Source organism: Streptopelia decaocto (genome assembly GCF_964273445.1).
Source record: "Streptopelia decaocto genome assembly, chromosome: 2".
In the NCBI taxonomy this organism is placed as follows: Eukaryota; Metazoa; Chordata; class Aves; order Columbiformes; family Columbidae; genus Streptopelia; species Streptopelia decaocto.
The window spans coordinates 40,944,678-41,005,625 of NC_138655.1; the positions used below are offsets into that span (position 1 = coordinate 40,944,678).

Here is a 60,948-nt window from a genome sequence, read left to right on the forward strand (position 1 = left end):
AGAGCAGGGATGGACAAGATGACCTCTCAGGGTCTCTCCATTTTATTTTTATAATTTTACACTATATCTCAGGTTTGGGTGGTTTTTTTTTTGGTTGTTGTTTTGTTTTTCAGAGTAATTCCACTGAATTTTATGTGAAACTGCTCAGAATTTGGATGTAGTGTGATACTTTGGGAGGACGATAATAGGGTGCATATTCTGAGATCAGGACACTACGAGCTGCAGCAGTCAATGCTTTTGAACATTTCAGACCACTGTTGCAATACTTGTCTATTTTTTACAAAATCTTGATGATCCTTTTGTGGCCATATGACATACAACTTAAGAGAAGAAAAACACATTTTACTCTCCAAACCTAAGATTTCTTTTCATAACCAATTGGGAAAAGTGGCACTATCATCATATGCATGATTTTTAGGAATGCCTGAGGTACTTCCTTAAACTTGGTGCAATAATAATAGCATGTCAATACAGCAGGAGTTTCTAATCTACTAGATGTCCCATTGTTGTACTCTAACGCATTTTGTCAGAAACTGCCTCTGACCTCCCTCAAAGTCTCAGTTTATGGTGGGAGTAACCATCTCTCTGTCTTTCCCCAGCTTTAAACATAAGGCAGCCTACCTTTTCTGAAGCTGGTGCCAGGCCTTTAACTCTGAGCAATTTATGTTCTTCTCAAATGACAAGGAATAATTTGGGGTGAGATGAGGAGAAGAAAAACTTAATTAACAAATCGAAGAAATGGAATATGAAGTGGTAGCCTTGTATTAAAATACATCTAGTCCTGTGGAATTTTGACAGATTATTTCAACAGACAGTACAACTCTCACTGTTACATGGAGGGGAATGCATCTGGATTTCATGTAAAACAATTAGGACCTTTTAATCTGGTTTTGTATAATTTACAAGTAATTTATACAAACAAGCACTAAGTAGAAAGGGCACTAAGATTTGCTAATGTAAAGTCACAAATTTCTGGTGTTAGGCTCACTACTGCAACATCAGCTGGTCTCTTTTGTAGATGAACATGGCACAAATTAGTTGGTGCAAGTGGGTGCAGATGCATGAAGGCACTAAAGGTACTAAAAATCCTTTGGTTTTTATCATCACTGTTGTTATTAACAAAGCTTATTATTAAATATATATTAAATGGATCTCTTTTTAGAAAAAGAATCAAACCCAAAAGTGCCATCTATATCTAGACATATATCAAATACATGAAGAAAAAGAAAAATACTGAGACAGAAAGGCTCTATATAGTTCCAACTGTTATGCAATATTATTTACAGGCAGTGCTCTACCCAGGATGATTAATAAGATTATTTCCACATCTGGGTGGTGTTAATAGAAGAGTTAATTATTTGTTACAACTTTGATTAAACTGTTTACGAAGTATGACTTTAATATCAGCTCTATGACTTACAGCTTCTAGGTAAATGCCACTTCTATTGGTTTCAAAGGTGATCTTGACCCATATATGTGAAATCAATTAATGATTTGTTCTCTCACTTTTACTTTAATGATCCTGATAAGTTGTGGCCAGGATACAAAATGAGTTTGAACCTCGAAGAAGTCCCTGACTTTAAACAGTTTCTCATACTGGCCACATTTGTGGTGGTCAGGAGATGCTTTTTCACTGAGGCATCATTGCATGGAGGCACACTGCTAAGGCAAGAAAAGTATGAACATAAATATCTACTCAAATAGTTTGTTTTGTTTTGTTTTGTTTTTTTCTTGTTGGCTATGTTCAGCTGCACATTTAGCAGAACTGTCTTGTTGGGTAAATGATTCAGACAAAGACAATGTTGTGATAAACCTACAGGGTATAGGAGACAAGTGTTGTGTTGGGGATCTTTGGACTATATCACTATAAAGCAGGGCTTCTGAAATTCCTATTAACTGAGTAGCTATCTAGCAATCTGCCTACAGCTCACAATGCTGTAGAAAACATGAGTGTAATGACAGCTGCACTTATCTGCAGGCACTTCTCAGCAAATATCCTCTATTTTTAAGAATACCTTAAGAACTATATTCTAAGAATATAAAGAAAATTCATAATAATGAAATAAAATTAAAGGAACACAAGAAATTTTTAGTGTATTTGTCCCAATTCAGGTAATTTAAAAGAACATATTTTTTCAGGTACTCTTTCATTCATTAATTCAACTATGTGTTCTCAAATATAAATGGTAAAAATTTCAGTAGCTTCCTACCAGAGGATGACAGGAGTAAGAACATCCTACCAGGAGCAATGGTATTTTGTTTGCAACTTCAGTTGTTAGGTTTGGAGTTACATGGACAACCCGTATCCTTGGCAGCTGGAAACAAGAATGATCTCAGCTCCGGGACTGAGTCACGGAGCAGACAGGCAGTCACAAGGCCTAGGGCAGCAACTGAAAGAAAACATTAATTCGAGATGAAATCTGTAGTACCGTGAGCAAATCAGGGAGTGCACTCTTTAGGACTCAACTTTAACCTAATAATTATAGGTAATAACAGGGGATTTAAAAACGTACATATATTTTTATAATCTTCCACCAGAATTATTTCACTCTATAGGGATTAACAAAGTTTTCCTTGTCCATTGAAGGTCAGTAAGCTGGGACTGTTCCTGACATGAGAGTCCTGAGCCTGTATCCTGTATCAAAGCTGCTAGTGCATTAAAAACTAGCCAGATCATGCCACCTGTTAGGTATTCTCAGCAGCAAGGTAACTGGAGTCTTGAAGGTGTTCTCTCCATGTGCAGGTTTGCAATCTAGTGTGCACACTGATTTTCAGAGCTTGAAGAATTATTGGTCTTACACTAAGTATATAGGTTGTGATCCTTTCTGCTCCCTTCATGCCCATTGCATGAGAAAGTGGGATGGAAAATGTCTGGTGTCAGCCAGACTGTCTCCTGATGCCAAAATCCCAGAATCCATGTTCTTAGCAGATTCTGGAAGAGAAAGGAAGAATGGCAAGTTCTTAGGGTTAGCGACAGCGTTAATGGTTGGACTCAATGATCTTGAGGGTCTCTTCCAACCAAAATGATTCTGTGATTCTAAATATCCATAAAGGCAATTTCAGAGGACTGCAGCTGCGCACAGCCCCTTTCTTTTTCACCGTCAAGTGGCTGTTTATATGCATGTTAGCTTCATGGGAGACCTTCAGGAGCTATTCACAGTTAGTGAGCACTGTGTTTCATAATCCCTGGGGCAGGTAAGAAATGTGGAAGGCTTTATCACTAGTGGAAGTCCTCCTGGAGAGCTCAGCAGTTACTATGGCTGCAGTTACAGGTGGGACGTGGGCAATGTAAGAATTGCAATACACATCCTCAGTACACTGAGGCCACAGGTACAGCTTGAACTCTGGTGGCATGGGCTGTAATGGCAGAGGACACTTCCATCCACCTGAGCAGTGTCATAACAAGCTTCAATGCAATCTGGTCTGTAGTTATGCTTTCTTGGTGTTGAGATGACTGTACCTCTGGATTTCTTGCCTGCTAATGTGATCAGCTTCCTGGGGCACTGGAAAAATAAATAGTATTGAGGAAGTAAAAAGAGATGGCTTTCATGATATCTGCAGCATACACCTGAACCTCAGACTTGCAAAGTTTAGGAAAGAGCACAGGTAATTTAATTCTCTATTTCAATTTTGACTTCTGGGAAAAAATTGTCCCAGAAGCACCCAGCCAAAAAAAAGAATATTACATTTGGAGCAGCCACACTGGTCTTGATCTTTTCCAAACTCCTGGCAGCTGTCATCATTGGGAAAAGCAGCTTCCTGAATACACGTAATGATGAACAAATTTCCAGGAGACCAAAGGGTGAAATCGGGAAGGCTGCAGATACTGACATCAGGCTTTACTAAATGACAGTCTTCTACAGGTGGGAAGAAGTTGGTCAATCCCTTAAAAAAGTTGTGCATAATTAGTTACGAAAATATTGTAAAATATGTATTTATGGAAATACAGAAATGCCATGCAGTGGCCTAAGTTAACTGCCAGATGAGATACCAGATGATACAGTTCTTGACAGACCTAAAAAAATAATAGATTCCTTCAATTCTAACTCAGAGTTCAGTATGATTAAAAAAAAATTGAGCAGAAAGAAAGGTCCAAGAACACATTAGACTGATAAGTTGGTGTGTTTCATCAAGTAAGTTTCATGGACCCATTTTTATAATTAGTGAGCACTTGTTTCACAAGGAAAGAACAAGCGTTCTATGAATGCAGATGAGCAGCTGTTTTGAGCCATTATGTCAGGCCTCTGTGGGTTGGGGTGAAAGAGCACCACAGAGTTCTGTGCTATAATAGTAGTCTGGGAAAAAAAGGAAAAGGAAAAAAAAAGGAAAAGGAAAAAAGGAAAAAGAAAAGGGGAAGGAAAGGAAAGGGGAAGGAAAGGAAAGGGGAAGCGAAGGGAAGGGAAGGGAAGGGAAGGGAAGGGAAGGGAAGGGAAGGGAAGGGAAGGGAAGGAAAGGAAAGGAAAGGAAAGGAAAGGAAAGGAAAGGAAAGGAAAGGAAAGGAAAGGAAAGGAAAGGAAAGGAAAGGAAAGGAAAGGAAAGGAAAGGAAAGGAAAGGAAAGGAAAGGAAAGGAAAGGAAAGGAAAGGAAAGGAAAGGAAAGGAAAGGAAAGGAAAGGAAAGGAAAGGAGAGAGAGAAGAGAAGAGAAGAGAAGAGAAGAGAAGAGAAGAGAAGAGAAGAGAAGAGAAGAGAAGAGAAGAGAAGAGAAGAGAAGAGAAGAGAGGAAAAAAGAAAGAAAAGAAAAGAAAAGAAAAGAAAAGAAAAGAAAAGAAAAGAAAAGAAAAGAAAAGAAAAGAAAAGAAAAGAAAAGAAAAGAAAAGAAAAGAAAAGAAAAGAAAAGAAAAGAAAAGAAAAGAAAAGAAAAGAAAAGAAAAAGAGAAAGAAAAGAAAAGAAGAAAAGAAAGGAAAGGTAAAGCAAACTCCTGGGATTTCTCACTGAAAAGGACAGTGACATTTCATATTAAAACCACTTACTTAATTCTTCTTTCTGTTTCATCCACCATAAAATCTCTGGGAATGTGCATGCTAAATTATCAAGTATGATTTTAACCATGACATGCAAGAACAGATTGGATTGACCAATATTCCATCATTTGCTCAAAGGCAAAGCTGTCAATCAGTGATGAGAATATCTCCAGCCAGTACTTGTTACCTCCTGTCTATCTTCCTGTAACCAGGGACAAAAGAAACAGAACTACATTGAAGTGCTTTGTCTACATCAAGGCTAGCATCCCTAACTGGAAACACCATCCTAGCTCCTGATGGTCAAACACTTAAATAGACTGTTCAGTGGCTCAGAATTCTTACTCAGAAATATCTTCCAGGAAATCACTTTGTGAACTCTGGAAAAATACTCCAGTTATACAGATAGGAAACGGAAGTAAGTTCAATCCTCAAACAGGTGGCAGCAGTACTTATTACATCATACACTCAGAAGAAAATAGGAGAAGAAGGATGAGTTTTGTGATTAATGTTATTTGGTCCCAGGTGGCTGAGCATAGGCACATTCTCATAGTGGGCATGGGAATGAATATATGTGAAAATACAACACATACTTTTAAAATGAACTCCATTTAAAATTAATTACATTTTCATGACGTGAACTGCATTATAATATGAACTGCATATTTTTAAAGAATCCTTATTTTAGCCCCATCTCTAAGACTATAAAGAAACTCCAGAGACTTATGAACAGTAAGCAGCTTTTCAGGTGTCTTCACACTGCTAGAGCAGCATCAACTGAGCTCAAATGTGGATGGGAACCAAGATCCCACTCTGTTGAATCAGCAGTGTTATTAGTAAGATCTGTGGCAGAGTGAGCGAAGTAGAATGAATCCAGTTTAACACACCATAGCATGTCTACTAAATTCAGATTCTATTCTGAAACTTGACTATGCAAAAGACTGTACTTTCTTCCTTCATGAATGGCTCTATTTTAGAAACATGTTGAATTAGTTAAAAAAAAAAAAAGTTTTTATTAGTAGCCATTGCAGCTATAAATGTAACCTTAGATACCAGTGAATCTAAGACAGAATAAAGTCACTGTGTTATAAATCAGCAGTTTAATTCCTTACTAGTGAGTCAGGTCTTGAAAAATTCTAGTTTGATCAGGTACAAATTGTGGCTGATCAGTGAAAATCTATAAATTGAAAATCTAGAAGAAAACCCACCTAAGTTCAAGGAGCCATTTGGTACTTTTTCTGAAAGGAACAGGGAAGTGAAAGACATACAGAGAAAAATGGTTTAAAGCAGTCTAATTAATAAAGTGTGATGATTTGGATTCGCTTATTACTAAAATATAAACTTTTAAAAATTTTCTCTATTTTTCAGGTTTCTTTTGGTTAATAGCATTGCATTTGCAAAATCACTTGAAATCATGATTTATTATGGTTTTATTGTAAAGATTACTTCATTTTACATACTCCTGAAGAGCTCCAAATGTTTTTCATGTGCCAGGAACTAAGCAACTAAAATTGCAACAAAGAAAATTGATGTGTATCTGTGATTATTACCAATTTTAATGGAATATTAAAGTGCTTTAATTAATCATCTTTCAATACCACCCAAGAGAACAATCCTCTATCTTCTGAAAAGTCTGTTTGCTTTACAGAAGACTCAAAACAAAATAATAATAATAGTAATCTTGTAGTGCTGTGGGGTAATCTCTATCACCAGATTTTTTTTTAGACCGATACAGACAAACATCTATGAAGACACAGACATAGGAGGCACTGCCTTAAGCAAGGGCATGGACCTGATCACCTCTTGAGGTGACCTGGTCCCTTCCAGTCCTGCTCTTGCCATAAGAGGGTTGTCCCTCTACTTCCTTGAATAGAAGAATTGGGTAACATTTTTGTCTGTGGAATGATCCCAGAGATCATTATCTCTGCCCTTCTGTCGTTAAGTCCATCAGGTGTGGTTGAATTCCCATCTTCCTGTTGCCAGGACTAGAGACAAAAAAGTCTCGCCTACGCGTGTCAGTAAATCTTGTCTCAAACACATGAAAATATAAAATAGTCCAAATGTTTTGCCATTATCCATGTGAAAGGGTGGCTTACTGAACAAATGCTTCAAATGTCTTAGTGACACTGAACCAAGCATGTTATGCAGGCATTAATCTGTTTTACTTTACACCATAAGAAAAACTGCCCTGGTAAGAAACTTGACTACAGCTTCTGACTTCTCATCAAACTGAAAGTGACATTTGTTACATTCCTGGCTGAGTTTTCTGGTTTTGTTTAAGAATGAAACACTCCTGCAAACTGTTTTCTCATTTGTCTTTAAATATATTGATCTATGAAAAGCAGTGTGTTCTCTAAAGTTCAGATTCTCAAAAAACTCAAAACAGGCTTTAACCTTTTCTATCTGCTGTGGTTTAGTCAAGATTATAATTGGTACAGCCTTTTCCTAATGATGCAGAAGAAAACATATTTTTTTCATTTTAAGCAGAGTATTTGAAGTTACATTTTCATAAATGTCCAAATGAAAATAACTTGATAGTACACAAGAAGTACACAAGATACACAAGAAGATGTTAGGGAAAGAAAGTCCAAAACCCAAAACAATGCCTTATTAAGCACTTTTCTCTTAAATTCCTAAAGCATAAAGCATCCTAGACAGATCTGTTCAGCAAAAAACATGCTCCTGTAAGGTTTCATGACCCTTCAGCCCTTTAGAAAGCTGCTTTGGTGTGTGCATCCTGTGTGGGCAAACTGAAAGGGTGTATAAAGGAGGCCTGTCACCCACACTTGGTATTACAGCTCATCTACTTCATTTTAATCTGTGCAAATTCTACCCACTTAAGCAATTGCTACATATATACACCCACTCAACTGCTTGCAATAGAAAGAATGCTATTATTACAGCATATAACTAAAGCAATAACTAGAGCAAGGCCACCTAGCCTCTTGACAATCAGGACCTGAACCATGTTACAATGTTTATTTTGGGATTCGATAGTGAATATGGTTTATAATGCTTGAAGTGGTGCAAAATTTTTCAGGAGCAATGGGACCATCAATTAGCCTGCTCTGAAGTGGAGACCTCAGTCCTGACTGTAGTCCAGCCCTGGTATGAGCTGTACAACCCTATGTAAAGGAAAGTGTCTAATGGGAGAAGGCCATATTTTACTGTGTCTGTAGGTACATGAGTTTAGAAAATAACTATGTATTCTGATGCATATAATAGTTAATAGGCATGTAATTTGCACAGGTGTCTGTCAGTAACATTACCACAGGGCACGTACATTAAATACACTTCACTCCTGCTAAAAGATGTACACTTATGATCATCACTGGTATTTTGACTGCTCACTCCAGCACTGGGCTTGGTTTACGCTGCCCAGAATGATGCTGAGTTATCAGATAAACTATTTATGTGTGATTTTGCTGAGATACCAGTATATGAGTGTTGCAACCCAGGAAAAAAGTGTGTAAATACTGTAAAAAAATCTGAAACTATGTGTATTCTAGACAAATAGTTTTTTCCTTCCTCTTCTCTAAACTTTCTGACAGCAGGTTGTGACACAATTGTCACTGTCTAGAGGCAAAATTTTAAGTATTTCTATCCTACAAGCTATACACAACCCTTGGTTGATTTTACCAACTGCTTATTGAGCTTTCAGCCATTGATACAAAGGCTTAACACTCCACCATGAAACTGGAGTGAATGGAAAGAAATCACCAGATATATTTCTGACCTGCATCTAGGCTGACCTACCATGAAACATAAAAAATGCAGTGTGCTTATGTTCAAAAAGTGTCATCTTTTAATATCCAGGTATCTGCAAAGACTCTGTTCTCTCTGTATACTTCAGTTTCTCACAATATATAGTATTGATTGAACCACAACTAAGCAGAGCATCGCATCCTATTTCCCCTACCTCTAGGTGCAAAAATTACTCATAGCTATAAGTGCAGGTAAAGAAATTTTACGGCAACTGCTGAATTCCAGGAGACTGGAGTGAGAGAGAAGTGCAAGGAGATGGTGGGAAGGAAGGGTGGGGGTTGTGGAACATCTTTGGGATTTTACAGATATGAAGATGGGTAAGAAGGCTGGGAAGCAGTCTTTTTTTAAAGGAGTTGTGGTGTGTAAAAGAGCTGGGAATGGACAGTGGCATTTCCAGGTAATGAGGCTGGGGAAAGTCATAAGAGTTTTGGATCAGTGAAGGGGTGCTGGGAAGGGTCAACCTGATCAGAATGGGAAGCTTTCACTAGTGACATTGTGATAAACTGGGTGAAGAAACTAGAAACCAAGGTGATGGAGACAAGGTGGGTGTTGTTCAAGTGAGATAGATTAATGTTGAGAACAGAGAGATGTGAAAGGAGAGAATCTCAGGTTAAGAACTTGTGCTGGGAAAAAGGAACGGGGAACCAGAATAATGCAGGCTGAAATTAGATAAGAAGAAGATAGGGAGGGAAGTAAACTTATATGAACAACATTAGACTTGAGATATATTGGAAAAGAATGCAGAGAACACTTGCAAAATATTGAGATATAGAGAGAAGAGAGAGAAAAATACCTGCTAGAGACTGTGCTTCTGTATAAATTGGAAGAGATCCAAAAATTCCTGATGACTTGTCACACCTCTGCTATCAGAAAATGGTCTGCTGAAAATCATTAATAAAGTATGCATGACAAAAATGCAGGATGAAAAACTATTGTATAATGAAGGGTTACAATTCTGTGAAGCGACAAACTCCAGCTGTAGTGATTAGAAGGTCTCCAGCCTTGCGGGCTGAGAATCACTGTCCCTACAAGTAGTTAGATGCTGAATCTGGAGCTGCCCTACACTGACAGCTATGAAAAAGAAAATAATGAGATTAAGGATATGAAAAAGAAATGGGGAGACCTGAGTAATAAAGCAGCCTTGGTTCTCATGGTCTTGCCTATGTAAGAGGGATGGCTTACACAGAGTATTGCATCTGCATCAAAGAGCTCTTCTTGGAGCTACGAGTGAGCATGCTGTGTTGTTGATCAGGTCAACAGCTTCTACTTCAAGACAAAGGAACCAAGTCCATTTTTAGACCACAAAATCTTAATGTAAAGTGATTTTCCATTTTTCCTTCAGGTCAGCAACGACCTTTAAGACCATCAAAGTCCAACCATTAACTTAACATGGCCAAGTCCACCACTATTCCATATCCCTAAGCACCTCATCTACACCTCATTTCCAGGGATGGTGACTAAACCACTTCCCTGGGCAGCCTGTTCCAATGCCTGACAACCCTTGCAGTAAAGAAATTATTCTTAATATCCAAACTAAACCTCCCCTGGCACAACATGAGGTCATTTCTTCTTGTCCCATCACTTACTACTTAGGAGAAGAGACCAACACCCTCCATGCTACAACCTCCTTTCAGGTAGTTGTAAAGAACAATAAGGTCTCCCCTCAGCCTCCTTTTCTCCAGGCTAAACAGCCCCAGTTCCCTCAGCCGCTCCTCATCAGACTTGTGCTCCAGACACCTCACCAGCTTCATTGCCCTTCTCTGAACTCTCTCCAGCACCTCAAAGTCTTTCCTGTAGTGAGGGGCCCAAAACTGAACACAGGATTCGAGGTGGGGCCTCACCAGTGCTGAGTACGGTGGAACGATCACTGCCCTAGTCCTGCTGGCCACACTATTTCTGATACAATCCAGGAGACTGTTGGCATTCTTGGCCATCTGGGCACACTGTTGGCTCGTGTTCAGCCAGCTGTAGACCAGCATCCCCCCAGATCCTTTTCCACCAGGCAACTTCCCAGCCATTCTTCCCCAAGTCTGTAGTGCTGCCTGGGGTTGTTGTGACCCAAGCACAGGACCTGGCACTTGGGCCTTGTTGAACCTCACACAACTGGCCTCAGCCCATCGATCCAACTGGTCCAGATCCCTCTGTATGGCCTTCCTACCCTCCAGCAGATCAACACTCCCACCCAACTGATGTTGTCTGCACACTTACTGAGGGTGCATTTGATCCCTTCCTCCAGATCACTGATAAAGAGACTAAAGAGACCTGTCCTCAGTACTGAGTCCTGGGGAACAGGACCTGTGACTGGCCTCTGACTGGATCAGGATCAATCATTCCATGTTCTGCTGGAACTGTTCCTGGTGAAATGGAGCCAGCTTTTAGCAAAACTCACCTGCAGTGTAGGGCAAGCAACGCCAGACTAGGTCCACCATTTTCTGTAACCTATTTATTTCAGCTTCCAAATAGTGATAGGAACTGTCTTCTCTCATAAACAGATTTAGAACCCCTTTTTTTTCTTGCTAGAAATCTTATCTGAATATAAAACCTGCTAAATCTATAGACTAGGTATTAACACTCCTTTATTCTGTGCTCTGACTGACCTTTAACTTACTTTTCCCCCCTCTTACCTCAAAACTATTTAACAGCAACAGGTATATCCTTTTTGAAGTTTCATTTTGCTAAGTTAAAAAAAGTCACATACAACTGTCTTATTCTCCTAAAAAAGCTTCTGCATATCTGTCATCCTTTGGACTCCGTTCTGTTCTTGTTTCAGTCTAAATTAACCTGTATAAACAAGAAGGAAATAGATTTGAATAAAATATTTCCAAGAAAACTCAGTAATGTCTTCTACACTATCTGTAACACTTAACTAATCTTACCAGGAATTCTTGTCAGAGAAACCCTAAGGTTATACTTATGCTTTCTGTAGCTTCATCCCATTGGCAGGATTTACAATTAGAAAATGAAACATGAGTTTACCATTTCTCCCCATCTCAAACTGCTATTTTCTTAACACATATGGGTCTGGAACGTGCTGTGCAGAGCAGAATATAGGAGACTCCTGATTGTTTTTACTTTTTCAAATACAGGTGTTAAATTTGCTATTCTTCAGTTATCTGGTATTTTTAACTTCATGAAGCTACTAAAACTTCCTTACTACTGGGCCTGTAATTACATCTGCTAGACATTGTTGTTGTATAGATTGAAAAAACTAACTGATGCTATCCTTACAATTTCCGAACCTTGATTTTTCATTCCAGCTTTGTAATTCCTGCTCCTTCTTGTCAAGCTGTTGATATTGCCTTTGTTCAAAATTAGAGCAAAGAACTTTTTCAGCCCTATTATTTTTTTATTTCTATCTCATCTTCATTTGTTGGTCCTTTTGTTTTTATCTGAAGGTAGAAAATCTTGACTGTTATTTTCTCTCCCTGTTTAACATATGCTCCTGATTCACAAGACACAGTTTATTATATCAATCACTTCCTTTTGATCCATTTATTGTAGAATCTTTATATTCATAATAATACACCTTGTGTACCAGGTATTTGTACACTTTCGTAACCTTTTTTCTAATTTTTTTGCCCATTATTTAATCTAAAAGTTGCAGACTGTTGAGATTTTGCATCTCTTTAATATCTTTTCCCACTCCCTTTCAAATGCCTAAGTTCTTATTTAATGTAATGACATGAATTCCTTAGAGGCATTTTAACCATCATTAGAAATCTCTTTCATACCCAAATGTGCTGCTGGAGGCTCATACCAGATTCCTAAAAATACACTGAAAAAGCCTTATACTCATTTTCTTCAAGATTACTTTTTTAAAAAATGAGAAGGAAAAACAAATCTAGCAATGCAATTCTATTTTTATTGTACAGTGCTATTCAGTGCTCTTTATTCCAATGCATTTTTTGATATTTGTGTTATCATGATTATTTCATTGGAGTTTGTTCTTCAATAGCAGTTTTAGTTCTTTCACTTCTATCCAGATCTTTTGCATAATAATATACCATCATGCAAATACAAGGAAAAAAAACACGTGCAAACAAACGAAAATACTTTATTTTAGCTACATTTGCCATTGGCCAGTAAGCGTTATGTACAACCCTTTTTCTACTTGCACTGATAATCTAAATGTACTTTTGCCACTTAAAGACTTTCTATCTGCATTCTGTGGACCTCTTTACTAGCAAAAACACTTTTCCAATTATTTTGCTGCCTCATGCTAGGCAAGGAATATCAAGTTTTTCCTAAATGTCTTCCCTCATGAGAAAACCTGTAATTGAACAAGTCTGCCTTGAGCCATAAAAGCCAGAAGCCACCAGAAAAGCATTGCTGGTGGATGCTTTTTTTCAGGTTTGTGATTACTTTCCCTGACCCACAGCTACAGCACAATGTATGTGTGGTAAGAAATGTACTGCAGCCATGCATTTTAGTTTGTGGGAGCCATGCAAGGGCTGCAACTGGGATGAATGGGGATATAGGAGGAGATGCTCAGACTACAGCACTGCTTGCTATCCTCTGCATCTTCTGAAGAGCAGGTGGCAAGCCAATCTGCTCGTGTCAGCTGAATCACGACTCTCGAAAGTTTGGGGGGACTCTAGCTGTTAGAAGAATCCTCTTTGGGAATTAATCCTACTGAACAGTCACTGCAAACCCCTTTACAGTGTTATTGAATATTCTTGCTTTGTTCTCTGAGCATTTTCAAGTTTGGGTGAATCATTCTTAAAGCAGTGTCACACTCTGAACAGCAGTTGGTCAACAATTCTGCCCTCTTTCAGGACCTCTTTCAGTCCTGAGTCAGTATGTTGTATCCTGGAAGGGACAAACTCCAATTTCTTTCCCAGAAGTGTGTTCATTCTTAAAAAGCTGGCTCTCATCATGTACACATTTTTCATGGTGTTCATCTGGGTTCCTCTCCTGTAATTTGCAAATCACTGTTATCCCTCAATTTCTTGTTCTGTATCAAATAAAATCAATAGAATTCTATCATTTGTCTTAAGCAGGTCAGATTGATCCTTTTCTGAACTTAAATTTGGTACCTGTTGATCTTATCAGTCTAAATACAATGTCTGTCATGTTAGCCATAGGGTGAAGAATGGTACAACATGAAAGGTACTACATTTCAGGTTTCCTCCCCTTACTTTAGCTGTAATAACACGATCTAGCTGCCTTTGTTTAATTATACCCCAAGTCTGTGTGACACCCAGTTCTTCTAAGCTTTTAAAATAAATTCTTTCCCTTGCAAAACCACTGCACATTCTCAACTCGGTAGTCAATGCTGCTGTCTTAAAGTTTCCTTAAACAACGTACACACAGATTGACGGAAGGCACGTCCCAGGGAGGCTTCTTTCTTCCAGGCAGAGAGCGGGTACTCCTGCCTTATGACCAGTGAGGGGAGTCCGTGTGCGAAGTCCTGCAAACATTGAAATCCACTCCCTGCAGCTGTTTTAAATCTCATCTACCTGTAGGATATATTGACTGAACTGCCCGTAATTTCGAAGTAGCTGAATAGGAAACATGGCTTCAGGACTTCAGGCTAAGCTGCAGACTTTCGTGGCCATCTGCAGCCATCCGTGGCAGAACCTCCTCGCAGGCTTCTTCGCGGGCAACTCTCCCCGGGCACCCACGAGCGGGTGGGAAGGGGCGTACCGGCCCCCGCCTCGGACGGGGAGACCTCGGGGAGGTGGGTCAGGAGCGGCCGCTCACCCGCGTCCCCCCGCGGCGGGGCTGAGGAGAGCCGGGGGGCAGAGGAGAGCTCAGGGGGGGCGCTGAGGATGCGATGCCGCCCAAGGCTCCGCTCGCCCCTCATCCCCGTCCCGCTGCGATGGGAAGCGGCGCCTCTGTCCCGCGCCGCACCCATCCCGCGCCGCCCGTGCCAGGATTGTTATCGCTGAAGAATTAAAAAAGGAGATTTGGGCGCGGAACTCACTGGGGCAGCCGGGCTCAGCCCCGCCTCCCCGGGCCCGGCCGCGGGGGTGGCGGCGCGTTTATCCGGGACGGGGCCCCGGCCGCGGGGTCCTTGTGACGGCCGCGTCGCGGGCAGGTGAGCGGGGCGGGGGGCGCGGGCAGCCCCGGGGGGCGAGGGAGGGCAGCCCCGGGGGGTGGCTGGGACGTCGGGCCGGTGGTGGGCGCGGGGAGCCGGTGCGGGGGTGAGGGTGGCGGAAGCTCTTTCCCCCGCGGGAAACCGGCTCCCGGAGAGGGTACGGCGCAGTTGCAGCACCGTGTGCTTGAGCAACCATCCTTTCTGGCCATCTCTTAGCGCCAGAAATAGAGGAAAAACCCCCGAGTTTTCACAGGTTAATGACGTTTGAAAACCTTCATGTTTCTAAATGACAAAAAGGGATAAATGTAGGTATCGGGCACTTGCTGTATCTTGTGGCTGAGCATGACAGGTACCACCACTGAACATGGATCCTGCTTTTCATATGCCCCCTTCTCCTCTGACGACAGGCTGGGAGAATTAGGATTGTTCAGCCTAGAGGGGAAAAGGCTTCTGGAAGACCTTATTGCAGCCTTTAAGTACTTAAAGGTGGCCTATAAGTAAGATGGGGACAGACTTTTTAGCAGAGCCTGTTGCAATAGGACAAGGGGTAATGGTTTTAAACTAAAGGAAGGGAGATTCAGGCTAGACATGAGGAAGACTTTTTTTTCAGTTAGGGCAGTGAAACACTGGCCTAGGTTGCCCAGTGAGGTGGTAGATGCCCCATCCCTGGAGACATTCAAGGCCAGGTTGGACAGGGCTCTGAGCAACCTGATCTGCATGAAGTTGTCCCTGCTCATTGCAGGGGGTTGGACTAGATGAGCTGTGAAGGTCCCTTCCAACCCAGACTATTCTGTGATTCTTCCAGCTATTACCTGCCCCATTTATGGAAACTGAGCTGTGTGCTGATGCCCACCCAGGGGTAGTTCCACATTTCCATGTGGTGAATCAAACCCAAGTGGGAATTTAGTTAATTGTGTTTGCTGAGATTGTAAGACATAAATGGGAAACAATAATCCAGGCTAGGTACCCTTGGTGAGTGTAAAAGGGGGAATCACCACAGAGAGATGGGCACTGTAATTGCTATTTTGGGGGGATAAACCCTTTTGAGGTGGGTGTGCTGCTAATCCTTGAAGGCAGGGAACACTGTAGAAACATAGCAGTGTACAAGATATGTGGATTTATGGACGCAAATAAAGTGGGTGGTGGCAGTATGAAACCAGCAAAAGAGTTATTTCCTGTGGAACTGCCACAAAAAAATCTGGGAACTGTAAAACTGGAATTTCATTTACACTGAAAGGCAAGATGCAGAGTTGTAACTGTTAGATCACTTCCTTTGTGGAACAGGGCAGTCTAATTTGACAGAAGAGAAAGCTGGAGCCTTCCACTGAAAACCAGATGTCAAAATATTATCTATAGAAGAGTCTCCAGCTACTTTACACTCACCTTCCCACTGTGCTCTGCTAAACCTACTGCCAAGAACAAGCTGATCGGCACCAAGACCAAGATTATTCACTCTTTAGTCATGCTTAAAAGCCAGCTATAAGGTTTTAATTTTGATGCCATAGGTCTCTTGTGAAAGCTTTGTTGTTGCACTTCTGTTCCCTGGGATTGTAGTGTTGATAACATTATCCTTATCCTTCAGCAAGAGGTCTGGATCTGAATGACTTGTAGTACAGGAGGCTTTTTGTTGACAGGAGAACTTGCCTTTAAGCAGGGAGACATTACTTCGGTCTCCCTGTGACATGACCTGTAATTTTACATGGTAGATCCAGCTATTACTCTGGAATTTGATATGCTTTATAGGTGGAGTCCAAACAAACATCTCATGTGTCAACACAGATGTTGTTCTTTAGAAGAAGAATGAAACCACTCAGGACAGTAACACTTCAAGTCCATCACTAGATGACAAAAGTATAGACAATCTATTTTTTTTTTTTTTTTTCCACCGAACACTATACCTGCTTGTTAACCTTTTATGATGTTCAGTATTGAAGAACCTGGGAGCTGCTCTCAGCTCATAGTTTATAAAAGCGGAAGATAAATTTCGTTCTTAAATTTTGAGACTTGGGGCAAATGAGAGCAGTTACAAGTAAATATGTTGCGGTAACATTCTTGCATTGTCAGCAGTTAGGAGCAAACATGTTGTGATAACACCTTTGCATTGTCTTCCAGTCTATAATCAAGCAGTTCTTTAGTAAGAGCCTTGCAATAGGCACTCAAATAGTTATGTAATAATTCCCTATATGGTGTTTGATAGAAAGGATGCTTCAAAGTTGTGTTGGTGGTCTCAGCAAGGGGCTGGTGAGAACTAGCCAGTAGAAAATGGCAAAAATACAAGTTCTGTCCTGTTGTAGTCCTTCAGTGTTACACTGGCAATACAGAGGGATGCAGTTACCACAATGGACTCACATCCTATGATTCAAAAAGCAGGATCAGAGGTTCATTCTTTCCTTATGAAGTGTTGGAGGCAGTGTAAAACAGAACTGTGGGAGAAGGAACTGAAACCTGGTTGAGCACCCTACCTACCAGAAAAAGCCATGCTGCTTCTAGATTTTCCTCAATTGGTGAATAATTTATTCTTTCTCCACTCTGGCTTGGACTTAACTGGAATTATGTTGAATTAGTGTGTATCCCACCCACCCAACTAACTCATGTAAAGTGAACTTACTTCATGTGTGCCCACTTACTTTTGTATGTCCTTAGTCAAATCTGTACTGTTTTTACCCAGTTTGTAGGGGGTTTTTTAAATACTTTTGCACATTTAAGTATTTTCATTTCTTTCTAAGGCTGTTTGTTTTTGTTATAGTGTCTACATTGAACTAAAAATTAGAAATGAATAAGTTACTATGCTCATTTATACTGTAGTCTGTGAACAAACACGGTAGTGGTCTTCCAGGCAGCAAATTATTTGTGTTACATATGAATTGGCATAGAGGAACAGGAATTAGTGGGATGTTACATTGTTTACATTGATCGTTGTAAACATCCTATTAATATCAGGAGAAAATTCTGAAGTGCTGAATAATGTAGGACATAGACTCAATTCTCATTCGATGGGGATTCCACCACTGATGGATACTTTTTTATCTTGTCAGTTGATGACTTTATTTGTTTCATATGTGCTCCATTTTAAAGAGCTTTATTTTTTAATCAAAATGTCATGTGGCATTGGTAATATACTTCCATAAATATCATGGTCTAGCTTAAGTCTGGGCTTTTCCCAAGAGTGGTTTACTGCTTGTGCTAGTCATCCTGTTAGCAGGAGACCAGGCTGGTGGTGAGAACACATGGTGAGGGGCTGGTGGAAGGGCAGCAAGTAGAAGCTCACGTGTAGCTTAAACTGACTCATTGACAAGCCCCTAGTAAAACTATATGTGCATCACACCTTTACAAGCTATTAAACCTCTAATTTCCTCCAAGAATGGATGTGCATTTGTTTACATGGTCCGTTTCCCACAAAATTATAATGAGTGGCATCAGTTGCCTTCGTCACTTACCAGCTTTTCAGTAATATTGCCAGCAATTTATCTGGCTGCTGAGTCTGCTGTTACTTGTGTTTGGGGACTTTGGAATAATCTCACATCTCTTCCAGTCCTCTGGATTTTCCCTAGGCTTTCTGGAGTTACTAAAAATTACTATTGGGAGGCCAGAGGGAATTTCAGGTGTTTTTTAGAAGGATGTTAGGTACAGGAAGAAACCTAGATGTGTTAAGATTAAAATGTTGGTAGATTATATGATCTCTTGATCACCAGGTTCCTGTCAGCGATCAGTAGATCCAAATTAATCCCCATATCATATAGTGGTGTCTCAGAAGCCCTCCAAAATCCATTTGGCAGGTGATAAGCTCCAAACAGACTTCTAGCCAGAATTGTTTAGCAGAGAACCAGCTAGAAATGGGGTTTATCCAGAATCATTCAGCCCTCTGACAATATTATAAAACACAGATTCAGATACCAGTTAGGAGTTCGATTACTACACAGCCCATTCAGACTCAAGGGATCCCAAAACTTTAGCATGATGTTTCAAAATGCACATCTACCCATTCATAACTCTCAAGGGTACCCAGAAGATATAATTACTCACCAATAACGCAAAGTGTCTCAGTCCTCCATTTCCTTAGTCAGTGTCCTGGATCTAAGGAGGAGAGTCTTCAACTGAAAACCTGCTGCTCCAAGGAAGACCAGCTCAACAGGGGTCTCTGGAGGGCTCCATTTATACCCTAGTTGAATCTGAGCTTGTGGTCATTTATGGTAGTGGTCTAGAAATGTCTCTCAACTGAGGTGTTTCATTGGTCAAGGCCCTGTATGTTGACCAAGGGATGTGTGCATGACCATGGTGGTCCATCAGTCTAGAAGTGTGTGGTGGTTTTGAGGGGGGGAGAGGTACACCTGCCTCAAAGGGTTACTATTGGTACATTTACTACAGGTATGGACATTTTATCTGCAATTTTAAGCCTGTTTTGCTACTGGCTGCAGTATTCTGTGTTCTCAGTCTGAAACCCTCATAATGATGCAAAATCCACTCACTTCCTTCACCCTATGTTGCAGGCTGAACGAGTTATTCCAAGTACTGCTCAGTATTTCTGATTCAGTAGCCTGAGGCAAACCCTTAACATGGCCTTTTCCTGGGTTCTATCAGCACAGCATGCTTTGCAGACATTGAGGATATGTATTCCTTGCCCTTATCAGCAACTTTAAACAATTCATAACTTCTTTTCTATAGGGTGGCACCACACTGTCAGCTTTATCCTTCTTAAACATTTTCTAAGCAGAGATTTTAATATTTGAATCATGCAGACTGTTCCTCATTTCTTTCATGTTATCATTAGAATATCTTTTTGGTGACAATTTCCCGATCTTTCTATATCTTCATCAGGCACCAGTTATTAGGGTATAAACAATTCTATATTAATTCTTATGAGATTCTTAGTCACATTGGTTTTGTTTGTTTGTCCCATGCTGAGCGTTATTTAACACAGTGCTTGCTTCCTTTGAGCTCCTAGTTTTCTGGCCTTCCAGCTTGTACTCTACCTGTGTAACTGTCTTTATTTCAACTGATGAGTTTTTGCACTTTTACCCTTCAATTCTCTCCCCCATACCACTGAGGGTGAGTGATTGGCTGTATGGTGCTCAGCTGCCAGCTGGGGTTAAACCACAATGGTCCTTTTTGGAGTTCAAAGGGTTTGAGATAAGGACAGATTTGACTGGAGTGTGCAAGACCCAATTTATAGCTGTCACAGCTAATCATGGGCAGGGCTTGACATGGCCCTAACATTTCATGCATGTTAGGATCTAGTGCTTGTTCGTCGCTGCTTTTTGGTTTTGCTCTTTGCTGTACTCCTTGTCATCCATAATTCTGAATGGACCTGTGCTTTACACCGGCACACTCCTATATTCTAACCAAGGCTCCAAAGAAGAAAAACAGAACCACAGAATCATAGAATGTCCTGAGTTGGAAGTGACCCACAAGGATCACTGAGTCCCACTCCAGGAGAGGAGTGGGTAGTGTTTAATGGGTTTGCTCATATAAGTGTGCAGCTGAAGACTAAAGTCAGCAAAATCTGGAGTTGCTGTGCTTGGCACTGATCTTGGCACTGACTGTGGAAATTATGATTTGTTTCTTGCAGGTATTTATTCTAGTGTTGGAGCAGAAAAAAATATTACTTGTTAAACAAGTAGTACTAACCCGATTGAGGCAAATAAAAGCTGTATTCAGTTATGGATTACTGAACCTGATTGCAGTGTGGCTAATGCTCAATCAGCCAGAGATGCTGAGGTGCTCTTGCATTGCAGAGAAACCACTGCTTGCTGCCAGGCAGGCAGGGTCAGCCGTAGGAACAGACTAACTAGGGAGCTGCATGTGGCAAACATATCACTAGGGCCACAGACCCCAGCTGGCCTTTGCCAGGGCTGGAAAAACTGAAAGAAGGGTGTGTTGGCATGGTTGTGTGGTTGAGAGGCAAAACCAGCTTTTCCCAGTGCTACCAGCAGTACCAAAGGCTGTCCCAGGCACCTCCCGGCCTTGGGAAGGAGCCACGGCTGCCCAGGTTTTGCTTGCCGGCTCCTCAGCTGCTCACTCCGCTGTTCGTTCCCCTCGCTGCCGGCTGCTGCCAAACTGAGAGGGACCAGAAGCCCAGGCTGGACTCTGCAGAGGATCGGGAGAACCCAGATCTTCGGTAGCACTCTTCTTGGCTAACACAGCTGAAAATGCTTATCACTTACCCTCTTCTGAGCTTCTGTAAAGTAAGCCATGCTTATACAGAGAAATCATCTGGTCAGCCATGGTGCATGGATCCTGAGGCTTCCTTGGACTCCAGCCCTTGTCCTTGGAGCCCCTATTGTCTGGCTGTATAAAAAAAGGTCCATAAATATATATGATAATCTCATTACAGGCAGTAGTGGATGACATTGCCAGCAGCTATCTTAGCATGACAGAGTGAGACAAAATGTTTGATTCTGTGCTATACCAAAATAAGCATCAGGTATACCTACCAAAACCTTTTTTTCCTAAATTGAGAAACTTCCATGATTAGACAAATTAAAGCTGGTTTTTCTTTTTTCTTTCTCCTCCATGCAGGACATGATAGGCAGAAAAGAATCCTGCATTTCAGGACAGATACCGATGATTGACCTAAGCTGCCTTGCCTATGTTCTGGAAGAATGGACTATTGTGCAGTACCTGAAGAAATACCTTTTTCATGTGGCCACCATCTTACTGACAATAAGTGCAATATTATTTTTTTTTATAGTTCCTTTAACAATCCTCTTTTTCATTTACCTTTCTAATGTTTTGCTTTTAATGTATCAGAGGAACAATGTGGTAAAAGCAGATCCTTCAAGTGATGTTTGGGATAGTGCAAGGAAAACTATAGCACGCTTTTGGGATATATATGCAAGAATATGGCATGGTGAGTATGACATTATGACATTACTTGTCTGAAGCTTTGAATTACAATAAATAGTTAATACACCTCTTTTTTTTTTTTTTTAATAGTTCTTCCAAATGGATGCAAATAAATGACATTTATTATACTTCGTATGGCACCTAACCCAAAACTTTCTGCCTCAGAGACTGATAGCAACATAGAATAAGCAGAATGAAAGGGAGAAATTAGTTTATATGGGGTAAATTTCTCTTAAGTGGATAGGCAGATGCATTTTTCTGTATACAGTATCAGAGTGAAGCAAGTGTTTATGTTACTTCTTGTAACATAACTGCAAGAGAGCTGTGTGATTTATTTTTTGCCTTAGTAGCTGCTTAAAACCCACTCAGTAAATAATCAAAACAGAACAACTAGTTGGAAATGTAATTAGTGTATTTTTAGTTGGCAAAAACTACTTCATTTTATGACAACTGGAAATAATTTTAGGAGCTGTACAGACAAAGAAATAATTAGATGCCACATTTAAGTTTGTACTGTGGCAGAATTTAAAAGTAACCTGATTTTTCAGTTTTATTACATTCAGTCTTCGGATACTTTCAACACACCCTGCTCCCTAGGAAAATCCTCATCTGCATGCTAGGATCTTGTTCTTCCTACAGATGTAGTTTAGGGCTATCAGCAAGACTTTGCTGCCCTAGGGATGAAGAATAAGAAGTTGTTATCTCTATTGCTATCCCTCCTTACAGCTTTCCCCATTAATCTTTGAACATCCTGCAGTATAAAACCTTCTCCACCTCTTCCTAAGACTCTGCCCATTACATCCCTATCCTTCTCCCCAAACAGTTCATGATAGGAGCTGTAGCAGGGATGGAGATGAAGGCGGGACAAGGTAGAACAGGGCGGTAGAAGCTGTGGTTTTCCCAAGCCTTTGTATCCATTAGTCTCCTAGGCTGGCTCCACCTAAAACCTACATCAAATGTAGGAAGAGCCAGGAAAGGCAATTACAGAAGTCCATGTCTGTGAGAAAGTTCCCTTCCATGGTGAAGTGAATACATTTAACTCTTATGGAGAGAACCTCTCTTTAGGATTCTTACAGATTCTGGTTTGGACTTAAACACCTCAACCAGAGAAACTATTTCTTACGTAAAATCCCAAACTTTACATTAAGTCTGACACAGAATAGAGATTCATACTTTCATATTTCAGGAAAGCATCCTGATTGCTTGTTTGCCTTGTTCTGCTGATAAAGTGGTTTCACACCAGTACAGGTTTTTTTGTTTGTTTTGTTTGTTTGTTTGTTTGTTTGCTTATTGTACTTCGGTCTGAGAAAAGTTCCTAATGGGAAGTAATCTAGTCCTTTCACTAGGGAAAATGTCAGGTTCAGGTCTGATCTGGTGATTAAACTGATTAACAAATTAGTCCACAGATAATCTGTGGTGTTTTGAGGGGCTTTCTCTTTGCTGTTGACCTGAAGTTCCATCCAGAACTTAATTCTTTTAAAAGCTACTGTACAAGCTTTCGCAGCTCTCTGAAAGTCATTTAACAAAGGACAGTATGCAGTTTTCTTTAAATTGCCAGATGATTTACAGCTATAATTTTCAGTGTGTTGCTTTTCATCCCAAACAGGTTATGAGCTTCACGGTGTGGAAAACATACCAGAAGGGCCGGGCATTCTTGTGTATTACCATGGAGCTATTCCTGTAGACTACCTTTACTTTTTGTCTAGGCTGTTTCTCTGGAAGAATAGACTTTGTCTGTCAGTAGCTGATCATTTTGTCTTTCGTTTACCAGGTAAGAACATGTTGTCTTGTATTTAAGCATCCCGGATTAACTCAACCTGTTGCTGGTTTTGGTGAAATTCACATTTACTACACTTCCAAGACAGCTTTTAAATGAATAGACTGCTTTTAGACTTCTAAGCTAAAAGCTGGTAGACACAGGAGGGCAAACAGGGTAGAATATCCTGTCTTTTAAGTGAAAGGTCATAAAAACACTGGAGACCATCCGAAGATGACAAACAGACATTATATAATCCCTTTGGGATGAAATGTCATGCCTGAGTAGAAAGTATAGGATAGGACTATATTATTGACCCAGTGCTGGCTGGTCAGGAATGGGCTATGAGTGCAGAAGACCCCAATAAATGTCAGGATATCAATTACCTACTTGCCCTCTACACTGGGTAGACATCCCAGTGGGGTATGACATGAAATGTATCTTCTGATCAAAGCCTGGAGTAGGACACCAAACTTCTTTGAAGATTTTACTGTTGAAGAGAGCTCTGTAATACTGATCACCACAATACATTCACATATAGTAGAATGTGAAAGAAATCAATAATTCCATTGTGAAAAGGAGAACATACAGAAAAGAAAACCTAATTCATTTCTAGAAAAACAAAGCATGAAGAAGGAGCATGCAGAAGGATTAACAGGGAGAAATTGTAAAGGCATCTTTATACCACTTATATTAAAAACCATTATAATAATAAAGAATAAAATAAGGTATCTAAAGGTACAAGGACATTCTTCAGAAAGGAAAGTTGTGTCCAAATACTGAAAACAAACAGCATAAACTCAAGCAAATTTGATGCAAGAACATTAAGGCACCTCTAGACAGTTGACAAGAAAGAATTTGCTAAAGGCACACTTTGTAAATACTGTGTAGTACTAAACACATCAGAAGCATGAAGTCATCAAGAAATGATTGTCTTTTAATACAACCCCTAAAGGACGATAAAGCTTAGCAGAATATTTGCAAAGGAGAATTCTTTTTTAAGGGATAAATGAGAGGTTACTGTTTCAAACCGAATTGTCTGTAGCAGATTTTTATTACAAATATATAGTAAACTATTGTCAGGACCAAGCAATACTTCAGTTGTGCAGCTTCTGGACCACTGAGGTGCACATAACTGATTGCTCAAATTATGTTCATGCTAGAGGAACAGAAGGTGGCAAATATCTATAAACCTATAAACCTATAAACCTATAAAAAAGCTACCAACAAGGCATCTGGTAAAAAAGGCCACAAATAATGGAAATTAGGCCTCCCTATTTGCTGCATTAGTAGAAAATGTGGCTAAAAGTAATAGACTGAGTGAAACTTTTCCCAAACCTTCTCTTGCTCTACCATACTTACCCACATTTGCAGAGAAATGTTGCCCTTCACACATTGGTTCTTTAAAGACTGTGCATGAGCATATGCTGAAGCTCAGTCTGTTGGATTAATTAAAGTTATGGTAGAAGTCTTCTTGTGAATGAATAACTGGTTAAAAGGTAGGAAATAAAGGGTAGGAGTAAACAGCTCATTTTCATGAAGAAGAGAATTCACTAGGTATACCAATAAAAATCAGTGCTGGCACCTACATTGTTCAAAATAATCATAATCTAGACTGGTAGTGAGGTGACAAAGCTTTATATTTGCCATTTTTTTTTAAAGGCAGTAAAAGCCCACACAGAGAATACAATTATCTACCAATACTGAATCACTGGATGATTACATGGTAGATGAAACTCAGTATTATAATGCAGCACGCAAAGAAAGAAAAACAAGTCTAAACACATAAACATGTAATTAGGCTTTAAATTTTCTAGGTGACTTTAGGAATATGTCAGCTTAAGTCTCAGCAATCACCAAAAGGCAAACAGAATTTTAGGTGTATAATGAAAAAGAAGAAACCGAAAAATACCATTATGTACTCAAAATGCATATGGTGCCCACATCTTGAATAGTGAGTGGAATTCTCATCTCCCCATCTCAGAAAAGCTGCAAAGTAATAAAGATACAAAAAGGAAAAGGATTATCTGAGGCCTGGTGTGGCTTCTTCTGTGCAACTAGTACATAAGATGGAAGTCTTGCCTGACTGAGGGGTACAAAATTCTGTGTGACCTGGAAAAGTGGAATAAGAAGTGATAATAAATTCATGTGATACATCATATTTCTGTTAATAAGGATATGGCATTCCTGGCTGCAGGATAACACAGGAATACATATGGGTTCACAAAGGGTTTAAACCAAGTCAATATCTGTCTTTGACAGAAGGATCTATCAAAGATGACGTCTTGAATAAGATTAAATATAATTCAATTACAAGCTGTGGCACTGTGTTTTCCACTGTCTTCCAAAGCTTCTGTTGCAGACCTTTTGTCAAATTTGCAGTGCTAGACACCAGTTCTGGCAGTCCGTACTTGTTTATATTTATTGATATAAACAATTTCTTTTCAAACCATGCTGTTGGAACAGTGAATTTGAGGACTGGGGAAACTCTCATTTGCTGAAGCTCTCTATGGGAATTCCAAACTGATAGATTTTAAATGTGAAAATAACATAAGAAAGCATAGAGTGCTTCTATGGTTCTCGGTCAGTCTTTTGGAGAAAACCCATTTCTGGAAACAAAGGCAGGAGATTCACCAAACTATTCATGCAGTGCTGAAACTGCCCTGCTGGCTTCTGCCATTCATGCATCTTAGAATCACAGAATCACAGAATCGACTGGGTTGGAAAAGACCTCAGAGATCATCGAGTCCAACCCTTGGTCCAACTCTAGTCCGTTTATTAGATCATGGCACTAAGTGCCATGTCCAATCTCAGTTTAAAAACCTCCAGGGACGGCGAGTCCACCACCTCCCTGGGCAGGCCATTCCAATGCCTGACCACTCTCTCTGTAAAGAATTTCTTTCTAATATCCAGCCTAAATTTCCCCTGGCAGAGTTTAAGCCCATGCCCCCTTGTCCTATTGCTAACTGCCTGGGAGAAGAGACCAATCCCCACCTGGCTATAACTTCCCTTCAGGTAGTTATAGAGAGTGATGGGGTCACCTCTAAGCCTCCTCTTCTCTAGACTAAACAACCCCAGCTCCCTCAGTCTCTCCCCATAGGTCTTATGCTCAAGTCCCTTCACCAGTCTTGTTGCTCTTCTCTGGACTCGCTCCAGCACTTCAATGTCTTTCCTGAACTGAGGGGCCCAGAACTGAACACAATACTCCAGGTGTGGCCTCACCAATGCAGAGTACAGGGGAAGGATCACTTCCCTTGTCCTGCTGACCACGCTATTTTTGATACAGGACAGGATACCATTGGCCTTCTTGGCCACCTGGGCACTCTGATGGCTCATGTTGAGCTTCCTGTCAATTAGTACCCCCAGGTCCCTTTCTGTCTGACTGCTCTCCAGCCACTCTGCGCCCAGCCTGTAGTGCTGCAGGGGGTTGTTGTGACCAAAGTGCAGCACCCGGCACTTGGCCTTATTGAACTTCATCCCATTGGAATCAGCCCACTTTTCCAGTCTGTCCAGATCCCTCTGCAGAGCCTTCCTGCCTTCCAGCAGGTCGACACTCCCTCCCAACTTGGTGTCATCAGCAAATTTGCTGATGATGGTCTCAATCCCCTCAACTAAATCGTCAATAAAGATGTTAAACAGGACTGGACCCAACACCGACCCCTGGGGAACACCACTAGTGACTGGCCGCCAGCTAGATGCAGAAGTCATATAGAAGTGCAATTCCATCCAAGTAGTTCTCAATTTAACCACAGAATACTCAGTTTAACAACTCTAAACCTCAACATTTAAAATGTTAAACGTGACGTTTTAAAAGAGCACTAAATTAGTTGCCTGTCAGGTATTTATTTTTGTAGCAAGCTTTATTGTATTGAAAATTGACATTTTTTTCTGTATTAAAATATTTGTAAAGAAGGAGGGAGGAATAGATGTTTGTTTCAGATTTTCAGCTATGATGCACAAGTTTCAGTTGCATGGCTGGTGCTTTGATAATTATGGAAAACAGCATGTAGAGACATTACTTTATTGAGATGCTCCTGATAAGATAACACTTGGGCAAAAACACTGTCATGTATTTGTCATTTAGCCAATATTTACTCTGTAGGTGTTTTACTTCCTTTGTACAAATTTGCCTTAGTCAAAATATATAGCTATTAGATTTTCATTTAGCTGTAATCTTGTTCCTACAGGCAAGCAGTATTTGTGATGTATTGCTATAATAATATGTATTTGCTACTTACTTATTGCAGGACTTAAATTATTATTGGAAGTGATGCGTGTAATGCCAGGTACAAGGGAGGAGTGTCTCATTGCACTGAAGAATGGACACTTGGTGTCCATCTCACCAGGTGGAGTTAGAGAAGCGCTATTCAGTGATGAAAGTTATCAGCTCATGTGGGGAAATCGAAAAGGTTTTGCTCAGATTGCTCTAGATGCAAAAGTGGTGAGTATGATATGTTACCAATCCCAGTTTATGCTTATTGCATGCATGCTTCATCATAAAACACGGTTTAGGAGTGTTTGTTGGAAAGTCTTCCAGACAGAAGAAAATGTTTGGGAGTAAAGATTTATTTTCCTTTCCCCACCACTTTTGTCAAGCACATTGATCCATAGGGAGGAAGGACTTTATGGAGCTGTATAGCTTTTTCTTGACTGTTGCAAGGGATCCATCTCTATGGTTCCATGTTGACAGTTCTATCATGCAGGCATCAAATTTCGCGTCTGGACTGTATGTCAGGAATCTTCACTGTGGTCCTTCTCCATATTGCTGTAAGTTTCATTCTTTTTTCTCATCTACTAGACTTATATCTTTATCTTACTTCTAAAAACCCAGTCATTTTCTTACAGCTCTTTAATGTATTTTCCTTATCTTCTCATATTCTGGGAGAGTCCAGGATTTTGTTCTTACCCTTACTTTTCTTCATGGTTTTTAAAGATTGCATCAACTAACACCAGGTGCACCTACATCAGTGTCTGAGTTTGAATCCTGTGTGTGCTTTTCAAGCATTTTTTCCATTTCCCCCACTTACCATGCTTTTATTCACATCATGGAATGTGTTAGATTACCTGGGCTGCATTCCTTTGGGCTGAAGCTAAAACCAGAAGTGAGACCCAATACTCTCCAGTTGTAAATGTTCAGTCAATGGTACTGGACAAGAATTAGTTCCTCATAAAAACTGAGTACTGAAGTGCATTCAGTGGTGATGTCAGATCCTCAGCATCCTCCAGAGATGTGCTTCTGTTGGTTTGCACTCCACTAATGTTCATATGGCCACAGTTTCCATTATATTTTCCATATGGATGATGATATATACATAAAAACTTCTATCACTGACTCTGACTTTTTCCATCTAATTCCACGTGTGAGACTGCTTCTCTGACGTAGTCTCTGGGAAATAATTTTATTGGGGATGGCACAGATCTGAAAGAGCAGCAACCCTGTCTTTTTCCTACCTGTCACATCTCATCATCATCACCACTAGAGATGACTTTTCTGTCTTAATTTAAGCTTTGCATACTTAGTGCTCTCTGTGTCTGACAATACTGGTACACATCCAGGTTTCATCTGTTCTGCCATGACCTTTCTGCTGCTTTATCATGAATTGCACAAACATAATTTTTCTTTACATTCTTAAGAATATTTAAATCATAATTCGATCCATACATCAGTTCCAGTGCTCTTCTTTGGCCTTCCACATAAACATAATCCTTTTCTGTCTCTATAGGAGAACCTGTACAGAGAGTTTTTTCCCATGAAACTTGAATTTCTTACCACCCCTTTCAGGTTTTTTTTGTGCAGTTGTATCTCTTTCTTGCCCCTTCCAATTTGTTGCTTCTCAAACTTTGCTTTGGTCTCTTGTGGCACAGCTCCTACAACAAAGTTCCTAGAGTTGCAAAATGTATGCTTCAGGTTAATATTTCTTCATAACTTTATCACTGAAATTTTGTGGGTAGATAACTAAACACTAGAATAGATTTAGAGGCAATTACCCAATGGATAAAGTAATTTTAGGCTGGGAGTCTTATTTCTACCTCTTCATTTGTCTTGTTATGTGGCCTTTTAAAATGCATGTTTTATGTATTTCTGTTCCCTCTCCTGTCCTTTTTCTCAAAAGTGTGGGCTGGTAATGTTAGTCACAATATTTCATGTATTGTGTGGGCTCTACACCACCACTACTACACCACCACCACTACTATCAGAATATGAGTAGGATAAACCCAGTCAAATTCATTCGGGCATTTTTAATTCCTTTACCATCTTTCCTCTTATGTATTAATTTAATAATATACTTGAACAGTCAGAAGGAGGTGTCACTTTAATAACTTGAGTGATTTCTAATCATTGTGCTTTCATATCTGTATTTCAAGCTTCTTCAAATATTTAAACAATCTTTTGCCAGATGCTTTCACTTCACTTGGAATCTTATAGTGTAATTCTACAATATAATAAGGGTTTTTTAAAATAAAAATTGAATTAAAATTATGAATTCCCTTAATACCGAGTGCCACCCTGATCAAAACATATCACAAAAAATCCTTGATTGTAATCCTCTTACTCCTCCCAGTCTTCTGTAATTTGGAAGCATACAAAAATAGCTGAATAGTAGTACCTTAAATTGCTAGTACCTTCTATCAACAGTTTTTTTAATTTTTAATTACTTTTTAAAAATTTTTATTTAATGAATTAGGTATTCATTGATGATAAGGTTCCTGTGGTGTGAAAAATTATTGTGGTAATTTGTATAACGTGTTTGGTAAACCAGATACCATGTAGGATTATCTTTTACCTGGAGATGTGAGAGAATAGTTTTTCCTTTGACACCTGCTAGCCTGAGCTCATCTTTACAACAACACTCCTGGCTCTTGTATCACTTATTATTGTGCACATTATTTTTTTTATATATATATTTTTTTTTTATGATCAGGAGGTCTATCTGGATCCCAGTATGGTGGGAATCACTGTAATTAACTTGCAGGCTCCACTGAATTTTGGACATCTTTGATATTTCTCTGAAAATCTATGATCAGACGCACTTTAGATTAAAAAAAAAGAAAAAGAAAAAGAAAAAGAAAAAGAAAAAGAAAAAGAAAAAGAAAAAGAAAAAGAAAAAGAAAAAGAAAAAGAAAAAGAAAAAGAAAAAGAAAAAGAAAAAGAAAAAGAAAAAGAAAAAGAAAAAGAAAAAGAAAAAGAAGTGCTGTGCATTTACCAGTAGAGGGGGCAATATTACCTTTATATGCCATTTCTTGTATAAAGTTAGGCCCATAGTATTACAAGACCTGGATTCCATCTTTGGACAGACTTGATTACTTCTGTTTGGATTTGCTGCATCCTTTTTGATACTGGCCAAACCAGTCTTGTAAGTCACTGAAGATTGGGGATAGACTCACCTAAACTATCAGAACTTACTCTATCATGTAGCAATTCATATGTTTTGCTAATACTTATTCAGATCCTGGATGAAGGCAAGGGAGGACTACAAGTGCTTTTTTTTTTTTTTTTTAATTATTTTAAATTTATTATACACACAGTGTAACCATGAACCAAATACGACAGTTTACAGTGTTCAAAATGACTATATGGTTGTTCATAACCTGCCACAGATGACTTTGAATGGGGATTTCAGGACAAAAACATCTTTATATATGAATAGATATTCCCATTTTTCTTATAATGCTATGGAAGTTCAACAGTTCTTCCACTGAAAAAGTTGAAGAAAAGCAAACAAGGAACGTAGTTTTAGCCTTAGTCCTGGCCTGCAGGTTTCCACTTCATCTCATATAACTACTCTGCTTACTTAAGGTCACAAAAGGAGAGTGTTACTATTTAAGATTATGACTCAATAAACTTCTGAGACATATTTGTCTGTTGAATTTATGTATGCCAGGGTCCTGAGTATCAGAAATACCATCTGCCTATGGCTGGAGTTTGACAGCCTAATGGGGAATATCCCTGGATTTTATCTGTACCAAAAAAAAAGGTTCAAATCTAGTTAGGCAAAAGATAAACAGGGACTACAGTTTGTAAAATTCTTATATATGTGCAAGGAGTTTGGACTAGATGATCTCCAGAGATCCCTTCCAACCTCAACTATCCTGTGATCCTGTGATTTCCAAGCCAGCTGCGTGTGATCCAGCTCAGTTCCAGCACGGCAAATCTACATCTGAGGGTTTCTGCAGATCTGACCACGCTGCTTTACAGACACAAGCTTTTATGTGTGTACCCATTTGCATCAGCTTAGGGACCAAACACTGGTACCCACTCTGTATTTCATTGCCTGACTACTGTATGTGAGCAACTTCTGTGTTCACCAGATTTCTTTATACTCGAAGACGTTTCTCTGACACTATTCCTAAAATCTTAAGTGTTTTGTCTGCATGATAGGCAGATTTCAAACATTTTAAATACTAGACATATAGTATTCGATTAGTAACTGAACCTAAATGTGGTATTTTTAGTGTCCAGTAGTTGTATGCTTTTAAAAGATGTTACTGATATTTTTAAGGGTTTATTTCTAAGAATTTCCCATACTGTCTCATTCTACAGGGTTTACAACTTCATGTATGTTTGATATTTTTGTTATTCATAATGTTTTGGTTTTTTTCCTTTAAATGGTTTCCATCACTTTGAGTTCTTTGTTAGACTCTAGCCAGGTCTTTTTCTTGGTTGTTTTTTTTCTCATCCTGTGGTTTCTGTTCTGTGGTAGTGATCCTTAACAGCAAAAAGCTGTTCCTTCATTACCTTCTGGACAAGTAATTCCAACATCATGCTCAAACTACCGTTTAAAAAAAAAATGAAAAGGAACAATGGAGTGGGGAAAAGTCAGTGTATGTACAGATACAATCACAGTTTGTTTACAAACTACGAAATCTTACCTCAGGCTGTAAGCGTGACTGTTTCAAGTTCAGGTGTCTCAAGTGTCTTTCCTTTTAGCCACAATAATGCAGTGAACTTGTTCTGTAACTGCCTAAGGACCTGCCCTCCAGAAGGCAATTCTAGTCCAGGTCAAATAATGCAATTGCCTTATTTGTCCAAGGGATTGGCAGATTTTTTTTTCCAGTGGAGTATTATCCAGACATTACCGCTTCAGTGAGACCTTTGAGAAGCATATGAGATGAGCTAAATGTGAATGTCTACTTGCTTTCCGCAAGACTCCACGAACTCAATACTTTCCTATTCACCACACATGATGTAAACTTTAGACAGAGAAACTGCAAAACTTTATGTTTCAGTCAGTGATACTGGAATAAATATATAACATACAAGTCATTTTTTTTAGAATCTCAGTTAACTTTTGCAAGGTACATTCAAAATGAAAGGTATAAACCTCTAGTACAATATCAGTCATTTTCCTTACAGATGGTAACTTTAATGCAGCAATGTTTGTGGGAGCTGAGAAACAGAATTTGATTTCTATTCTGAAGTTTATTTTTTAGAAAAAGAGTCCTTGTTTTTTGCCTAACTGATAATTATCCTCTGTATCCAAGTTATTTTCTCAGCTGCATTAACAGGCACTAAAACATAAATTCAAGCTTGATATAGCATTTCCACCCTTTTTTATTTTTTAATGTGTTTCCTTAGCCCATCATTCCAATGTATACTCAGAATGTCCGGGAAGGATATAGGACACTTAAAGAAAGAAGTAAGAACTTTAAAATATATTTTAATTATTTGGAATGTTTTCTCCACTTTTCTCTCAGATTTCTCTAATTTTTCTCTCAGATTGTGCTTTTCAGACTTCTGCTTACTTTGGATTCTCTAACATGCTTCCTGTGGGTAAGAGGTATCTCAAATATAGAAATAGCTTGTGTATAACTGTTTCGTGCTAGGTGATTTCATTCTTTAATGCACCCTTATTTCAGTGATCTATTAAGTCCATTGAGCTTTGTTTTGGTGGACAGTTACCTAAATCCTGTAATTTCTTCTCGACTGTCAGATAAGCATGTATTTTTAAGAATTCTTCCATATTAATCAGAATTAAAGTCTGGCTTATGTTTTCTGTTTCTATAATCTCACTGTTTCCACCCTTAAACTATTTCAGGATTTCTTAGGCAGCTGTATGAAAACACTCGATTGCCAATTTTCCCTCCGTACGGAGGACTTCCAGTTAAATTTCGCACATATGTTGGGGAGCCAATCCCTTATGATCCGAATATAACTACAGAGGAATTAGCTGAAAAGGTAAGTTAGCTCTCTTTTTTTTCCTCTCTATTATATGTGCACTCAAAAGTAACTTTTTGTATGCTTGAATAAAGACAAACACATTTTTACTAGCTTGTTAAAGCAATGGACGGTCAAGCTCCAGGATTAATTGATCTATGGATACCTACAAGCACGTATTGACATAGTAATAGTTGATTGGGGTGCCCTCACCTTTCAGAATGTGTGAGCTCTGTCTTCTTGGGTTGCTCACTTTGTTTCTCCCTTTGTCTTTGATAACTGAAATGATGCAAACTATGTTTTAAGTTCCATTTTGAGCAACTAGGAAAATATATTTCAGATATAACAAATACCTTTCAGAATCTTCTCTAAATAATATAGGGCTCCAGAGACAAAGTTCCACAAGAGCTTCAGTTTCATTGTCAAAAGGAAAATGTTGAAAAAATAATTTGCATCCAAAATATTAAAAGATTTTAAGTACGTAAATCTTGGTGAAATCAGTGGTGCTCAGGAGCATAAAAAGGTTTATAGATCCAGGGTTTAGGTATTTTTCAAAATGCTAATCTATACAGAAAATGCACTCTTAAAAACTTTTAATAGAAGACGAAAGGAGGGCTTTGTGCCAAAAAGAAAATAATCTGTTATGGCCTAGGAATACACACATCAAAATATTTATTAGGAATCACTGATGTAAAAAACCACCTTGCTGCCCTCAAAAGGATGCAAGATTAGCTTTTCTTTATTTTTTTTTTTTTTTTATTTAAGGATCTACTGCAGATTGTTCTGGGCTTCACAGCAGTGAAACCAGAAAGACAGGTTTGGTCTGTTACAAGGGAACTGACCCAGCAAGCCCTGGAATTCAGTCTTAGCAGGTTTAGGAGGCTGGGATCAATGTTAGTGCTAAGACTGCCTGTACGGTTACCCATGTTCTTGTTCTTTGACGGAACAGTATTTTGTGTGCCTGCAAAACTGAAATGGAAATTTCCCATGATATTGATTTGCTTTACTAAGTCAAGCCTTTGACCATCCTCTTTAGTGGGAGTAGGGTTAGGTTTTACATGGCTCATAATAGTTAAAAAACTAACAAACAAACAAACAAACTTAAATGGGGTTTGAGATGACCAGTGGCCTGGCTGACCTCTATCCAATCCTGCTCTGGAAAGGAGTCATGACATTAATCTGTTCAGGAAAGGTTTGGCTACTCTTTTGATATATTCCCAGTGATATTCTACCATCACCCTGCGGTAGAGCACTGGAGTATGTAGCTACCCTTACTAAATACATTAGGAAAAACTATGGGAGATTATTTCTTAGCCCTAGTGGAAATACAGCACAGTTTATGCATTCTCTTCACAAGCTTGCATTTGAATCTCATGTAAAGTAAAAATGAACAGAATTTACATACAAATTCTCTCCTTATGTGCATTCTGTATGTGATTCAATTATGGAAGAATTCATATTGGGAAGGACAGACGGAGATCCCTAGTCCAAATTCCTGGTCCCAGCAAAGTCAGCTGTGAGATCAGATGAGGTTAGTCAGGCTTTATCCAGTGCTTTTGGTGAAAACCTTCAGGGATAGAGATCACACAAACTTAAAATGCCCAGGTTTGGTAAATCTCAATAATTTCAGCCTATCCAAACAGCAATCAATATTTTTATTCCTTTCCTTTTCAAGGAAAGTGTTGTTAGGACAACTAGTTAATATAAAAGACATTTTTTTTTTCTTTAAGGTAGATCTTATGTGTGAGTTTCCCAATACCTCTTGAACATCTGATAAGAAGTCAGTGATCATATAATTCCTCCTTGCATAAGCAGGTCTGTAAAGGCAACTTTCTCATCTCTTTTCAGACCAAGACTGCCATCCAGACTCTCATAAGCAAGCACCAGACAATCCCAGGCAGCATATGGAAGGCTTTACTGCAGCGATTTGATAAGCGTCATAAAAGTGATTAGAATGCTTATGTTTATTTCATTGGTTTTACAGCATATAGTAAAAAACAATATCCTATGGAAATGATGACTAGTAATTGGTGTTGAACCAGTTTAATTTACAAGTTTCTACAGATTTGACAGAAGAAAACAATTAACCTCTTGAAGGTTCCCCTGTGTTTTTGAGGATATTCTGAAGTCAGAAAGGCTGAAGAAGAAAATTTATGTATAATAGCAATGCAACAGCTAAATTCTCCAAAATGAAATCATGTAGCAAGGATTTGCCTGGTTCCTAAAACAAGTGTGTACGTACATTGGAGAGCCTCAGAAGTGTTGTCTAGATCTGTGGTTTTCTCTTATGAGCAGCTGACAATCCAGTCTCAGAGCAGAACCGCAGAGTTGGTGTTATCCCACCAGATTCCACCCCTTAGTGGCATCTTCCCTGTTGGTCCCCAAGCAAGACAGTGTCAGAAGAGAAACTGCCTCACCTTAGCTGCTTTGGCCATTTTAATAGAGAGACTAGACAAAGAGAAATAATCCCATTAATAATAATCCCATATTAGACTCCTACAAACACATCAGCTTAGTGGTTTGGTACCCTGAAAAGCAGGAATACAACATCCAAGACTTTGCCCTGACAGAAAGAAGAAAACTCTTTCAAAGAGAGAAAAAGCTTTAGTTCAGTGTAGCACTACGCATATACATGTAGACAGAAGTTTTATGTCTGAGCTGGTACATTCATGTGCTGTTGCACTATGCAATACTGGTTTAGTAGACGAGGCTGCCCCCAGCCTGAGAATCCCTGCATCGTAGTGTGTTTGCAGTACAGATGTGCTGTACTCACCCAGATCTCTCAGTGTGCAGGACCTCGCTTAGGTAATGCAACCCTGAGGCTTACCATCATTGGCGCTTTGCCTAAAAATGCAGTACTGCAACACTGCCATCCCCAAATGGATTGAACCTAAATGCCTGTTTGGAAAGGTGGACATACCAGCATTGTCTTCTTAATGCAACTTGCAGAATACTGAAACTTGCTATAAAGCAGAATGTGTTTTTACAAGCTGTAGGATGTTGTTACTGGTGGGAGTGGGAGAACTTTGTGTAATATATCCAATATGCCATTAAATACAACCAAGTCTGTTAACTTTGAGCACCCACAAAGGTAATCTTTCGTGCCTCATTTTTCCTTCTTGTGCTTTTAATACCTACATAGTCATTTCTCTCAACATCCTAAAGCTTTACATGACATCTAAGGAAATATATACAATGTTTGTCCATTTTTGCTGGAACACTAAATCTGCTCCTTGGATTAAAATGAATGCTTCCTCTTCCCATGCTGCTCATCCACAAATATTTCTTGCACATCTGAAGAAGGGAGCTGGATAGACAGGTGAGTTATTTCCCTGGAGTAAAAAGACAAGAATCTTGTCCTGAAAAAAATCTCAAATCTGTCCTAAGATGTAGGAATATTTACTTGAACACCTTAACTATAATTGCTGTATACTGGCAGAAAGATTTTTCTCCCAGCAGAGACTCAACATGCATAGGAAATGACAAACTAAAGCAAATCAAGATCCTGACTGATATGCCTGGACATGAATGGGAATTCAAATAATGAAGTCTTACACAGTACACTCCAACAATATAAGCTAAAATTCAAACCCTGAGCTTAAGTTGAGTGATAAAAGGAACTAAAAGAAAGGGCTATCAATACTAAAATGGACATGGATGAAGAAGCAAGAGGAATTAAGGGTAAGTAGAATCTGAAAGCATTTCTTACATTGCAGGAACTATGCAGAAAGACTAGACAGCATCAGTCTCTGACTACCCTATCCTATTTTTCAAGCACATTAGCATCATCACGGAGCATGTCCAAAGAAGAGCAACAAAGCTAGTGAGGGGCACGGAGCACAAGTCTGATAAGGAGCAGCTGAGGGAACTGGGGCTGTTTAGCCTGGAGAAAAGGAGCCTGAGGGGAGACCTTATCGCTGTCTACAGCTACCTGAAAGGAGGTTGTAGCATGGAGGGTGTTGGTCTCTTTTCCTAGGTAAAAAGTGACAAGCGGAAGTGGCCTCAAGTTGTGCCAGGGAAGGTTTAGATTGGATATTAAGAAAAATGTATTTACCAAAAGGGTTATCAAGCATTGGAACAGGCTGCCGAGGGAAGTGGTTGAGTTACCATCCCTGGAAGTGTTTAAAACACCTGTAGATGTAGTGCTTAGGGACATGGTTTAGTGCTGGACTTGGCACTTCATTATCTTAAAGGTGTCTTCCAAACTAAATGATTCTATGAACAATTAAAGCACTTAAGTCACGTGAATATGCACAACCTTTCAAACTCCATTCTCTCTGATACCTGATGCCGTGCAACAACTCAGAATAGAGCACTAGTCTTAGTGGATATGTAATCGAAGCACCAATTATCTTTCAAAGCAGGGATTTCAGCCTAGGTCTCCCATATCTCTGACAGCTGTTAACAGCGTGCTGTAATAACAAAGGTCACAATTTCCTGGGGTATTTAAGCTTACAGCAGCACCCCTGTATTATCTGCAGCCTAGCTGAAGTGAAGATGGAGTAAAAATTTATTTCTATTAGTTATCTTCTCTCACAGTTGTCTTAAGAGTATTTTTGGGATCTCAAGGTGACAGACAAAACTATTATTGAGAGATGTGAGTGGTTTTGAATGACATATAAGACAATGATTTTTCTGATGAAATAAAGGATATTATTTTTTCCAGAAACATTACAATACTGCTCTAACAAAGAGCAGTTATTATAATATTATTTCAGTGGCCCCCTCTTAAATTTTTACTCTTTTTAGAGCAGTATTGTAGAAACTAGAACTAGGAACTGCTATTGTAGAAACTAGAGTTTCTTTTCATACAAATAGAATTGTAATTGCGGATCAAATCACTCCCATGCTACATGTATTTTCTAGCCTCCGCATCATCCAACGAAAGAGAACTGAAAACCAGAAAACACGAATGTGCCTGCCTCAATATGTAAGCAGTACGCATGACTCTTTTGGGGTATGACTTGTTTTGGGTATACAAGCAATGGGCATATAAACAACGCAAGGAAATTCTGTTTCTTACCTCTTCACATATTAGGTTTATCCAGCTCAAACGACAAGTTTTTTGCACTGGGGAAAAATATCCTACTAGCAACACTGGAAAAGCAAATTAGTTGGACAACAGCACAAATAGAGTTATACGAACACACAACTGAACCACCACCAAAGTCAGATAGGCAGATGATGTAAATGTAAAAGACAACCGGTCAGAAAAGCACGACGGGGAAAGATCCGAAAGAGTTTGCAGCCAGTTCTGGCCAAGTTGGTGTCACTTGGAGCTGAGGTCGCAGCTCAGGGCAGCGCTGCAGCGAGTCCTGCGGCAGCAGCCCGCGTGTCCGGAGCCGCGCCGGGTGTTACTGCAACACCCTTTACTTCTTAGATGGATTTTTATTTGTTTTTCCTTCTATATAGATCCAGGAACCCTACCCAAGCCCTCAGGCCGGTCAGCAGCACCGTCACAGCGCCCACAGCGCCACGGCCAAACCGCGAAGCGTCGGAGGAGCAGCCGCGGGCGGGAGCCGGTGCCCCGCGCCCGAGCGCGGTGACACTGCGGACCTGCCGGGCGCCCGGGGGAAGCTGGAAAAGGGGAACCCCACTTCTTGCAAGTTGGAGCGGACGAGCGCCCCTGAAACACGCTGCCGCAACACAGCTGAGACTAGCGGCCCTTGATGCCCCTCCCTCGGCCGCCGGTCCCGCCCGGTAAGTCCCGCCCGGTAAGTCCCGCTCTGACTCCGGCCCCGCCCCCACCCGGTCGCGGGGAACGCGCGCCCCCTGGCGGCGCCCACTCCTCCCCCGCCGGAAGCGCCGAGCGGTGCGTGCCGGTCGCGGTCCGGGCGGCTCGCGCGCCCCCGGCGGCCCGCAGTTCCCCCACCCGGCCCGGCCCGGCCCGTCTGCCGCCGCCTTCGTTCTCTCCGCGCCTCTTGCCGCCTCCTCTGCGCCCGCCCTCCGGCCGCACCGTGCCCTCCCGCCGCAGGGAACCGCCCTAGCCTGGCCGCCCCGCGGGCACCCGGCCTCCGCGGGGGCGGCGGACGGAGAGGTAAAACCAGGCCCCGGCAGGGACGCGGGGCTGGAGCCGGAGCCGCCGCCGCCAGGGGAAGGTGAGCGGGCGCCGCCGGGCGGGCTGGAGAGTCCCGGTCGCGGGAGGTGGCTTCCCTCGGTCAGCACCGCACCTGCGGCCCGACTTTGCGGGACGGGGCGCGGGAAGTGGCGGGAGGCGGGGAGGCCGGGGGGTGGATGTTGGGGGTTGTTGCCGGGCCGCGGTTGTGCCCTTCCTGTCAGAAAAGAGAATCTCGATGCCCCTCCAGCCTCCTGCAGAAGGAACCACCGTCCTGCTGTCACAGGGGCACGAAGCAGCCAGTTCTTGTTTCAAAACCAGGTCACAAGCACCCTCTGACTTCCAGGATCTCTCCAGCTGCAGATGCCATTAGCAGGAGTATCCGGCTGTTCTGCTTTTATTTCGTGTGTGTATGTGTGTATGTGTGTGTGTGTGTGTGTGTGTGTGTGTGTGTGTGTGTGTGTTTGTGGTGGCATTGCTAATTCTGGTAGAAAAACTCTCTGTACCTCACAGATGCAGTAGAAAGTGGTGTATTCCTGTTGTCAGGGGCATGTTGTACCTGTTGCTCCTCAGTATCTTTCTAGTTCGGAGATGATCACAGAATGTGAGGGATTGGAAGGGACCTTAAAAGATCATCTAGTCCAGTTCCCCTGCTGGAGCAGGAACACCTAGATGAGGCTACACAGGAATGTGTCCAGGTGAGTTTTGAATGTCTCCAGAGAAGGAGACTCCACAACCTCCTTGGGCAGCCTGTTCCAGTGTTCCGGCACCCTCACCATGAAGAAGTTTCCTCTCAAATTTAAATGGAACCTCCTGTGTTCCAGTTTATACCCACTGCCCCTTGTCTTATCATTGGTTGTCGTGTTCTCCTGCTTACGCTTTTCATATACATGCTGCAATCAGGCTGTGCATGGTTTGCAGCAGTATATGTTGCTTTCCATAATTGTTTTTTCTAGCATGATCAATAGGGCCTCGGTTAACCCCAGGTCTGCAGACTACAGCTGAAGACCACTGTTGTAGTTAAGGACTTTTATGGCTCATATGCCAGAAGTCAGTGAAAGGAATTCTATGTTAGCCTTGTTTGCACTTCACTATCAGCATAAAGCCTTAAGCATAAGCGTAAGTCAGTGTGTACTATTATTAGTTGAATGAGAAATTGCATCTTTTTCATCGAGTGGAAATACATGTAAGCTGCTCTATTAGGAAGTTAAATTAAAAATATTTATTTTGAACTGCACAACAGGAAATGTGTTAATGGTGCAGGTTAAAATAAGAGGTTCTTATTATGCTCATGTTATAAAAGGATCCTACCTGTAAGGTGGCTAAGAATAGTACTGCACCCTATTGTAGGTTTTAGATTTGGATGGTGGCAGAGGTCAGAAAACCTCTGGAAAGGAGGGCAAGGATAGTCTCTCTTTGCTTGGATGAGGTCCTAATCAGAGTGACATTGCTGGTGTTTCTAGAAGACAGTGGTGCCTTGTCATGTAATTTTAACTGATCTGGGCAGGCATAGAGTAGACAGTTGTAAAGTTAGAACAGACCAAAATGACGTTATCTGTTATTAGTGTTCTGCTTTTAGTGTATATGAACTATGTTGGATCTTTATTCAAAGTGGAGTATCCTGCGCTTTTTTGATCATGGAGACAGAATCTGTCTTCCCTTCTGCACTGCTATTGCCCTTGGTCAGGTGTTCAGTGTGACAGTAACATAAACCACACTTGGGCTTGGATACCGAGTATATTTGTGGACAAACCACAGATGATCAGAACAAATGATGGAGTTGTTAAAGGGAAGCAAAATTACAGGAGATAAAGGCCCAGGGGAGGCCTTTATCTGGTGGCTGGTAAGTCAAACATGAGTGAAGATGGCTATCTGCATTTTGGGTTACATTAGCAAGGCCATAGCCATTAGATCAAGGAAGTGTTTATGATCCTCTTTTCAGCACTTTTGAGACCACAAGTCCAGTTTAGAGCCCCACGTTACAAAAAAGATACTAATGAACTGAAAGGGTTGCAGAGGTGACTGGAACATGTGGTGTCTGTGGAGAGGCTGAGGGAGCTGTGTGTGTCTCGCCTGGAGACAGCTTAAAGGGGATCTCACCACAGCTCTTAATGGGTGGGTAAAGAGGGGGGGGAGTTAGATTCTTCTCAGCAAATGGACAGGAGGCAACAGGCATAAATTGCAGAAAGGGGAGTTCTAACTAGAACAAGGAAAAATATTTTCACCACAGGTGTGGTCGGGCACTAGATTAAGGACCCAGAGAAGCAGTGGGATCTCTCTTCATGGAGATGTTATGGACTGGACTTGGCATGGCCCTGAGCAACCTGATCTAACTCCTTAGTTAGTGAGAGGTTGGACAAGTGCTGCCCAATGAGTCCTTCCAATATGAATTATTCTGTGATTCTCTTTAAAATGAGGAAAAAATGTTGTTCAGAGTAGAGTTGACTGTCCCTGAGAGAAGGCAGTACTTTAGATGTTGCCTGTGTGGTTGGCAGCAAAGAAGATACTGGATTTTAATTTCTGTTACAGGTTAGTGCATAGATGTGCAAGTAAACTTACAAAACTGCAATGATTGCATTGGAGGTATTACCTCTAACATTGCAGGTGAAAGGACGAGTAATATTTTGCAAGGCTGACATGTGCAGACAGGACTTTAAATCTACTTGGTGAGGATTTTGTGTTTGGAGAAAGCCATAAACAATTAAATATGTAATAGGTGGAAGAGTATAACTTTAAGTAATCTTTAAAGCCTTATAATTAGCTCTGAGTTTTGAAAAATGATTCTGTGCCATAACCTATGCTCTATATTTTTCTTTACCTAGTAGGTAGAACCACTGGAGAAGTCCAGACATAACAGTCTGATAAATGCTGTAGTGTTGAGTGCTACTCCTAAATCCTGCTTGGTCTTACAAGTCGTGTTTCTTGTACTTGCTGTGTGTTCTGGAGTTCGGCTCTGGCAACTGGAATGAGAAAGAACTTTCTCTTGCGCTCCCACACACTTGCTTTCTCCCATCCTTTCCTTCTAACTCACACCCAAAACCACACATGAATGAAATCAGGGAAGTACACGTTGCTAAAGCTACGTGCTTATACATCGCTGAAGATAAATCAGCTGCTCGTCACATTGTCCTCAAGAACATACTGAGGAGCAAAATGTTGTAAGCCTGAATTGGTGGAACAGGCATGGGTCGTCAGAGCAAAGTCCTTATCACGAGATCAGCTTTCTTGTTAACAGGAGTTATCTCCAGCTATGTGGGTAGAGGCTGATTTCAAACCAGAAGGAAAAGGAACATCCTTGCTCTATCAGAATAGGAGGAAAAACTGACACTAGGAAATAAATGAGTTCTGCTCTAGTACAGGTTGAACATCCCATAGCAAATGTGGAGTAAACCAGATCTGCTTCATAATTTTTGTTGTCACTGGGGTTCTGGTAGTATTAACGAAGTTGTCTTCTGAATTTCAGTCACTTGTTTCTCACGAAAACAGACCAAGAGTAAAGGAGTGATGGACATATGTCTATCTAGGCATAGGAACTCAGCAATCATACATGCTGTTAATCACATTTTAATTAGAAAAAAAACCCAAAAAACAACAAACCAAAACACAACAACCCCAAGTGTAGATTCTTACAGAAACCACTGTTCTTAGTTTGCTTCCCTCTATGAGCCTAAACTGTGGTTGCAAATTTTTTTTTCTTGGTCCTGAGTAACTGTTAACTTCAAGTCCTGACCAAAACTTTTCTAGACTAAGATAAGTTCTTTTCCCCTGAGGTATTATTTATGTTGAGCTAGAACTGTAGCTAAGATAGCTAAGCGTACAGGTTGTCTCATGTTTGTAAGATGAAGTAATTAGTGAATTTTCCCCTAAATCGTACAAAGCTAAGAAAAAGGTGTTGTTGAAGAATTATAAAGGCCTGAAATATCAGCCCAGAGAGGTCTAACCCTGAAACTTCTTAGGAGATGGCATGGGAGAAGGGTGATTCTTACACATAAACACAGTAAAGCCAGAGCAGTTAAACCTTTTAGAGGACTTTTTGTGATCTTTTTTCCTCATCCTTTCTGCTGCCTCTCTGTGTTGTGCTCCTGGACTTGGCATTTCACTCTCTGTGAATGTCCAGGTCTCCAAGAGAGTGAGACTTGCTTATTTGGGACCATCTTCTTCCTGCGTCATTGTGTGCTTGTGGTTAGTGGAAGTGTTCGGTGGGTTTTTTATAGCACTGGATTTGGGATTGTGCTGTTTCCTGTTGTAGTAAGTGCTTGGGAGAAGGTTTTGAATGTACTGTGCGTTGTGTATAACAGTAAAATAGACTAACCAGTACAACTTTCTGAAGATCAAAAATACAGTATAAATTGGTATTGGTAACAGTATAAATGTTCTGGATCTGTGTAAGCTGAACAGTTTTTAATGAGATAAAATCTTCACCTGAGGTTAAGCAATTGCACTAATAGGTGTTGCTGGGATGTGGGGTAAATGGTATGTGGATAAAATGCATCAGAGAGGTTTGTTGTATGATTAAACAGTGTAGGCAGGTCTATTTTTGGGATTTATTCATCTGCCTTTTTTTTTTTTTTTAATTAAACAGGAGATGATAGGTGAAAATGAATCCTGTGTTGCTGGACCAATACCTGTGTCCTACTTAAGCTGCCTGACTTACATTCTGAGGGAATGGACCGGTGTGGAGCACATTGAAGATTATCTGAGTTACACAGTCTACCTTTCATGGGTGCTTTTTCCACTCGCAGTAGTTTTTCTACTTCCAGGAGTTATCATAATCCTCTTCTACACTTCCATTCTCCTTCTTCATATTTATAAAAGGAAGAATGAACTAAGGGAAGCTTATTCCAGTGATTTTTGGGCTGGTGCACGGCAAATGGTGGCTACCCTATGGGATGGGCATGGAAGAATATGGCATGGTAAGCGAGATCTGACTTTTCATTAAAAACTGTTGAAGCCCTTATTCCTGGCTTTACCTTTCAGGATTATCATTGTATATCTCATTGTTGCTGCTGTTGCGTGAAATCTAAAATTCAGGCCATTTTTTTTTTTTTTTCGGTTTTATCAATGACTACCAGTGGTGCTTCGGTCATTGTAGACTTGGGATAAAAAAAGCCATTCAGATGTATTTGGATGTATAATTTTTTGTCTTATGTTTTTATTCTTTTGTTGCTACAAAATGAGATCTTTCATCCAGTTGAATATATGCTTTTCTTTTTTTTTCTTTTTTTTCTAACTACTCCTAGGTTTCTGTATTTCAGGAGGACCTGAAATGATTACTATGTTAAAAATTAGATCAATTAACTATATTTTTTCAGAGTCAGTATATGAACACTGGAAGTTAAATGCCAGTTCCCTGATAGCTGGTATGTCAGCACATTAGCATAATTTGATTGTGCTTAACCAGTCTTTTACATATAATGCCAAATGATGGCTAAAAAGAGCACTTAGTATCAGTTCACTTGCTAGTTGCTACTTCAAATTGACTTTAGAGCCTCAGACTGTTACAGAACCCTACTTTTAAAATTTTCTGTCTATGCATTTTTGACAACTACTTTCTCTACTAGAATGTCAAAACTAAGGGTTCTGTTCCTTGTCCTTCTACTATTATTTCTTTTATAAAGACAGACTTAATAAATGATTTGGCTTTTCTTTCTAAGGAAATCATAAGCCTCTTTCAGAACCATTCAGTCGAGATGCAGCTAAAGGAGAAAGAGATGTTTAAGAGCAATTTACATAAAGAACAAATCCTTCTTGAAAATCATCTCTATTTGTTCTCTAGTCAAAGAGAAGCGGGTTTTCAAGGCGCTGATAACCAGATGGTGCAGCGGCTTTATCAGATAGGCTTTGTAAGACTAAGATGAAACCTTAAAATCTAGGAAAGTACACTAGATCAAAATCAACAGCTATATCAAAGAGCTTGAAATGCTCACTTCACAATAAAAACCTATTTGCTTTTTTTTTTTTTTCATAAGAAAACCATTTTTAAGGCCTTTGCTCTTTTCATCCTTAGTAACTTTTTCTTTTTATAGGGTCTAACATTTTATTTGCATAGAAAAGATTCTTATCCAGTCCCTCATAGACAGTTGTGACTTTTTTTCTGCCCTGCCAGCTGTTGCATGTTCTCTATACGCTTCTCTTGCTAAAGAATGACAAGTTTTGTGATTTTTTTTTCCCTGCTACTTGATTAGTTAATATGTCATAGAAAGAACTCTTCATCCTGAAATCTCACAGCATCAGGAAAAAAACCCCACAAACAAACCAACAAACCAAAAAACAAAAGACAGTCCTTCAACCAAAAAGCCCCAAATGCAAAACTGGTGTGTGAGACCTGTAACTTTACATATATTTTGCAGATGCTAGATGTAGGTATCATTGTGGCTATCACTGGCTGGCCTGATTAACTTTGGAAGAAGTGACAGGGTTTGGGTGATGAGTTTATTTTGTTTGTTTGTTTTTGTTTTTTTTTAAAGAATACAAGATACTGTAACAATAATGCTCAATATTAACTGAATATGTTCTAAACTGATGTGTTTTCATATTTTGTGTTAAATATATTCTGCACTGTTAACTTAGTAGAAACGCAAGTTCAGTAAGAAACTTCTGTGTGTTTATGTGTGTTTCAATTAAACATATAAAGCCCTAAATAGTTTTAGTACTTACTGATGGAAAAATGGAGCAGGTATAACTTTGAGAGAAATAACAAAGATAAGCCTCATGCCCTGAAGTAAAAGGAGACATGTAATTGGATGTTGTCCTGTCAAATCTTCTTAAACAGTTACTGGTCGCAATGAACTTAAAGGTAAATAATAGCTTGAAATAGTTGTATTTCACCACTGCTATTCAATCCTTATTTTGATTTCTCTTGAATGATTGATTTAGATGACTTCTGCAGCCTTGAAGACAGTGAACTGAAAACAATAAGGAAAAATTGGACAATAGTTCAAGGCAGTATGGCTAGGTCTTTTGTTTTCAGGGTTTTTTTTTGGTTGTTTCTTTAAATGTGTCTCTTTTACTTTAAATGAAAGTTTTATTTCCTATGAAAGCAACTTGGTAAATGCTGCAAGTTACCTTTTGACTTTTAAACAGTTACTTTGTTCTTACCACTTCTCAATAGCTGTGGTTTCAGCTTGCAATTTGCTGTGAGTTAGTTTCTTTGGGATAGAATTATATCAGGCTTTGACATCTGTTATGCCTTTAACACCTAACAGGTTATGAGCTTCATGGTACTGGAAATATTCCTGAAGGACCAGGGCTTATTGTGTTTTATCATGGAGCTACTCCTGCTGACTATGTCTATTTCATGGCTAGACTGCTTATACAAAAGAAGAGATACTGCCACGTAGTAGCTGATCATTTTGTCTTTGGAGTACCAGGTAACATACTTTCATTGTAAACAATCAGTTCAATCAGTTTGAGAACTCTAATAATTTTTTTTTTTTTTTTTTTTTTAACAGTGTAAATAATAAAAATTGTGCCATGGGAATACAGCTCTAGGAACAGGCATTCAGACAAACTTAATGAAAGTGTTGAATTACAGCTGTGTCTAACATGTTCTTTACAAACAAGAATGACTTTATGAGACTGGCCTGTGCAAGGATGGGTCATACTCCTGACTGGGCAACACCTTCCAGTGACTCTAAGGTGTTTAGAAACAGAGGAGGAGATCATGAGAGGAACAGTTGTCTCTATATTAAGTGATAGTGGAGACTTAATTAGATGTTGGTGTGTCTTGTGGTGTCTAGTTTTTTTATAATTATTACTATTATTAATATAGTCAGAATGAGTAATATGACCTGATTAAGAAATAAACTTGTTTGGAAGCAATGCCCTTAAAGCTGGCAATATTAGTCTGAGGCAATGTATTTCCATCTCCTACCTGGTTGAGTATGGTAGGCAGTGGAACCTGTCCTGAAGAAGACTGTTCCAAGTAGAGTCTTTTTTGGAGGAAACCTGTAGAAGAATCCAACAAGCTTGTGCAAAACATGAGGTGAAGCATGAAGAAAATGAAAAATATGTTCAGTGCAGGATTTTTGCTGTTTGATGAAATTAATTACATGAGGGATTTTTTTTTTTTTGTGTGTGTGTGTGTGAAATACAGCAGTGCCCAATTCTTTTCTCAAGTTCAATTTGTGACTAAAAACTTTGTAATTCATTTTGCGAACTTACGGGAATGTTCTGTAGTGTACTGATGCTTTTAGTGGAAACAATTCTTATCAGAAAACTGTCCTTTTGACAATATGGTTTTATTTCAGCATTAATCCCTGAAAATTGAACTTTTGCATACTGATAACAGCATGGCTTTGCCTCTGCAGCTGCTTTTACCGACAGACTAGGGTTTGTCAGTTGATTATAAAATATTTTGCATATAGCTGACTAACATATCCCATTTTGTAATTTAGATTTCATTCTGTATTATATCTCTTAATACTTATGCACAGTTGTTTATAAAATGTGAGATCATTTTGTTTTTCTCCATTTCTACTTTAAAATAAGGTTCTAAGTATTAATATACTTTTGAGTCCTCCAAATATCATTTAGTAGCATTGCAGAAACATATGGCTGAATGGCTAGTCTTGAAGAATTGGGTTCAGCAGTAGAACATCTCGCTAACAGCTGGTGTCTACAGGCATTCCTTGGGGACTGATACTGGGACCAGCACTGCTTAAGGTTTATATTGCACACCTAGATGAGGGTTGGAGTGTGCTCACAGGAAGTTTGCTGATGATACTAAACTGGGGGAGCAGTTGATAGACTGAAGGTTAGAGCTGGTATTCAGGGCGCCTTCACAGAAATGATCGGGCAGAAACATCACGAAGGTCAGCAGATGTGAAGTTGTGCATCTGCGATGGAGCAATCCCATGCGACAGTACTCTGGGTAGAAAGTGGCTCTGCAGGAAAGGACTTGGGCATTCTAGTGGACAAAAAGTTGAACAAGAGTCAGCAGCATGTCCATGCAGCAAAGAAGGTGAACTGTAGTTTAAAAAAAGCTGAGCTTTTTCTAGCATGAGTGTAGCCAGCAGGTTGAGTGAAGAGGTTTTTATTCCCTTGGCTTGGCATCTGTGCAAGCACATCTCGCAATGTGGTATCCAGTTTTGGATTCTCCAGTACAAGACAGACATTGACAAACTAGAACATGTGATGATGGGGGGGATGGAGCACACAATGTGTGAGGAGAGCTTGAGAGAACTGGGTTTGTTTGGTCTGTACCAGATAAGTGAGGGGAAGAGATTACTGTTGTCTTCAGTGACCTAACAGGAGGGTGCAGAGAAGAGGGAGTCAGATGCTTCTCACAGGTACACAGTGACAGAGAGAGAAGCAATAGAGATAAGTTGCGACACAGGAAATTTTGATTAGATGTGTGGAAAGGTATTTTACCATTAGGGTGATGAGACATCTGAACAGATTGTCCAGACAAGTTGGGGAATCTCCATCCCTGGAGACTTTCAAAACTCCGCTGGGTGAGGCCCTGAGCAACCTGATCTAGTTGGACCCGCTTTGAGTGGGAGGCTGAACAAGAATGGTCTTCAGAGATCCCTTCCAACCTACATAATTCTCTGGTTCTGTGAATGAATTAAGGCTATTTAGGGAAGGGAAGCCCAAAGAGCCCAGATGCTGTTCTAGATTGTGTTTCAAAATCTGCACAATAATCTATGACTGGCAACCCAGACAGATGCTGCTTCTCTTGTGAATCAAACTAGAAAGACTGCTGTAATTTTATCATAGTGATAAGACTGCCTGATCTTTATTAAGTCTTCAGATTAAATTGGATGCCTTTTCAGAAGATATTTTTAGGTAACCAAAAGTTATGCTCAGTGCAGGAGAAATTGGGAAGTGGATTTGGAGAGTCTTTAGGCTGTTAGACACATTTCAGTTAGACGATTTAATGATCTGTCTGTTTTTATGATTGTTGAACCTACAGCGAGTAGCTGTGAGGAACAGCTTGTCCCATGAATCTGAATTTCAGGTCCATGCAAGTATGCCGTTGACAGTACACTTTGCATTGCACTCTGCTCTCCTGAATGAATGGCAATTAACTGGAATGTGTTTGTAAAATGTTCCCATGCTTCCTATGGGATGCATGAGACTGCAAGGAGTCAAACATGCCTTTGTCTACTGCTTAGTTTTCAAGCATCGATATGGACACAATACTGTGGAAAATAGGAGAAGAGTGTCCTGGGGCAAAGGGCAGAGTCCAGGTTGGACTGTGGAATAAAATCAATTTTAGGCTTCTTGGTATTTTGAAAAGTTAGCATCCTTTAATGCTCTGGAAGTCTGAGAAACTCTGTTTAAATAATTTGAGAGTTGTTTTTTTGTTTAAAGTGGAAAAATAGATTCTCGGTTCCTTTCGTGCAGCCGCCAGGTATTACCCTGATGTTTCTTCTGACTCCATGATGACCTTTTCCTTGGGCACAGAGTTGCCTGACTATCCCTTCAGGGCCACTGCACTAGGTCCTGTCTCTCTGCTGTTCTAATGGAACCAGGTTCTTCTTTGCTACTGGAGCAGAGATATTGATAGTAATGTATGATCTGCTGCCTGGGCTATGATGTACAGAACATAAGGTTTATACTAAAAGTCAAGAGGGGAAATACGGCTGAAAATTATTGTGAAGACTTGAAACCCCATCCCACAACTATTCTACAAATGTTTGCCTGTATTCTGTCTGTATTCTGCTATTTTTTTCTGACCTCTGAATGGGACAGACTCATGGTGTTACTCTACCACACATGCCTTGCCTCCCCCTCCCCTTCACCAGCGTGTCCAATGCAGAAAGGAAAACTCTCTTAATGGCTTCTGCTTCCTTGGAGTCTCTTTTCCTGCTCAGCTCAACCCTTCTTGTGACCAATTTGTCTCTCTCCTGAACTCACTGACAGAAAGGGCTTAGAGACAGGCAGCTTCCTACCCACCAGCTACATTCCAGAAAGGTTTAATTAGTTTGGGAGTGTAAAACTTTGTAAAGACCAGCTCTTCAAGATCCACCCCCCCAAAAAAAAAGAATGAAAAAAACACCTGAGAGAAATTAAATTACTTTAGGAAAACTCTATTTTAGGTGTCCTCTGTGCACATGCTACCAGATGAAGAATGTGAGTGTCACCTGCAGCCTGTGAGACAGGCACAGTAGAATGTGAGACAGGTGTAACACAGCTTGTGTTCTGGTATCATGTTTACAGACAGATCCAGATTGTGTATAGATATAAATCATGAGTAATTATACTCCCACCAACTACAATGACTAGTTAGAGATCAGAGTTTAGTTAAGATTAAACTAATGATATTCTGGCTTGTGCCCTCCTTCTCAAGCCCTTAGTTTTATGTGAGCTGTAAGAGAAGACATATCTCTGTCGTCTTAACTGTGTTTGGACTCTTCTTCAGTGTGTGTGTGTATATATAACAAATGTGTATTCATAGTACCAACTATTCATTTTTTAACCTCAGGTTAACAAATGAAGATCTGTTATTGAGGGGCAAACTTGACTAGAACAGTTCTGTGTCCTTTTTTATGGCTGATAAAGTTGTTCGCCTCAGTGGGAAAGTTCAAGAAAGAGAAGTAATCTTTGCTGTACTGCTCAGTCATCTGAAGTTCCCATTTTGGTATGCAGTACTCATAAATACTATATAAATCTGAAATTTATCAAACCAAGTGAACATGATTGATTTCCTGCAAACACAGCTTTATGCTAGTTATGTTCTTTCACATTAGACTAATTGTATAGACTGATGCTTGTAACCAAATTTTTGATGTTCTGCTGTTTCTTGAAGAGCAGGGCAAGTATGACATTTCAAATTTGAGGTGACATGAGGACTTCATGTAACTTTACAGTTTAAAACTTCAGGAAATGAAAAATCTTAAACCTAAGATGAATAAACCCAATCCAGGCTTGCCAGCTGCCTCTTTGTGTGAAAGGCCATTCGGTTACTTACAGGCAGAACTGTGGAGTCAATTCGTGCTGTGGTCAGTATCACAGAGAATGCTGCATTTTCCTTGCCATTCTCCTTCCTGTGCACAGACTGCTCTTTGTTTGCCCAAGTTAACAAAACAAAAAAATACAACAATTCGCTGGTATCTTCTCTTGTTGCACTTTATTAGGACTGTGCTACATTTGAAAAATAGAGCTTGGGCAAGGAGACGGTGCCCTAGGGCTGACTTAACAGCTCCTTTGGAGGGACACAGGAAAGATGGCACAGAGTGCTTGCCAGTTTTTTCTGCTTCAGTCCTGATTATGAGATAGGACATGACTTTACTATGACAAAAAGCCACTGAAAACCCTAAATCTTCAACTTCTTAGACCAGAATTTATAAGCAGCTCTTAATGCTCCAGTCCCTCTGGAAACATCTTTGATTTGGGCTTACAGGTTATTAGGCAAGTAAGTTTTAGCCATTATGTTCTGTGTGGGTAGTATGAATTAGCACTTTCTGAATTATTATTATCTTACCCTACAGGTTTTAAAATATTACTTGATGTGCATGGAGTTATGCATGGACCAAAAGAAGAATGTGTCAGTGCTCTGAAGAAGGGCTGTCTGTTAGCCATTGCCCCAGGTGGAGTTCGGGAAGCACTCTTTAGTGATGAAACGTATAATATTATCTGGGGTAATCGAAAGGGCTTTGCTCAGGTGGCCATTGATGCAAAAGTGGTAAGTATGATAGACCCCAGAAGAGAAGCAAGGAATGCTAACTTATTAGTACTTTCTTCCAGGGAAAGCTATTTTGATTATCGTGTATTTGGTGTTACATTGCTGAGTATCATAAGTATGGTCTACTTGCTCTTATAACTACATTTCAAGACTCTTTTTGTTCCTTTCAATAAGAAGGCTTTGGAGTCAGCTAGGAATAGTGTTGTCAGGAAATCCACAGTTTAAAAGAATGGGAGATGAATTCCAGAGCTACATCAGAAGCTTGTACTGTTTTACACCTACCTGGTCAGGGTTGTGATGGCTCAACCTCTGACCAGAATGGTTGGGAAGCTGCCATACATCAACATTTCTGTTTCCCCTGTCGCTGAAATATACTGTGAGCCAGCACGGTATAGATTCACTGGCACTATGTACTGTATTGGCATTTTTGTGGTAGTGAGGGGTGTCTAGGGCATACAGCAGCAGCAGCAGATGCTCTTCAATACTGTGAACTGTTTCTCTTCAGTTTTAATATATAGCGTTGTGCTTGGTCAGCCAGCAGATCATTATAATTATTCATATGGGACCATCCATGAAAGGTGCATAGGTGTATGATATGTTTAAATTTGACTTGCTTTCAGAGTCCCTCTCATTCTATATTTGCACTTGAAAGATGTGTGCATCTGTCCCTACGTCTACATAAACCTAATTTGAAAGTAAGTCTTACACCAAGAGTTTTATATTCAGGTATTTGTCTCAGAGAGACTAGTTAAATCTCTGGAATTTGTACAAAAATAGAATACTTTTAAGACCCAATTTGAAGTGTGTGTCACTTTTCTCAGGAGGAAATAACACAGTTTAAATAGGATATTTTCAACAGATTTAGATTTTACTAACGTATTGTAATAGCATATGAAAAGCCATACTTGGGATTCAACTATGGTTGTACTACTTATATTTATTTTATTGAATATATGTTAAGTTCCCTTTGTGCACCTATGAAGATCTTGCAGATCCTTTCCCCCAAAAGACCCTTGAGAGATGCAGTAGAATAGGAATAATGATGGAGAAAAGGGAAAGTGGGGAAAATATTTATTTAAATTAAAGATGAACTTTAAGTCACCTTTAATCATGAGCATGGAAAGAAAAAGACATCTAAAACATCAGAAAAATATGTCTAAAGCTGGGACGTTCAGCTTCTTGTATCATTTCAGCAGCTTGTTTGCCAGAATATTTGTCAAATAAACCAACTTCATACATGCAAAAATCTCTACCAGTTTGGGCAACTGCACTTCTTTGTATCCTCTATAGTTGCATTGGATTATTTACAGACTTTTTTTTTTTTCCTAAAAAACAACCTGATACCTGTCTGAAAAGTTTCACTTACTAGCTCTTCTCCATGGTTGTTTAAAAATTTTGAAAGAATCTGAATGCTTGAAAATCCCATAGAGAGTTCTGTATTTCTGATGATGCTGTGTACAGTGAGTACATACTATAAAATGACATTAAAAACCTTCATGTAGTAGTTGCCCTCCTCCCAGTTCTTGTGAATCTTGACAGCTGTTTGCAAGTTCAGAAACAGCAATAAAACTGTGAAATATTAACACCATTCCAAATATTCATCAGCAGAAATGAATGATATGTTTATTGAATATGACACATCATGTGTGAAGCAATACAGTTGGCATAGCAGAGATGTATCAGATGAGTTTAAGGTCCCAATCCCATGAATTCTACCCTTTGAGCTTAACTGCAAATTAGGCAAGAGGTTAAACCACTTAGGTCACAAATGTGCAAACCCTGCTAGACAAGGGGAGGCCAAATGCTCTATAGGCTCTGAAATCCTGCACTGCTTTGGGAAAATGGATTTGCTGAAACAGTGACTCACTGAAATGTCGTGGTGTTCTCCAGCCTGAAACCTCATGGCAGAAGGTGGCAGAAGAACTTATGAATCCTTGTTTTGCTCTCTATATGTCCTTGTCTGACAAACACTTCTGAAAGTAGTTTGCTTGTTTGGTTTAAGTGAGGTACAAGTTTTTGAGATAGTGCTATCTTCATTAAATTCTTAATTATTTTTTTTCCCTCCTAGCCCATCATTCCTATGTTTACACAAAATGTTCGAGAAGGCGTTAGGACATTAGGAGGAATAAGTAAGATATTTTCTATTTTTTTGTAGTTTATTTTTCCATATGTGTTTAGCCTATCTATCTGTGTAGAAATAATCCCCACATAAATTGGAGATTTGTCATAGCCTTGTTTCTGGAGGTTTACTCTCCAGTAGAGTTCAGAGATGTTATTAGGATTTAATATCAGCATTAGCTGTGATATTGGCTTATCAGAGTTACTCTCCACATAACAAAGTGCCTTCACAGAAGCAGTAGAAGAAAGGAAAAAGGAGCCAGAAAAAGGCAAATAGATTTACTGTTTTTCTCTGCTTATTCTGCTAGGCCAGCTCTAGGTTTTCTGCAGTATGTTAAGAAGCAAAATGAACAGGGGTTTACAACTGACATGTAATTTCTCTAAATGTCTTCCTAAAGCTCTGATCTTACACCTCTACCTGTACTTGAACCACAAGTAGTTTGAAATATGTTTGATCTGTGGTTGGTTTACTGTTCAGTACTAGACCTCTGGTTCCTCACAAAACCTTGCATTTGCCTGCTCTCTTTCCTCATTTTTTGGGACTTCCAGCCAGCATATGAACAGATGGGTGTAGATCTGCTGGTGTTAAACCCCTTTTTTATATTCTTCAACTTGCTATCTAGCACAAAGAGTCTAAACAGTCTCCTCCGTGCCACGTGTTCTGCCTCAAGTATGGCATCATCATATTCATCAGAGGACTGCAGGGGAAAATGGTTCTGTTTCTCTCCCCTTCTAGTTGAAAGCTATATATTGCATGGAGAAAGCCAAGGCATCAGGTGCAGACATGCAGAATAATTCAGGTTTTCAGGTTGTACAAATAATTTTCAGGTTGTACAAAAATAAACTGCAATTAATTGTTGCTGTGTTCAGGAGAATCTTCCCAAACAGGCAGAACTTTAAGCCCAGATCATTCATGTTACTTGTATTTTACAGCAGAGGTGCAAGAGGAATTTAATTCTGTTGATCGATGGAGGTGTTACTTCAGTTTCAATAGTTTCAGAATATTCTTTGTTCTTATAGATTGTGTACAGAAAATTGCACACCTTTATCAGTGAGGTTTTTGTTATGCCAACAACTCAGTTAAAAGAATTTCTTGTGTAAAACTGAGAGAGAGAATATGAGCACCCATTCTGCAAGGAATCTGTCCTGGGTGCATTTGGGTGGGAGGCTTAGAAGGTGGCATGTGTGGAAGATGATGTGTCCTCATGGAGCTGATTGGAATACCTTCTTTCTCTCTTTTCATATTGTTTCTCTGCAACCAGTGTGTGATCTGAAAGAGCAATTCAGTGCTGTAGCATGACTATCCTATAGGCAGATCCTCTAGCCCTCAGCAGGACTGAACAGAACAGTCTTCCAATATTAGTGTCTTAGGCTATGTAAAATGAGCCAAACTGTAACCTGTATTGTGTAGCATTCCCTTCCTCTCCAGAGATGCAGCTACTGGGTTTTTTTCCTCTTCTTCATTCTCTTTGCAACTGCTCTTTGGAGGAGAGATTTCACACCAAGTTAGAGTGGAAACAAGTCTGATGTTAGTGTTAATGCAGCTTTTGGGAAATGAAAGTCAAGGGTAGAATAGCACTTGAGATGACACCTTGTTTGAGAATCTGGGTCAGGGGATGGATTAATTGCAAAGCCAGTTTCAGTTTTAAAACATACTGGGAAAAAAAACCCAACAACTTCACAGAATAATCTCAGTCTCTTTTTTTTTTTTTCCTTATCTCCTCCCCATCACCCTTTCTCCTGCTTTCCCCCTTTCTCCTAATTTTTTTCACATTAGAAATATTTAGGTCACTATATGAATATACGAGATTGCCAATAGTTCCTTTCTACGGTGGGTTTCCAGTCAAGCTTCGTACATTTATCGGAGAACCCATTCCATATGAACCAAATATAACTGCTGAGGAACTAACTGCGAAGGTAAGATAGATATGCATATATATATTTAAAACATCGACTGTTCTGATATAAGGCACAGGAATATTGTTGTCAAGTGATTTCTACCTTGGAGCTAGTTATGGAAGTTGGCAGAATCATGGTAAGCTTTGGACTTGCTTAACTCTGAATGCCCTTCTTAATTGCTATATTTTTATTACTACACCTTGAAGATGTTCCCGGCCTACTGCACTACTGCAGCCTTTATTTGCTTTGAGAAACAACTTGCTTTAGGGACTCAAGAAGTTCAGTCAGATAAGACTGCTCTGGGTTGATAAACTCATATGCCCTTCACCCAGAAGCAGCATTCTCTTTCTTATCTTTTCAGAAAGATACTAATGAAGGCTTTCAAATATAACAAATCTGTGTTCACAAACTGTTGAAATTCCATACAATAAAAAAAAAATTAAGGTAAATCATCTTGCTGCTTTTTATAGTGTGTATCTATTTCGATTTCCTCCAACTTCTCACCCAACAAATTAAGTTTTGAATGTTCCTGTAGTTTGAATTCAGGTGGTTTATAGAAAGGGCTGTTGGGTCCTCATGTTCATTCAGTTTATTAATAGATTTCACAGTGTAGAGAGAAACAGTTAAGTGATGGAGCAGTCAGATGGAGAGGGCTGAAAAGGCCATGTTTGAAAGCTCTGCAGATGGTCACTTTAAGCACTCTGAAAGCTTCATTTGAGAGAGGTTTTTCTCTTTGACCATGTAGGTGTCAATTGAGTTGTCTTTCCTCATCTATTTACCCTCTGATTAGATCTCTGCAAAATGTCTTAAAATGTTTATCTACATCATCTTATGCCCTGCTTGTGGAAGACTGATATTGTTTCTTTTGGGGGTTCAGTCTGACAGGGGTTCAGAACTGGTGGATTTCAGGAGAGAATGTGTGTTTAAATTATTTCATACATGCTTTGACATCTTACATTTATGCCAACCCTCACTTGCTTCTAACTGAAGTGCAAGTTCTGCTAGATAAGGCCCCTGGAATGTGCATGCCCTAGAATCCTAGTTAGTTAGAGTGATTTTAATCCATGTTTCAGGCTATGGCACAGTATGCATTTTCCTATTACCTATAGAAAAAAATGAAGCTCACAGTTTTCACCTGATAGAAATTTTAGATCTGTAGAGACACCTAGGACCAGATCTATGAAGAGATGTGGGCAGGAACCTTCTTCTCCCAGGACTTAACAGTTAATCACATATTTCATACAAATGGTGAGAGCTTGTACCAAGAATCAGTTTTCCCCTTGCTGACCACTGGTTTACAAAGGCAGAGGTTGGTTACAAAGGCAATTCTGCTCCTGGCCTTAAGAATTCGGTCATCTGTGCTTCTGTAGGCAGCACAGGAAGGTTATGGCATGTCCTCGCCATAGCTTTTGCATATTGCCCTGGTTTTGAATGTTCCCCGTAGAGCTTTTATATAAGAACGGCTGCTTTTAATTCTTGGCCTGCTGTACGTTTGAGTGAAAGTGAATGCTGCTGTCACATGCAGTATTTTAGGTGTGATCTAAGTGTGCTTCACAGGACCAGCTCCTTTAGGGGACTCGGGTGCAGGGATAATTACTGTGTACAAGCCGAATGCACTGAGACATTCATGTTTCCAGGGCTGCTTCTGAGCGTGTGTAGGAGCAAAGTTCTTGCATACTGGAAGATCGTTACTTATGTAAACCTGGGCACAGGCAGAAGTTTCTGAGTTGGAGTAGAGCACGCAGGCACTGGCATGCTTTATAGATCCAGGTCTCTTCATTTATTTACTACATTGTCCTTTTACTTTTGTAAAAGAGATACTTTTGTGTGTCACTAACAGAGCTTGTGAACACAGCTTCCAGAGATAAAAGGTACTATTACTAGTTTGTTAGTCTCTTTCTTGACAGCGGTCCCCCAAGCACATCCTGTGGGTTTAAATATGGAAAAATAGTGTTTTGAGCTTGCAGTAATTCTGCGACTTTTAAAAGGATTAAAAGCAGTCCTGGAATTTTGTTGATGTATGAACAATATAAAGAGGACTTAATCTGACCAAAAACTTTTCTCCTTCCTTACAGACAAAAGCAGCACTCCAAGCTCTAATAGAAAAACATCAGAAAATACCAGGAAATATATTTAGAGCTTTAATGGAACGATTTCAGAAACAAAAGAAAGAAGATTAAGGTCTTCTGAAGAAACTACTGTTTAGTTACAATTTTCTTAAAGTCATATTTCTGACTTGTCCATTCTTCTAATAATAGGTTTTGAATACTGTCCTAATGCTATTACTGTACAACTTAAAATATAAGACACTTTCCCTCACCCTTCCCCCTGTCCAGTATCAAGCTCAGGAACCCAAACTTAAATCATTTATAATGGTACAAAGCTTAGTTTTTGATAAATGCATTCCTACCTTGAAAGTGGTTTTTGATGTGTATTTTTTTTGTTTCTTTTTGAGTTTTTTAAAGTGACAGTACAAGACTTTATGTACATGATCTCTTGTGGTTTTTTGTTTTTTTTTTTTTTGTTCCCCCCACCCCATGGTTGCTTTAATATGAATGTCAGACCTGCTGTAGAGCTAGAGTCTTTCTGCCTTGATCGTCATCACTGGAACTAGTTTTGCAGGCCAGATTCCAGATTAACATGATACAGGATTTATGAAAACTTTCTTTAGATTATTACTCTCGTGCTGCTGGAAAACAGTCAGCCTTCTGGGACCTGCAGAACCTGTAGCTATGCCTGCAAAACCTGTGGTGGAAAGTGTTTAGTTTTACTGGGTGAGCTCAGAAAGAGGTTGAAGGAGCAAAAATTGATTAGAGAACTGCAGTGGAATGTGTGGCATATGTTATGGAAACCACTCTGATGCAGTGGGTGCGAACTCTACAGCACAGCTGCTGTTCCAAGCTGAGCCATTTTGGATATCTGCCCTTGAGCAGAGTCTTGTCCCATATACTTCTCAGTGAATCCGCAAATTCTCCTTTGACAGAATAAGCCAAGCATTTACATTTTAAGAAATGGAAATGAGAGTACTGTTTGGTAACATGAGCTCATAAAGCTTTATTTTGAAGGGGAGGAAAAAATGAGTACAACGCTCCTTTAAAAAATTGTAGTTCCTTTGAAAAACAGGATAGACATTCCCACATACCTTTTAAATCTACTATGTATGTAAACTGTTAAATGTCCATATTCTTCAAACTTAGTTATTTATGTAACTTATTAAATTGGGGTTGAGACAGAAATCCCATATAATTTCCTGAAGTGAAAACAATTGAATGAACAGGAAAGAGTTGCTGGATTGGGCTTTGTGCAATTACAGTAAATTATAGTATTATATTTTTTCTGCAACAAAGCCTATGCTTTTATTGTCCAAATAGGAAATATCTTAAATATTTCTTCTGATTGTCAGCAAGTTTAATCTGCAGTTCTTAAGCTAACATCTGGGAGCTCTTTAGTTTTGGGATGAGGACAGATTCCTTAAGGAAAGGCAAAAAGAGGTTTTTGCTGTATTACATGCTCTCCTTTCACTATTGTTGGGATTTGGCCATTTCTTGAAAACAAACAAATAAACAACCCACAACAATGAAAAATCCCCAACTTTTGAAAGAGCAGCTATATTCACTTTAACTTTCATTCCTTCCGCCATTTAAGCACATGCTTTGTTTTATGCCCTTTTAGGTGTAAATTAGTGTAATTACATAAGTGCATGTGGGTGACACCCTGTGTTAGAAAATTATCGCTTTATGGGAAAGAGTCTATAAATTATGGTTTACAAAAAGCAAAAAGTTTACTTATTTTATGGGGTTATATCAAAAACATTTTATGTGGTGTTGAATTATATTTTTTAAAGTTGGGAAAGAACCGTGTTACATAAAAGCAAATGCTTATTCTGAAGTTTTTAAAATGACTTGGGTTTTATTTGAAGGCAAGATTGGCTTCTTTTTAATTTATTGGAATGTTTTTGAAAAATATTATGTTAACACAGTATGTCATTAAAAGTGATAATGCCAAATTCCTACAGCAGATTATAACTTAAGTATGACTTTGTTCTTACTGTCCATCTTGAGGATGATGTACATCAGTCTATATTGTGAAATTTTTAAACGCAGCTCAACATATTTTGTGTTGAGGTTGCATATATGTAAAAGAAAACTCAGTCTAAAAGGTTCTGTTATACATGAAGAGACCTTTGTGATCTGAGATATTGTAAAATTATTTTACTAAGTGGGTGGGCTGTTTGATGCAGTTTTGTCCCTTTAAGTATTCAAAGATTAGTATAAAAAATGAAGGGCAGTATTGGTACTCTTTAAATCTTCATTTTTGTATAGACCTTTCATATTTATTTCTATATATAAACTAATGTATAGAAGACATCTTTCAAATAAAATTGACAACTGGAACAGGTTTCTGAAGTTTTGTGTTGTGTTTGAACTAAACAAAATTATCCATGGCCTGCCCTGCTGAACCCTCAGTGGTTTTGAGCAGCATGTAATAACCCTGAGAAGCTCTTCTTGCCCAGTGTCTGAATGAGGGGTGGAAGGATCAAAGTCCCAGAGGAATGAACTGAAGGAAAAATAATTCAGACAATAGTGGAATAAAGAACAAAAGTCACCTAAGCAAGAAGGTCCAACTTTTAATAGTTGTAATCAGTGCTGCAGGAGGCCTTAACAGGCAATGCAGTAACGCTACAGTTACATTTAATATCCCACAACAGAAAATATGTCACAAATAC

At 39.7% G+C, this 60,948-nt stretch overlaps 2 protein-coding genes across 3 annotated transcripts; both read left to right on the forward strand.

The window, feature by feature from the left end:
* Nucleotides 1-21,274: 21,274 nt before the first annotated feature.
* TMEM68 (transmembrane protein 68) lies at nucleotides 21,275-35,472 on the forward strand (the record flags this gene model as incomplete). The annotated part of the gene is made up of 6 exons (XM_082045399.1): nucleotides 21,275-21,611; nucleotides 23,214-23,378; nucleotides 27,611-27,804; nucleotides 32,941-33,001; nucleotides 33,401-33,540; nucleotides 35,368-35,472. The coding sequence occupies 6 exons, from the start codon at nucleotides 21,275-21,277 to the stop codon at nucleotides 35,470-35,472; spliced, it is 1,002 nt and encodes a 333-aa protein (XP_081901525.1).
* A 3,855-nt stretch (nucleotides 35,473-39,327) lies between these two features.
* Nucleotides 39,328-60,618, forward strand: LOC309436304 (DGAT1/2-independent enzyme synthesizing storage lipids-like). 2 transcript variants are annotated; one of them, XM_082045397.1, is made up of 7 exons: nucleotides 39,328-39,617; nucleotides 44,157-44,487; nucleotides 46,780-46,944; nucleotides 52,012-52,205; nucleotides 54,274-54,334; nucleotides 56,101-56,240; nucleotides 58,298-60,618. In XM_082045397.1, exons 2-7 carry the CDS (start codon nucleotides 44,160-44,162, stop codon nucleotides 58,400-58,402), a joined length of 993 nt encoding a protein of 330 aa, XP_081901523.1. In that variant the 5' UTR covers nucleotides 39,328-39,617; nucleotides 44,157-44,159; the 3' UTR covers nucleotides 58,403-60,618. The 2 variants fall into 2 exon arrangements, with proteins under 2 accessions (XP_081901523.1, XP_081901524.1); XM_082045398.1 differs by lacking the exon at nucleotides 39,328-39,617 and adding an exon at nucleotides 40,194-40,272.
* The last annotated feature ends 330 nt before the right edge of the window (nucleotides 60,619-60,948 follow it).

Coding starts and splice junctions, on each gene's coding strand:
- LOC309436304 (XM_082045397.1), top strand. CDS start 44,160: ATGATAGGTGAAAATGAATCCTGTGTTGCTGGACCAATACCTGTGTCC. Junction 54,335..56,100: donor TAGGACATTAGGAGGAATAA/GTAAGATATTTT, acceptor TTTTCACATTAG/AAATATTTAGGTCACTATAT. Junction 56,241..58,297: donor CTGAGGAACTAACTGCGAAG/GTAAGATAGATA, acceptor CCTTCCTTACAG/ACAAAAGCAGCACTCCAAGC.